Source organism: Polyodon spathula, chromosome 6 (assembly GCF_017654505.1).
Source record: "Polyodon spathula isolate WHYD16114869_AA chromosome 6, ASM1765450v1, whole genome shotgun sequence".
NCBI lineage: Eukaryota > Metazoa > Chordata > Actinopteri > Acipenseriformes > Polyodontidae > Polyodon > Polyodon spathula.
In genome coordinates, this window is record NC_054539.1 from 12643435 (window position 1) to 12715523 (window position 72089).

A 72089-nucleotide genomic window follows, 5' to 3' on the forward strand; every position below is an offset into this window, starting at 1 on the left:
GTTGCATTTGTTTGTCATGATCCTGAAATGTAACCAAAAACAAAACCTGTTATATATGTAAATATATGCTTAGAGTATGCAAACAGGACAAGTCCAACAGTTAAAAAGAAAGAAAGAAAATCCTGCAATTAGAACTAGTTATCGGGTGTGTCTCTACCTGGCCCATTATAAGGTGGTGCTATTAATTACCTATTCATTGACCGCAGTTTCTGTTATTGAAAGTAAAGCAACAGGTAGTGGAAAGATACCAGTAGACCTACTGTAAAGCTTCCCCATATTTGTACGAAAATAGAGTTTTGTTTCTGTTTTTTCTCTATTTGAGCTGCTGTTTAGGATTATAAACTTTGAGGTTATATTTATTTTACCCCCAGAAGCGAGGCTGTAGTGGGGCACCCTGCAGTGTCTGCATACTGTATGTCACACTTCAATTTTCAGCTGTCTTGAGAACCCATTAGCCAGTTGTGGGAGCACCTGGTATGGACATTGCTTTACCAATGACATCTTGCCTGGATAATTTTCCCACATACTGACCAATTGAAGGTTATATGGAACAGCTAGTCCCAATGAGGTTCAAAAGACATTATGTCTGCTGCTCCCCGTCCTCGGTATGGTGTTTCCATTAATTAAGAGTGACCCTTATTGCAATTACTCACATGTTGTGTTTCTTTGATAATGAGTTCAGCGCCATCCCTCTGTTCTATTTCGCTGCCGTAGGCATAGCTGTGTAACGTAGGCTAAATCAGCCAAAATGTCTTTATATTAGTAAGTAGTAAGAGCCTTCTGTTTCACCGCAATGTATTGCTAGCAAAGCTAAAGAAAACGATCTGAAGTGACAGATTAAGACTAGTCTATGTAATATCTGTGGCAGACCACAAAGAGCGGCTCCTGAAGAGGACTGGCAAATTAGACACAACACCATTCTTCCATTCAACTGTAGGCACCTGAGTCCATCAGGCACGATTATCTTGTTTTAATGTATTCAGGTATTTTGAGTTTTTTTTAATTGGGATTTAAAGAACCCTTGTTTCATTTTAATCTCTGTAGCCCAAAAAAAAAAAAAAAAAAAAAAAAAAAAAAAAACTTCTTTTTCGCTATAGATTGTGTAATTAAAGGAAGCTGTGTTGACATTTCAGTAACCCTTTTGTCATTCATCAGGTATTTTAGAGTTATGTTATTTGAAAAGTTCTTTCATTTGCAGGTGGGGCGCGGGAGCAATGGCATTCTATGTATTTTTTTTCTTCTTCTAAATAGCGAAAAGCTGGCGCTGGCGGCATCTGTAACTTTAGAAAAATATATCGTAGAAAGGGAGTGTTGGCAGACTCTTCAATCAAATAAGAAATTCACAAATCACAGCTAACAGATTGCCTACCTGGAGGCGGGATGTAGAGCGAGAGCTCTGACAATAGGGCAGTGTTAAGGTCATATGATCGCTCTGCTGGCAGACGTAATGTCAAATCCACTGCCAAAAAATACGTTTTGCAAAATATAACGAACGGCAGCAACAAGAGTTTGAATGGGTTTTTTCTTTAGTTGAAACGTTTTCATACTAACTTTTGTACTTGATAACATTATTTTAAGAATTCAGTGGATGCATATGATGAACTGTTAGAGCTATTAGCATTTAAAATATTGAGTACTTGTATCTGTAGGCAAATGTGAATGGGGTGGGGTGGGGGTGGTGTTAGCACCATTGCAACCAAACAAACAATTGCCTTCATCCAGGTTTTACTTTTCAAAAAAAAAAAACACACACACACACTTGCTTTCCTCAATACAGCATATGCAGTCACTGAGGTGACAAAAGCAGCTTTTCCAGAAGCTGCACATTATAAAACTACCTGAAACTGTAACATCTGATGGAATGATGCTGTATAGTCTGAAGCATTTCACTGCAAAAATAAATGTTCTCTGTACCTACCATTTTTTTTTTTTTTTTTTTTAATGGTGTCTTCTGGTCTGGAATAGCACCAGAGCAACATCTTGTTTCAACAAGACAGTACACGCAGACAGCAAACACCATGGTGCAACATTGCTTCTTTCTATAGCCTATTGCACTGCAGTGGTGCTTGGGTCTCTACCAGGGCACAGCACTCAATTCCAAGCAGTACTGGTATTTGTTAGGTGATACTTCTTCAATGGTTCAGTTTTGTTCCTGTACTGTTAGTTAAGATGTGTGCTGCTCATTAATAAGATTAACCCAAGGCTTTAGGATTTTGAGCTCATGTCACCCTTAAACCAAATGCATTCATATTTTAATGATTACACCGTGTAACAATTTTTGTTTTTTTTTTGTTCCTGGGTAGTAAGTGTTATTTCCTAATTGCTTATGCCTCAACAGTATAGAAAATAGCTATTATTCCCCACAAACTTTGCTTTTGTGACCAGGACAGTGATATTTCAAAATATCACTATTTCCAATGAGAAAATGGGCAAATGTGTGTCTCTTCGTTCACATAAAGTCAGAAAAAAACAACGTATGAATCCAAATTAACATGTATTTATACTAAAGTAATACAAAAATGACTACAAAAGATTTAGAAGTGAGTAGTTTTTCGAGATTTACGATTATACTGTATTTACAGGAACAAAAATTGTGTTACATAGTGTAATCTACCAGCGGCTTGTGTTGCATACACATCGCTGATAATAGCGCAGAGCATGGGTCAAACCGTGATTGTAAACATCTAACATGAGTACGTACAAATACAATACTCTTTCAAACAAACGTGTTATGATTTTGAATATGCGCTTCTTAGGGTCGGTATTATTGTCACTGCTTGCGCCCAGGCACATCTTTCTTTGCAAATTAAGCGATGGGTGCATGTGTTGGGCTTGTCAGTGTTTCAGATTGCACTAGAACAGTCTGTTGTTGCCATGAGAACAATCTGTTGATTGACAGAGATCGCGAGATCTCTTTGGCTGTGTGAAAGGGGTTATGACAGTATTACACAGGCATAGACTGCGCAATTTCAGACAGTGGTATTTAGAAGTGAGTAGTTTTTTGAGATTTACGATTATACTGTAAATACAATATAATCGTAAATCTCGAAAAACTACTCACTTCTAAATCTTTTGTAGTCATTTTTGTATTACTTTAGTATAAATACATGTTAATTTGGATTCATACGTTGTTTTTTTCTGACTTTATGTGAACGAAGAGACACACATTTGCCCATTTTCTCATTGGAAATAGTGATATTTTGAAATATCACTGTCCTGGTCACAAAAGCAAAGTTTGTGGGGAATAATAGCTATTTTCTATACTGTTGAGGCATAAGCAATTAGGAAATAACACTTACTACCCAGGAACAAAAAAAAAAAATGTTGCACGGTGTAATCTATCTCTCTATTTACAACTGTTGATATGTTTAATGTCCACCAAGATATTATAAAATTGTATTAAATGCATTTATGATGCTTCCAAAATGAATGACAATAAACAAATTAACAAGATTCAAGGATATGAATATAAAAATGTTATGAATGCCACAACTGGATTTTGAAAATAATGCCTCCCCCAAAGTAAGATTCTAAAGATAATAATTTGTAGTTTTATCTAACATTAGTCTATACTGGGGAAAAAACATTTCCAAATTGTCTGCCCTGAATAACAGTGTAGTTTTAAAATTACTAGAGTATTCCCATTGAAGAAGCGATCCAAAAATAACACTGTGTAACAAATGTTTTTTTTTTTTTGTTCCTGGGTAGTAAGTGTTATTTCCTAATTGCTTATGCCTCAAAAGTATAGAACATGGCTATTATTCCCCACAAACTTTGCTTTTGTGACCAGGACAGTGATATTTCAAAATATCACTATTTCCAATGGGAAAATGGGCAATGTGTGTCTTTTCGTTCACATAAAGTCAGAAAAAAACAACATATGAATCCAAATTAACATGTATTTATTCTAAATTATGTTTAACGCATACACTATAACCTTATTCTGCAATAGAGAATAGCCATACTTGGTTCTGAACTGCCAAACTTAAGTTTGTGTAGTAATGTTTCTTACATTTTGTATTTCATTTACTCTTGGTGTATTTTAAATAAGCCTTTCAGTCCTTGAAGCCTCATTTAAAGGACCAAGCCATTAAGTCTTTTACATTTAAATGTGTTTGCAGCTTACCTAAAAGCACATCGATGTTATGCCAGTAAAGGCTTATTAACACAAATGTATGTAAAATACATTATGTGAGTGAATATCCGTAGTGTAGCATCTCATCTTGCTTCTTGAACTTTTGTTACGATACACATTGCATGAATAACACTAGAACTTTTAAATAAAAGGTCACTAGGTGTCTCCATAATTGTTTCTACCTTTTGTTTTTTTTGAAAACCGATGTTAAAGGCTGTTCAGTGCAGATATGAACTTAACAGTACCCTTTCAGTTTTAGTGTTAAAATAAAACACATTAACACTTGTGTTGTAACCCTATCATAACTGGTAAAAAACCCTGTAGGTGCTTTCCCTGCACTTAACATGATGACCATTCTCTTACATTGAATTGAAAACTGATTTAGTAAGAGACAGTTTCCTGTGATGACACTAGGTGGCAACAGCACAACTGGGTTTCACTCAGATTGCTGGGTTTGACATTGAAACAACCCCTGAAAACCACTTTACATTTTGTGTTCAACCCTGTTCACAATGCAGTTTACTGCTCAAATACTGGTATGTTGCACACAGAACCCATCTGACTTTTAAAAAAAAAAAAACCCTGTTAAACTGTTTTGACCATCTTCAAAAACCCTGAATTTCTAAAAATAACATACCCCACAAACACAAAGCCACCAAGACCATCATCCTTAGCACAATACAGCCAACATACAGTACTTTTGTTTGATCCTCAAAAATAAAACATTTGTGCCAAACTTGATATTGCTGGTCCAAGGTGTAGTACACAGAATACAGGCTTTAATAGAACAAAAAAATAAATAATTCAATTATTAGCTCAACCCTGGAAAACAATTGAAGAAATAGAAATGAAGGAGTCAGACATTTCAATCCCTTTATGTGTGTTATTGACATTGACAGTAGTAACTGTATATATACACACATATATAAAAGTACTTTTATATTTCATTTTTTAAACTTGTTAATTATACCTTGAATACATTACTCTTTTAAAGGGGGGGGGGGGGGTTGGTCCAGATCATAATGGTTCCTTATCGAACAAAAAGTGATTCAAAAGTGCATCTATCGGCGTACCAGTTGGCTCTTGAAGATCTTTAATGACTTTGCCATCATTGGTGCAAATTCTAAGGGAAAGGGGAAAAAAAAAAAAAAAAAGGTGAGGAAATACCGAATACAATTGAGACTATCATTAAGCACGAATATTCCCATATCCAACACCCTGTTTTCCCAGTGCATGGGCTCCAATCTACTAGGCTTCTGATTAAGTGCAAAATGTATCACTGGTGAATCATGTGACAGCATCAAGTGTGCAAGATACAGGGATATCTTAAGCAGCTAGGAGTAGGAAACAGAAGAGGGTAATTTAATCCCTGTGGATTTTCTAGATTGATTTGGCCAACTTATCCAGACTGTAGCCTTGTTTAATTAATATACTAACACAAGGTAAGCAGCATTTAAGTCATATTTTTTTTAAAAAACAAAGTAATTCAATTCATTTTCAAAATGAGTTTTCCCCAAAGCAATTATTTACCATCACGACCACTAGTTCTTGTGACAAACATCCAAAAAATGTGGTTTAATTATGTAACATTACTGTTGCGAAAAAATACAGGTTGATGAGTTTTATAAAATCAATGGTATGTCAAATCAAAATCAGTGGCTGAAGGCCAATGACTTCTTACTTTTTGCCATTTTCTTTGGATCTTGACTAGGACCAGCACTGGACAGGCTCACTTCCGAAGAGCCGTGTCTCACTGTGCTTTCTGGTGTCTTTACACTTGAAATTCTGAAGAAAAAAATTAAACTTGAGAGAGTAATATATATATATATTAGACACACACGTATACACACACACACGAGAGATGTTTTCTCATAGGTGCTCCTAATATACTACTATTGATACAGCAACTCAAAGTTACTTCTATTTGTTATATGTGGCACAGGAGCAGTCACTAAGATTTATAACTAAACTGGAGGTTCAAGTGGCAGCAGCAGTTACACCCAATCAGACCACACCGGCTCAAATGTCTTCTGGCGTATTCTTACAAACATAAAATGTACTGCAGCCATTTACTGAAATGTATTAGGCATTTATAATAATCATTTTTTAAAAAATTAAAAGGGGAGGAGTGACTCATTGCAAAAAAAAAAAAAAAAACAAGACTTGTGTAATAACATTGCAATGAAGAAATGTTGCATGAAAGATTGCATTAAATCCCACATCTTTTAAAAGCAGCTTCTCATTGCCAATCCCAGAAATCATGAAATTTGATTCCTGTCCTTATTGGATTTCACTTCTCTATACAAGAAGGCTCCAATTGCACAGTAACTTCAGGTTTGTGGCGAGTCTAGATAAAAATGTGCTGAGATCACAGCTGAGTAGTAAATCCTGGAGACGCTCAAAATGGTTCTACAATGGGAATAGAATTGAACCATGCATTTTAGGTGGCATATGGTGGAGGAAAAGGATTGAAGATCAAAAAAAAAAAAAAAGTTGCTTAGTTATTCACAATATTCAATAGGTTTAGTCTATTTCAACAGTACTGTAGTCCACATGTTCTCTAAAACTAGTTACAGCACTGTTAAAGGGATGAAACACTCTTCTTTACAGTTTTACCTCTACGGAGTGTTGATGGTCATAACTTACTTCACTTTATCAACGGAATGAGGCTGGGCAGTGGAGCACGCAGTCCCATAGATCTCCTGTTTTCGACGCACCTCTCTGGGAGGCTTGGCTACAGAATGAATAAATGCTCGCTTCACCTGTCGGCCTGGGGAAAAAAGGTAATAAATAAAATGGAGGCCCAAATCTACCTGGAATTAGAACAGGAACTAGGTTTTATATATAATACACAACACACCAGCCAACCTGTTGACCAAAAAGGTAGTTCATTAGGGATTACTTCTAATCAAAATGACATGTACCCAATGCTAATATACAGTAGTGCTCACTTTGATAAAAGTGTAGGAGCTGTGAATTGACCATTGTAATGTCTGCAGTTTAGAAAATTAAAAGCAGCACAAAAACATTAACTGTTAGGATCATTTATACAGGCAGGTATTACCATGAGCCAATTACATGATCTACTTGAGTTTAAGCAAGCTTGCAATAACCTGACAGACATTTTGCACAACAGAACAATCTCACTAGCCATACCTATTTTCTGTATAAGATCCTGATAATCCCAATAAATGTTAAAAAGCTATGATTCCAGGGTTTTTAGCTTTAGGGTGTCTTACACAGGAAGCCCATTCCAGGTTCTACCAGGCATGAAGAGACATTCAGTTAAGTCTAGATGAACACATTTTCAGCATAGACTTTGAACAGCTAGCAGCAGTCCAATTTGTTAGCCTGCATAGCACCTTGGGATGCTTGTTCACAAAGGTTGTTCTATAAATCAAATGTGTTTGGTATGGTAAACTGCGCTGTTGGACAGATATTGTATTTTCAGCAACTTTAACCTCTGGTAACTCCACTTAAAAATCTATTTATAAGAGGTTTCACATTGTGGAATGTGCTCATGGGAGTCTGATAATCAGATTATTTATAGATCCTTGTCTACAGTACTGTTCCATTTTGAAGTATCTGCAGGTAATTTTGAAGGTGGCTCCAATTGCAGTAGGGTAGCGGTGCGTTAATATGCCCCGACAATTCAATAAAACAACATTTAAAAACTGCTGGTGCTCAAGCTTTTTATGCACGTTATTTTGCATCATCTGAATGCTTGGCAGGTATGCAGTAGCATTTATCAAAGAAAGACAATGACATGGTGTCAGCCACCAAAAAGTTGAATTCAGGGAAGATCCTACAATGGTAAGTGTGCTGTACTGCATGTCTTGATACTAACCTTTAGGTTTTCCAGAGTGTGCCGAGACTATGCTTTTTGTCAGAAGTTTAAACTTTCTTTCTCTTTCTTCAAAAAGTCTCAAATACATTTCTCTCCATGCCTCGTACTCTTGAGGTCTTTCATTTTTGAACTCCTTCTGACAGTGTTTCATCCATAAGTGGTCAGTATCCCCAATATAAGCCTTAAATGGGAGACAAAAAGTGTGCAATTAGTTTTAAGTGCTTCATTCACATTACTAATAGAAAGCTTGTGGGTTTTATTTTAATACAGTACAAGAACAAAAATGATATGAAATCTTAAAGATCACTCCATATTCATGGTGTTCTTGACATACGCAAGTAACTCCTATTCTTCTAGTGTACTTCTGATAAAACTGGTTGCACATTGCGCACAGCTGCTGTAGTCAGACTTGGGGGCGGGGGGGGGGTATCCTGGACCTCCTACAAATCGCAGTCCTGTGGGAGCACATGACAGTGCTTCAAGTTGTTTACAAGTTAAAAGTGTATTTAAAAGGGACGTCTGTGTAAAAGGTTTGAAAGACAATTGATTCCTGTAAATACTGTCAGTATGTTTATCATGTTGAAAAGGGTTCTTAATTTTAAATGGTGTACAACAGCTGCAGTTGAACTTTGTAACAACTGTAGTACTGCAAGCTGCTCAACACCAATTTATACTGCAACCAGAAACCTGCACATGATTAAAATGGTCGTGCAAGCATATTAAACATGCAAAAAGTTTCAATCAATAGAGAAATTCTTTGTTCACTTTATCCCATCCGTAGAGGATCGATGCAGACAAAATAGACGCACACTTGCTTGCTGATCATAATGTATTAAGCTAAACTTATACATATATTTAGTATCAGCACTTCCTGCCCATAGGACTAGCCATATTGAGCAGTGTTAGACAGCAACTGTGAACTGGAACATAAGCATTAATGGATTGGATTCACAACATTACACCCATCCAGTCCAATTACCTTATGGTTTTGACAAACTGACTATTTGAGTTTTTGGTTTTAGCCAAACAGCATAGTTCATTTTCGTGTATGATTTGTTAAGGTAATCTCAAGACAAAGAAATTCTTGTGTAAAATCTTACCGGGTTGCACTCTTCAATTCTGTACAGCTGTTCTGGGGTACAGTGTTCAAGCACTGGCTCTAGAATTTCAAATGGAACTCCTCCACTCTCGTAAAGTGCTGTAAGAGAGGACTTTAACTTGCAACATTGTTACAAAAGGCAGTGTGTGCATTGTAAACCTGTTTTCTAAAAACTACAAAAAAAAGAGTCACATGGGGCAGGGTTTTTTTGTACTTACAGTCAATGTTGTTCTGAAGTGTACGTATGCACTGTTGATAAAGTGTCATCATGCTCGGAAGGAACACAGTCTTAGCACCAGAATAAACCTGCATCTTTGAGTTAAGTCTCTGGCCTGTAAACACAACGGTATCTTCCAAGGTATTGGGGACTTCAGCTTGTTCTGAGAATTTAAGAAAACAACCAACGAAATTTCAATGTCAAAAACGGTGGTGAAGAAATGGTTTTACTACATTCATACAATTGGTCAATGGAACAAGACGGCCTTTACTTTTGGTTTAAAGCGAGTTTGACCGTCACAAACCATGAATACCAAGTTATTTTTAAATAAAATCACTGGTACACTTTAAAATGTCCAAAAATCCTCCCCTCTATCTCCTCTACAATACTTACTTTTATTGTCTATGCAAGGAGAAGGGAATAAGAAACAATCCGGCAGAAAAGATGGCAATGGAACATTTAACAGATCCATTATAGATCCGGATTCCACCTATGGGCACAGAGGTAAAACAATTAAGCAGCAATAATGTGTACATTTTTTAAACTTGAAAAAAACAATTTAATATTAGTTAGAAAAATAAAATTTGCATTCTGAAATGTGTATATGGAAGTTAGTTTACTTGATACGAAGTGCTTTGGACATGCCAAAAATAGCTGTCAAATAGGAAATTTGGTCTTTTTTTAAATACCTTTTTAGGAGAATCCTCAGATTTCATGTTCTTTTTTTCCGTCGTGCTCTTATCTTTCTCTGAAACCTTTTTCCCTACGGATTCAGTTTTACCATCATGGTTTTCATGTTTCTTGGTCAGCTTTTGAATTTTGGAAGGCTTTTTTCTTTTTTTGGAGGCAGGTCCAAGGTCATAGTTCAGGCAGGTTTCAAAGGACATGGTCGGCTCCTCAAAGTCACCATCACCACTCCTCTCATCAACAAACTTCCCAGACTTTCTGTTCTTCGCTTTGTTATCCATTTCCAGTTCACCCAAAGTAGCCGATCGTTTCTGTGTCAGAGTACTTCTCCTATCACGCATTACATTATCATCACTTGCAACTTTGGTTGACTTTTTGTCCTTTTTCACAAAACTTTTGGCACTACTATATGTTTCCTCTGTTATGGAGGTGAATGAGGGAGACTCCTTGTTGGTCTGCTTGTGATCGTACTTCTCTTTGTCTACATGGTTGGGTGCCTTTTTTTCTGATGGGGGATTATGGGGGGCCTTGGTAGATCTGGAAGGCTTTTTCTCACTACAGTCTTCAAGATCACCATTTGATTCTTCAGTGTTTCCACTTTTGGGGCAATGTTTTACATTATCAAGACGCTGTTCTTCATGTTTATGACCTTCAGAAGCTCTGTCATTCAGAGTTTTTGTCTTAACAGCACTCGCTCGATGGCTATCTGTTTTGGACATTTCTTTGGGCACAAATTCAGATTTTTCAAATCCCCTTTTATCCTGTCCTGTGGAATGCCTTTTCTCAGATATGTCACTGGAAGTCTTGTCTTGCAGAAAATCTCTCTTTTCTTTTTTCTTGAAGCTTTCTTGGTTTTCTGGAGGGTGGTCATGCTGTGCAAGGCTAGAACTGAAACAGTCAGGGTGGCCAGTTATGAGATCTGTTCTTTATACCGTACAATAATCTCAATCGCCATCTTGCCTTGCAAAAAGGGCATCATACTTTAAAACACCGACAATGAACTGAATATTTCACTACATACACCTACATAGACCAATCTATGACAAATTAAAACAAAAGTAGCATTTTAGGTAATTGCTACATATTAAATAAACAGTTACCTGCTAGTTTCCTTGGGAACCAACTTTTTCCACTGGTTAACTATTGCTTTGGCTAAATCACCTGCGATCTCATGCTTCCGAAAACAATTAACCGTTTTTCCAATCCCAGTTTCCTGTGGAGTCCAACCAAATTTTAGGGTACAAAAAGTTACTTTACCCACCAGCTACGTTTAAACAAATTGTTACATCATTTCAGGATACATGTTGTACAGTTTCACTTTTTATTTTTTGTAATACAGGACTGTTGGTGATTTCAGTGCTGGTCTTTTATTGTCTGAATCTCCATTTACAATTTGACAAATGTATTTACTGGACCGACTAATTTGCATGCACTACCACACTATCTACAAACATTAACCTATGGAGCTATTAAATGTGTATGTTTCACACCTTGAAAAAGCTAAGAATTCATACTCATGGCATCAAGTAAATGAAAGCAAAAAGTGCCTCAAAGTCTATGAGAATAACCAGTGCCAATGATAAGATGCTGGCCAGACACAATACAGTTGAGTCTCTTGATTAAGGGCAGAGGGTGTTCCATTCTGTTAGTGAAGCAATATTTACAAAAGTCTTAACATTAAAATATTTCAGGTTACCCACAAACAGCAACAGATTGAACTAGGACTCCTAATGCCTAAATCATGTTAATGTTAACCCCTTTTATTCTTTGTACATGGGTCACAAAGTTTCCTTCACAGTACACTGAGACTTAGTTTTAAATTCTCAACTGGTATCTATTTCACAGCTGTCACTTAACATTAGGCCTATTCAACTATTTTACTCACCCCCCAAATTTCACTTTGGTTCCTCCTATCCAACAATTTGGGGCTCAAAATAGCACACACTGGAAGTTTAACATCTTGCAAAACCTAAAATATTAAGGGCATCTCCACTTCCCCCACCCTTAAACTGGGCTCTTACCGCAAGGATGTCCAGTGTTATCTTCAAGTCCTGCAGTCGCTTCAGTGTTTTTAAAACCTAAGAAAGGTGTAAACAGATCTCAGAAGAAAGCCAACAGGTTATTCGGAATGAAACACAGGATTTGACCTTTAGTTACCAAAACAAATATTGGCAAATGTTTTAAGAGAACTGCCTGGGCAAAAGACTATTTAAAAAAAAATGTTGCTATGCATTTTACAGATTGCCAACAAAACATGCAAGCTTTTCAATCCAATGTTAAATATTGTAAGACTTCATAATAAAAGTATTTAAAAACACATTAAAACATGTATTCAAACATTGGTCAATAAATTAAAAGGAATAGAAAATATATATTTGAAATTTGCAGACTTTAAATTATGCATGAATGTCAGTAGTTAAGTTGTTTTTTTTTACTAACCCATAACTGGACCTCATAAAACCTCCAAGTATAGAGCAAAATGCTGGTTGAAAAACCGATTGCCTAAAATTCCAAATATGGGAAGCACCCCTTCCTTCCATAGAAACAGCTGAATGGCTGAGTGTGCACTCAGATCAGAAGCTATGTATGGGAATAGCCAAGGCTGAGGTACTCCATTTAGCATGTACTATAAATGGGCAATGCAAATGTCAGTAGCTACCAGGCTGTAAAAATAATTAGCTGACCTCACTAGCAGGCACTGGTGTATAGCTTCAAGCCTGAGCACCAACAGGAGGTGGAGATTTAGAAAGATTGTAATTCTTCATGGATTCAATTTACAAGGCAGCCTCATACAGGAAAGCACAACACCTTTTGCACAATTCATCTGATAAACCAATTCATGTAACAACTTTATTGTAAATGGCTTTACAAGGCCACATAAATGACAGCAACACAGTAGCAAGGATTTATGTATTTTAATTTTTTTAAAGTGGAAAGTTAGCATTAAAATTAATCAATTCTGGTCAGGATTCAAGTCATGTTAGTGTTACACTAAAGTATTTTTAAAACACTAATTTTCATTAAAATTACCTCATTAAAAGCAGAACAGATAGTGAACAAAGTACAAGCTTTTTTGTACATAAAAAGTTTGCAAAAAGCCACCAAGGAGTTCAGTGACATCACAAAAGAACAACACTGTAGCCTACAACACTATAGTTCATCTCATGTATGTTATCAATTGGAGTAGCCAGTGAGCCATGGTTACATATATATTATACATATATATATATATATATATATATATATATATATATATATATATATATATATATATATATATATATATATATAATTAGCAACAAACTACTTAACTCTTTTATTCCACGCTGAAAATTTATTTGTTTGTTTGTTTACCAAGCAGCAGATCAGTTACGTGGGTAGGATCACTTTTTATAGTGTTGAGGAAGTGGTAATGTTATTTATTTAAGAAAATGTTACAAGATTGTCAAACAACAACCCCCAGAACTAAACAAACTAAAGCGTGACTGATGTTCAATAAGCAATGGATGCATTTTTTTTTTTTTTTTTTTTTTTTTTTTAAATGTACTTGGTACAGGTATATACCGTTAATGTACGGCTGGATTTCTTCCGCTACTGAATCGGTGACCTTTATTACGTTCTTGAAAAAGATGTATGAAAAAAAAGTTGTAACTATCAGAATTGCAAAATATATATATAAAAAAAAAAAGATCTAGCGAAAAAAAATGTTAAAGCAAAAAATTCTACATGTACCTTCTTAGACTCCGTGGTTTCATTTAGAAGCTCTTTTAGTTTAAACACTTTTTCCAAAACTTCAGACTCAGCCATTACAAATTCTCGTACAGATGGGCCGCTGTTGTTCATTCAGATCTTGTTTGTATTAATCCAAGGAGAAATCCGCTATGCCTTTCACCTTTTATAATACAGGTCACTGTGCGTCGTCAAAACGAAGCACGAATGTTAAATGTATCATTTCTTATTAAAAGTTATTGGATTTGTGTTTGTAGTTCCTTTTTTTTTACTCTGTAAAAACACGTGCACATTTTGCAACAAATCGTATATATAAACTTATAATAATGTGATCACTAATTAAGTGGAGTGAACTGTTCATAACTGAATGGTTGTTACAATGTTATTGTTTATGTGATTAATTACATCACTGCATTGTTCAATTCGTGTTGATTTTCATCTTTGCAATAGGCCTAATGATTAACTCGTTGGCCCATAATAGAAAACGTATTCATTTTGGAAAAATAAACAAACAAATCTAGCGCCTCTGAACTCCTTCAGAAAGATGCACTACCATCAATTACGTACAAATCAATTAACTGATGAGATTTCACACACGTTTAGGTGCTTATAGGGACTACTTTTTTTTTTGATTCGTGGTGTGCATGGTAGGGAAACTTATTATACCGAATGTATTTATATGTAGTTAACGAGGACTACAGTCAACTCAACAATATTGGGGTTTGTGACAGAAATAACAATTTGACATTGATGCGTTCACTTTTTTCTTCTGTTTTTTGTTCGTTTCCATTTGCTTGTGGTTACTCTTAGCTTAATTGGCCAATAATTAATCAGCTTTTGTTACATAGATGTGTACTTTTATAAAAGTGCAGTGGGATCAATGTGTCATTGACATGTGATGTGCAGCGCATAATGCTCTCTAAATAATTAATGCACAGTGCAGTAAAATGCGTCGCACGTCACTGAGGCATAACCCTTTGGCAGTACTGTCGATTGTAGACGCCCCTTCGTGTGATTTACAGTGTTCAAACATGTGCTTTAAAAAGTTAAAATTCCCAAATGAAATTGAAAGTTCAATTGGCAAACCGTTCATTTACGATTTAATGTAGGAATTGACCAAACTTACAAATTAATTTATAAATGTAAGCATTCATTTTATACATTTAAAAATGAATTTATAAGTATAATTAACTTTCGAATTAACCTATGAATTGACCACTTAATTTAAGAATTAACGTATGAATTGCCAAATTAATTAACTAACGAACTATCCTCTCCCCCCCACCCCCTCGCATTCTGTAAATGAGGGCACGTGACAGTTACTTTATTAGGGAAAGACTGGCATAAAACTCTAAATAGTAGGAGAAAAAATGTATTTATTATTAGTGTGGTTATTGATTATTTGTTAATAATAATAATAATAATAATAATAATAATAATATATTTGGTCTCATCGTTTTGCTGTTATATAAATATTGTTTTTGAAATTGAATGTATTAGGAATACTCCACCAAAATGGTTGGTCAGGCGTCATTTTTCAGCCAGCTACTGGGCAGACGCCTCCCTTTGATGTTTGACAGGGGAGGAGGAGTTAGTTGTGGGACTCTAAGTGTGGTACCGTTGGGTATTACAATTCTCTTCTCACTCACTGCTCACCAGTACAGCACCTTGGAGGTACCACACTTTACCACCCTCTTTGTCTCTTTTGAAGCTCTGTTCATAGGCTTAGAAGGTGAGTCACATTATAATTTCCAAAGTACCCAAAGCTAATTGGTTTTTATTTTCAATTGTGTGGTGTACTTTAAAACTTGGTTATGAGAGAGCATTTTCACTACACTTGCCTATTAATTACAGCGATGGACTGCATGAGCACAAGTATTTATTTTTTAAGTGTTTATTTCAAGTGTGTTTTATTTTTTAATGACATGTAAGAGCTGGGTAAAGTTTTAAATTCAGATTAATTTTTTCCTTGCAGTTCTGATCTTGCCCCTGAAGTCAATAAAACTGACATTTATTATTACAAGTTGTTTTATTAAAAATGTCATTAAAGTTTTAGTTATTATATATTTTGATAAGCCTAATATATTAAGCCTTATACATGTTAAGCATTTACAAAGAGTTGTGAAATACTTACAGATGCCTCCTATTATCCCGATACAATTTAAAAAATCTACCTACTATCTTTTAAGTAATCATTTGTTACACATTTTAAGTAGCAGCAAAGTACCAAGTACTTTTATGTGAGCCCAGCTTAATAAGGAAAGCCTGGGGTACCACTCCAATGTTACTATTCCTGGAGCTGATCCTGATGAATTCCAACAGATGCTTTTACACAATGCTGTTTATTAAGAACAGCTGACTGGCCCTTGTGGCCCTAGACTGATAGTAGGTTTCACTGGACATGGAAATCTACCATTCTGTGTTTGGGACAGTATTTTATATCTAGTTTAAGTAGTTGTAAGAATATACTTAACTTTTTGAGCCACATTTATAATTTTTTTTTTTTTTTTTTTTTTTGCTCCACAAAAGGAAAGGCATAAACATGTAAAGAAATAAACCAGCTTTAGTTCTAGAACCGAACAAAAAAGTTTGTCCAAACTTTGCGCTAGAGCAAAATCTTACTAATCTACCGTGTGCGGTGTTTAATTTTTTTTTCTTCAATTGTTCATCAAAATATTAAAAGTTGCTTGAATTGTAAGTGAATAACGTCAACTTTCTTTAGTAAAATCAGCTATTGGTCTCTATAATACATTTATTTTCTTTTACATGCTATACTTTACATACATCATATCATAAAGGAATGCACCAAAGTCTGATGACCAATTTTGTTTATTCAGGGGGATATTCTTTTAGCCTAGGATATTAATCAAACCATACACAGTCGGCCCTTAACACAGAGAAAAACAGCTTTACCTTAGATTAAAAGGTACATTTGTAGATATGTTACGTTAATAGTTTGACTATTGGCAAACCTTAAGATTTACTGGTAAATGTCGACATTTACCAAGTAAAGCGGTAAATGTCTAAAATAAAAATAAACGCTTTACCAGTAATCCTCAAGAATAACCAAGTGCCTTTACCAATAAACTTCGGTAAATGTCAGAAAACCAATATATTTCTAGATTATTCCGGTCATTTACCACCTTGCTTGGTAAGTGTTGACAGTTACCGGTAAAACTTAAGATTTACCATTTTAACATTAACCGTAATATGTATAAGAATACACCAAATGTAAAATAAACAGCTATTTCAAAGCCGGTAATTAATCCTTGTGCCAGTATACCTTTTGTTTGGTAAATTTCCAAACTGTAGATTGCTCACTGTGGCAGCAGCTTTAGGTCAGGGTACTTAAGAAAATTGTTGTTTAAGATTTTATTGAAATGTGATGCTTACACCAATACTGGTACTCTAAGGTGTTGTCTTTATTAATTAGTTGTATTTTAGTACAGAAGTATGGCTTCTTTTTGCCTTTATGAATTTTACAATTTATTCAAGCTGTTAGTTAAATTTAATTGTCTTATAGGTCTTGGCTGTGACCCAGAATTGCAGTCATGGCACCTAAAAAGAAGAATGTCAAAAAGAACAAAGGGGACATTAGTGAGTTGACCATCATCGTTGAGGATGGACAGTTGAGCAAATTAAATGGGTTAAACACTCTTATAGAGAGTGGAAATGGATTCAGCTGCATCTCCACTGAGGTAACAGATGCTTCCTATGGGTCAAATCTCATGGAAGACCTGAGCAAGATGAGACAAGAAGGCTTTTTGTGTGACTTGACCATTGCCACCAAAACAAAGTCTTTCAGTGTTCACAAAGTGGTGATGGCTTCCTGCAGTGAATATGTTCATAATGCACTGAAGAAGGATTCCTCCATCCAGAGACTGGACCTCAGTGAAATATCCCCAGTTGGCCTGCCCACAGTTATTACATATGCTTACTCAGGGAAGGTTGCCTTGTCTTTGTATACCATTGGTAGTACCATTGCCACTGCAATCTTTCTCCAAATTGATAGCCTTGTAAAGCTGTGCTGTAACTTTTTAATTCAGGAGATCAATGTGGAAAATTGTATGTATGTGGTCAACATTGCAGATACCTATGGACTAAAAAACACCAAAGAGGCTGCACAAAAATTCATGAGGGACAGTTTCATTGAATTTTCCGAAACAGACCAGTTCTTGAAACTGGCCTACGATCAGATCAACAATCTTTTGTCGGATGATGCCCTACAGTTGCCATCTGAAGTCACAGCATTCCAAATTGCAATGAGATGGCTGGATTTCGACCAAAAGAGGATGAAATATGTAGCTGATTTACTGTCCAACGTCCGTTTCGGTACAATCACAGCGCAAGACCTGGTGAACTTTGTACAGACTGTGCCTAGGATGATGCAAGATAGTGAATGCCACAAGCTTCTTGTGGATGCCATGAATTACCACTTACTTCCATATCAACAAAACATGTTGCAGTCAAGAAGAACAAAGGTGCGTGGTGGCCTCAGAGTCCTAGTCACTGTGGGAGGACGTCCAGCCTCAACTGAAAAGTCCCTCAGCAGAGATGTATTGTACAGAGATCCTGAGAATAACTGGAGTAGGCTGACCGAAATGGCTGCCAAGAGTTTTAATCAGTGTGTGGCTGTCATGGATGGATTCCTTTACGTGGCTGGTGGTGAAGACCAGAATGATGCCAGAAACCAGGCCAAGCATGCTGTCAGTAACTTCTGCAGGTGAGATCCAATACATCTATTAGACCATTGCAAAGAATAGAATTGGTTTAAATGTGTCATATTTCTGGTGCGTACCTGCCTAATGCTGGTGTCAAGTGGAAACAAGAATAAGATAGGCTTAATGACTTCACAAACCAGCATGCCCAAAATGAACCTTTGATGGCTATTTCTAATAAGGCCATAGGGGTCTAATAAATGTGTCTTTTAAATGCAGTGTCACTTCTAAGAAACAAAATCTATGCTATCTTATTAATGTCTGTTTAAACTGTACCGCATCCCTTTACACATTTCCTTCTCCCTTTCTTTAGATATGACCCCCGTTTTAACACTTGGATCCATTTGGCTAACATGACCCAGAAACGTACCCACTTCAGCTTGAATGCCTTCAATGGCCTCATTTTTGCAGTAGGGGGTCGCAATTCAGATGGCTGCCAGTCTTCAGTTGAGTGTTATGTGCCTACTTCCAACCAGTGGCAGATGAAGGCACCCCTTGAAGTGCCAAGGTGTTGTCATGCCAGTGCTGTCATTGACGGGAAGATTTTGGTCAGCGGCGGCTACATTAATAATGCATACTCACGCTCTGTGTGCGCCTATGACCCATCAAGTGATAGCTGGCAAGACAAAGCCAGCCTCAGCACCCCACGAGGGTGGCACTGCTCTGTTAGTTTAGGTGACCGTGTCTATGTCATGGGCGGCAGTCAGCTTGGAGGTCGTGGGGAGAGAGTTGATGTTCTGGCAGTTGAATGTTATAACCCACACACTGGGCAATGGAGCTACTCTGCACCCCTACAGACAGGGGTTAGCACTGCAGGTGCTGCTGCCCTCAATAATAAGATGTACCTGCTTGGGGGCTGGAATGAGATTGAAAAGAAGTACAAGAAGTGTATCCAGTGTTACAACCCCGATCTCAATGAATGGACTGAGGAGGAAGAGTTGCCAGAAGCGACAGTAGGCATCTCATGCTGTGTTGTTACCAAACCGAGCCACAGAACTCGGGAGTCTAGGGCAAGCTCTGTGTCATCGGCTCCAGTCAGCATTTAAAAGTTCACAGTGGAAGGGAAAGTTAGGAGTTAATCAATTAGCCAATCAAGTGCTACCAAGCCATATAAGTGTGGAAATTGCTGAAGATTCTAAACATAAATTTCCAAAGTAAACTTTATTGCTTTTGTCATCTTTAAGTATGTATTTAATAATATATCATTTTAAATGTGCCCCCACCCCCCCAATAATTTATGTATTTAACAAAATGTGTATTTAAATACCATGTGCACACATTCTCAATTTGAATACATCACATTTATAATAGATCCTGTATAGTTGATAACCAATCCTCTAAATGTTAAGGAAAACAACAGGAATGTAAATAAAACAAAAATGGTCAATTGGATCTACTAAATGGAGTGATTTCATAAAAGATTAAACAGAATTGAAAGTTCTAAAACAAATGTCCTATTAACCACCTAATTTGTTTATGATCTTTAAATGTCTGAGAGAGTCGTCCACTATTTAAAATTTAATTTAACATAATTGATAACTGTAAAGTTATTTAAATTTGATATAAGAATACAAAAAAGGGAACATAAACATCTTTAAAAAATGTGTAAAATAAGTTTCTGTATTTGTAAGTTTAGAAATAAAAGTTGAAATAACTTTATAGAGGTTAGGTCTGTGTGGAGTTTTAAAAAAAAAAAAAAAAAAAAACAGAATGTTTCAACCAAAGCAACTTTAACTATAATACCAGTAAGGAAATATTAAACAAGGCAATTCATGTATTGTACATGACTGTAGAATGCATCAATGTACATTTTATATAGTCCATGAAGTATGTATCTGTACGCATTTTAAAGTTGTTGTAAACACAAAATGCATTTTCAATTTGGGGCCAATAATATGTATAGCTTTTATCAGCCCTCTGTTAAAAAATAAAAAATAATAAAAAAATGCCCATCCCAAGTTGTATTCTAGCAGACGACAACAGCTCCATTGTGCTGTGAGTAATTACATTATGTGTAATGGAGAAGGGTGTTTTGATCTTCCTATTTACTCACGTGTAAAGCCAGGCCTTTTATTGCTGTATGTAAACTGTCGTCTGATCATCCAAGGCCAGGTAATCATCAGCGCCCTCTGCTGGTGAAAAAAAGGAATCTAATATCTGTATGCAGTTCTGAGCCAGTCTAACCAATATACTGTACTGTATAAAGGTTACTAAAATGCGGGTTTCCAAATAATGGAAAAGAGAAACGTGTACATGTATTTGAGGTGTTGCTGTTTAGTGTTTGAGATTTATTGTTTTATGAAATTAAAGGGATTTCACTGCAGGCTGCCCATAGGGAATTGTGCATAGCTTTTTTCAGAATGTAAAGATTAATTTAAAAATGTGGAGCGTTGTAAAAAGCTAAAGAAATACAGGTATTCGATTGGAGCTGCTTGGAGTGGAAGTAGTTTACTGCAGCTACACAATACACTGCACATTACTGATTAAATACAGTGTAGCGATGGTAACCAGGGGCCAAATGGAAATAGAATGGTATATATAGAGAGAGATGTAGTCTACCACTGGGCCACAAAGGATATGGACAACTTCTATCCGGTTACCTTTCATACGATCTGTGACAACTCACATTGTTTTAACTCTGTCATGCTGCAATGATCATTTGAAACGCATGCAGATACTACTAAGCGGGGACAGTAGTAACACATCAGGCAAACCCAGACTAACGATGGTGGATTTTAATGCAGTACAAATGCAGAGGAACACGTTTACAGCTGCTGTAAAGTTAATTAAAATCATAGAATAAAATCATTAAAATAGACCCCATTGTGTGAATCTGAGTGCTGTGTGAACGAAGGGGAAAACCAACTGCCCTGCAGTGATCATCCTGCTACTGAACTCCTTTGTTGTAGTACTGTTAATAGCCTTCATTCTTCATTAAAGCTTTATCCATACAAGAAAAAACACATTTGCGTCTTTCTTTTTTTTTTTTTTTTTTTTAATGACGATGCTGTTTCTTGATGTATAATATTTTGAATGTTCTTAGTTTTGGTGGTTTTACTGTATAGTAAAAGAGTATAATAATACTGTGACTCCCAGCAAATGTATACAAGACACTGCTTGTCCTAGAATCTTATCAAGCAGCTTCCTGAAGGATCCCAGGGTGTCAGCTTCAACAACATTACTGGGGAGTTGATTCCAGACTCCCACAATTCTCTGTGTGCCTCCTATTTTCTGTTCTGAATGCCCTTTTATCTAATCTCCATTTGTGACCCGTGGTCCTTGTTTCTGTCTTCAGGTTGAAAAAGTCACTATCAATATCTCTTAGAATTCTGAATGCCTGAATCAGATAGCAGCACAGTCTTCTTTGTTCAAGACTGATTAGTTTAAATCATTTTAGCCTGTCTACCTAGGACATGCATTTTAAATGACAAACAAAGCATACACATAAACACATTTAAAGGCATATTAAACAGATGAGAAATTAAATAATTTACATGAAATAAAATAGCCTTCAAAGTGGTGTAAATGTATAAATGCAGTATTACATATCGAGAATACTGGGAGCATGTTCAGTGTGTGTTGCGCTACCTGCTGTCACGCAGCGCGCGTGGATGGGTATGGGTCTGTCTTTTTGTGTTCTCTCTCTCTCTCTCTCTCTCTCTCTCTCTCTCTCTCTCTCTCGTCGGTTCTTGGTCTTGCAGTTTTTCAGGTCGTTACTAATGGTCACTTTCACCACTCTCTCACAACTCGCATTCAAACTCACATCCTCCCCACCCCAATCTGCTCTCCTCCAATCCTGCAGCACATAACTCTCCCTCACCCCCCCCCCCCCCCCCCCCTTCACATTCTGCTGCTTTCCAGATTGACGACTTGTCTTTTTCATCTTCTTTGATTCATTTCTTGTCAATTTGGTTCCACATATTAAAAAAACAGAGCTCGAAAACATTTTCGATCAGAAGTAACATGCAACTAATGAAAGTGCAAACAGGTGACTGTGTCAGCTGACAATGTTGTCACATGTTTATAGTCACTATACAGACGCTACCGCGGATATAAAGAGATCTGCGGGTTTGCAGGGCTGTGTGTGTGTGTGTGTGTGTGTGTGTGTGTGTGTGTGTGTGTGTGTGTGTGTGTGTGTGTGTGTGTGTGTGTGTGTGTGTGTGTGTGTGTGTGTGTGTGTGTGTGTGTAATTTTTGACCCCTCCTAATGATGTTACTTTAAAAATGCATTCGTAAATTGCAATTGTTTGTGGTTAAGGAAAAAAAAAAAAAAAAAAAAAAATTAAAGTATTCAAAAAATTTTAAAAAATAAATCAAAAAAACAACTCCAGCCAGCTCTGATTAAGTATTTTATTCCCGTGTGACTTCGGGGGGCGGGGTCTAGCTAAGATCAAACTGAAGGTGTGTCTGGGCTAAAAATGTGGTGTAATTATGACTCTGGAAAATGGATACAATGGTGTGCGTGCATTAATGTTGGACCAGCATGTTGCAAATGAGCTTTTGTTATCACTATTACTTTTCGCTGTCAAAAAGCTATCTAATAATGACTCGGCAAAAAAAAGATACACGAAAATGCATGTCATGGTGGGTGTTGCATTACAGACCTAATCTAAGCTCACTGTGAAATTCGAGGTCCAATGCTCTGGAATGCTGTAGTCAATAACTAAAGTCAATATTTTCATAGTATAACCTTAAAATAGTCAACAAAAAGTTTATCAAAATTTGATGAATTCATCAAAACGTGTATTTAAGTAACTCACAAGTTAATACTTAGATATTTTTTTGTGTTTTTTTTTTTTGTTTTTTTTTTACCAATTTAAATCATTTGTCCTTAGCATTCTGTTTCTTCCACAAATAATATTTTCCACAACTGTGTTATTCAACCTGCACACAGTGCACACCAGATGGCATTCCATACTTGTCATTCACTTTACCAATACAAAACAAAAAATATATATTATAAATTATTAAAATTAACTATTGCTTATTACTGTAGATCCACGTGATTCATATCAAGAAAGTGTTTCATCAACACTGTATACCAAAGTCTACATTAAACAAATAAATAAATAAATAAACAAAGCAACAAACAGGCTCCTCCTGGTATAATTCTTTTAAAACACAAATTTCAGTAAGATTCCCAACCATGGCTGTAAATACAAAATAAATATAAAAATAAAACAGTTTGACGAAAAATGATTACCATGACATATAGCAACTCTGTGTACAGAATATTGCAGAACAAGAATTAGCAATTAAATGTTAGATCACAATTTTATCATAAAGCGATTCTCTATATACAGTATATGCAAAAATGTAAATTTCACTAACAGGAGGATTTATGCATTGACAGACACCCACCCCCCTATATTCTCAGAATTTGACACTCAATAATTTATGCTAAATATTGTTAATACAAAGTTCCATAAACTGGATAAGCAGCTCTGCAGTAATATGCAAAAATAAAACTATGTGTGACACACAGATGGACAGACAGAAACCCCCATATATGCCCAGGATCTGATATTCTCAATAAGGTATTGTAGCTAAATAATATTAATACAAGTGTTATAACAATTGGACCACCAGCTCTACTATATCTCCTTTGCAGTGGATTTTTATCCCTGGCAAGGAGGATAGCAACAGCTGTTTCATCAAGATCTTTGGAATGCAGTTGGATTACACAAACTCATGAGCTAGGCATAAGTCCTTAAAGAGATACAAAAAAAAAAAAAATGCTGAAATAATATTGTACAGTATCCTAATATTCCTAAAGAAAAAAAAAAAAAACTGGATACTTAAATTATGTCAACTTCATTTAAACTTCACACCATGCCACTTCCATAACTGATACTCTTGAAAGTTATATTTTTTCTTACTGAATAGCTGTATCAGTGTTTTAAATAGTTACAAATGTCATGCTGTACTAGCCTAAATACAGCAGCTCTGCAAACAGTGCTGAAATAAAATAACGTCATCTATAGGGAATGAGTGGAGCCCAGAACAGGTACCAGCAGCTGGGTTATAACCCATCGAGCATCTGCACCAGGTGTGGCTAACGGGACCCACCACTCTCGAGCAGGCCTTGGTCAGACCTGACCTGTGCACGCTGCCAACTGTAATGAAGAGGAGAAGGACTTTACCGAGAAACCGGTGCACTCTTTCTACCACCCTGAAGGAACATCGCTGGGTGCTGTGGGAAGCCCAGGCATTTGTCTGCCCACTGTGCAATCATTGGGCGTCCCCCTAAGTTTCAGGACTGTGTTCGGGTCTAGGGAGGCTGACAGGACATTTGGCCTTTAACTGGGAGTGATATAGCAGGTCAGATGGTGCGTTTGCTGCAGCACTGTCTAATGAGCAAACCAGGAGACAGTGTAGCATTCTGTGGCTGACCCAGCAGCCAGAAAGCCCCACATGTATGGAAATAATGGCAGCAAAGGACCATGGGACTGTTGGGGAATTATTGCTGTTGTTTATTAGGAAGCATAGGTCATCCACTTTGATCCTCCATCTGGCTCTGTTTTGGGCTAGTTTCTCCAGTTCTTTCCAGGAATATCCGATCTCCTTCAGTTCTGCATCTGTGGACCTCTTCCAGCTGTTTTTGGTCTTCCGTGTTTTCTTTTCCCTTGTGGGTTCCAACTCAGTGACTGTCTGGTTATGCTTGTTGTTGGTTTTCTTCATGTATGTTCAATCCAGCACCACTTTCTTCTGTTGATTTGCGTTTCTATGATTTCTTGTTGTGTTCTTTCCCAGAGATCATTGTTCCTACTGGTGTTTGGCCTAAGGTTGTTCTGAGGCATTTACTTATGAAAGCTTGCAGTTTGTTTTGTTTACTGTAAATAGTTGAATTGTATTTCCTTCCCCTTGTTCCTATATGTGTTCCCGGTGTCTGTGTGTGTGTTATGTGAGCATTGGTGGCTGTTTGTGCATTCTTCTATGTAGTCACCATTGCTGCATTCCCTGGTCTGTGTAGTTGGGTGAGTCCTTCACTCACTCTATGCAAGGCTGCTCTCCTTTTTTTTACTTTTTCCTATTCCTGTTCCTCTTCCTGTTTCTGTTAGTGTTAGTGACAGTGTATTAAAGGGGCAGAGCCTTTCTCCAGAGACTCATGTTCTGAATGTAAAGCTGGGGATGTTGCTTAATTCTGGAGCTGTTGCTCTCTGTATTTGAAGCATTATGGATTTTCTTGTTGTTACTGTGTCTTGTAAAGCGCTTGGTGAAGGTGCTCCACTATGAAGCAATTGTTCCTTGGCTTCATTTTTTAAAAGATGGTGATCTTTTAAAGGTTACTACAATATTATACTGGGTAAATAAAATCAATACAAACGGGAATAAACTTTCCACGGAGTGATAGTTTGCAAACAGCTTCTCATTTCATTCAGTTGCAGGTTACTCTCATTTAGGTAACTTCACTGCATCTTAATACATGCCACCTACAGGGGTTACTAGTACAGTGACTGCTGGGGCACTCACCTTATTCATTCAACATGCAGAAACGTACCACGGGTAGTGTTCACATTCCATTGAAGAGATTTACATTTTTAAAAATTGATAATTTGTTTGTCAAGTTATTTCTGACTCAAACTATGTTATCCACTTAAAACCTTCATAGTACTGACTGACAAAATGAATGTCATACTCATAAACTGAGGTCTGCAGTGTGTATTTATGTAGCAGACATGCATATCACATATAAATATGCTATGTCATTGCTTATTTTTCGCCTTAAAATTCAGTTCAAATTATAAGCCTCCACTCGCTTGTGAGGATGCAGCGGCTTCTTTGAAGCTTTTGTCAAAAGTGCTTAGTCACTACGTGACGTTTCCGCCTGACTAGGTCACGTGGATTCAGTCATTGCCAAGTGACTGATACAAAAAGGTTTTCTTTTTCGCTATTGTATGTAGAGAGTACTCAGTAAGGTACAGAGAGAGAGCTGAGACGCGTACAGTTAGCAGGGGTTGACTGTATAAATTGTCTACATTCAAAAGTGAAACTAACTGAACAGCCTGTATTTGGCTAGCTCCAGTCCAGGCTACAATTTTATGGTCGCAGTAGACTAGCATTGCACTTTTGCATCTTTGTCGATATATTTAAAACGTTTATTTTTTTTATTTATTTTTTATTTTTTTTATAAGGCCTCCTTTTATTCGCATATCATTAAACAAACTACAAGGTTGAGGGTCAGTTATTTTTTTGTGAATGAAAAGGATCATTGAATTTATCGCTTAAGATTCGGTGTTCATAGTGAAAACACAGAACTTGGTATCGTTGAAAAAGGGTCAGTGTTTGCTCTCGCTGTATCTTGGTATCATGGGTTTGCTGACACAAGGGTCGCCATTGAACTGGGAAGAGACCAAAAAGTACGCGGATCATGTCAGAAAACACGGCATCATCCAATTCCTAAATATTTACAACAAATTGAAAGACCGACAAAAGGACGTCCTGAAGTGGGGTGATGAGGTAAGCCTGCACAGTGCTGTAGGATATATGTTTTTAAACTAAAACGTATCATACATTTGATCCCTCTGTTCACAAACTATTTTGATACTGGTGCTGTTTTTGGAATGATAGGAATCCATAGGTACTTTGTCGCACTAGTCCTAGTACTATAATAAACAACACTGACAGCCACAGGCCCTGAAGGTTGCAACATACGCAGGTGCTACACAGGTGCAGTGGTTTTGGCTGCTGTTCCTTTCTGTATTTAAATACAGAATGACGTTAGGGAAATATTATATTTACATTGTAGTTATCTATTGCATCATCGTTATGCAACTGTTCAATTTACAGTATGAATCGGTTATTTAATAATGTGTTTCTTATTACAACAGGATAATACACACTAAACAGTACTACTAGATACCATCCGTGTATATGCCGATTTAATTCTTAGGGTTCTCCACATTGCAACTTGTGCTCTGAGGAAAATTTTACAACCCTCCATTTGTTTGAATTATTTTGTTTTAAAATATGTTTAAGTGCGCCAATAAGCCAATTGGAATGCAGTGGCAAAGCAAATAATCTTTATTACTGAAGTAACTTAAAAAAAATAGATGGTGATTAAGTAGATTCAAGAAAATGCACAGAGTCCTTTTCTTCAATCAGTTGCCAGGTTTATTGAAATATGCAGGGAGTCTGGTCCCAGGTACAGGACAAACAGAATACTCAACATTACAATGCTTGCATGACATTAAATACCCTTCTGTATAGATGATCCACCTCCCCTTTCTCTGACATTTAACCAATGGTCAAGGTAATTTAATTTATTGTGTGAGTGTTAATGTGTGTGTGTCTGTGTGTGTAGTCTAGTGTGACAACCTCTGAACTCAGTGCATTCTTCACACTCCTGGAGACAAAAGGTCCATACATCTGCCTTTTGTTATCTCCTTGTGACCCCCTTTGATGCCAGTGGGATTATCTCTTTTGATCTCTCTGAAGTCTTTAGAGTTTGTTCCCTTCTAGTCCACAGCATTGTTATCTTTTTAGCTTGCAGTCAATGCTGGGCAAGAAACTTGTAGACACAACGTCTCTATCAATTGTAAGCAGTACATGCAATTTGAACCAAACAGTCTGCTATCTGCAATATTAGTCTCTTTTCAGAAAAAAACACCAGTATAGCTCTGCCAGTCCACATGCGTTGCAAACTGCTAATCAATTCTCAATCCATGTTTTCCAACAATTACTAAGTGTGTTTTGTTGTGAATAAAAGCATTTAAAAAAACAGGAAATGAGAATACAGAATAAGTCATATGTACAATTTTATCATTTGACCAGCAGTTAAGACATTTTGGACAGATACAGTTTTAGGATTTGACCAGACCTAGTAATGTACAGATTGCATTATCACTGAAACCTGTTTTAGCCAGACACTTGATGACTGGTATAGTTTTCAGAGATATTATTTGCTTAGTTTTCAGAAGTTTTAGCCAAAATGTGAAATTCTGACTAAAATGACAAGCTGCTACCTCAATAGTAATGTGAACCTAAAATTGTGACCTCCAACTTCTTTGATGCTGGTCTTATGAAGTGGAAATTGAATGCGTTGAGTTCCCTTTCAGTTGGAATAAGACCAACTACCCAGTACTCCTGGGATATGTTGTTTACTGAGCATTTTATGTCAGAGCCGTAGATAGGCCCTTCCGGGGAGTGACGTCCTCGGTCCCGTCTACCAAGGGATTAAGTAGTCACTCTGCGGAGATCACTTTTCTTTTGCTTCTCACAACCTGGTAAGTAAGGTAAGTTTACTAGCCTCTCCAGTTTCTGTGGCTGAGTCTGTGAAAGAGCTCTCACTATGAGTTTTCTGTAAGATCCCTGTAATTTTATTGCTGGAAGTCATCTTGCCATTTCCCCGGAATCACTAACTCAATGAGAAAAGAGACTCGTGATTCCTCCACCGGGACCCGGCTCTGCTGTGCCCGCTGTTGAGTCGACACCACTGGATTTAGTCGGCCTGCCCACTCAGTGTGTGCGACCCAAAAAAAAAAAAAATACTCCTTCAGCTTCTGTTGTGTGTGTATGAGAGAGAGAGAGAGTCCTTTTCACTGCCTCTTCTTGCTTCTAAGGCAGTGCTGCACACCGCTGCAAGCTACGTGCTGCTCCAGTTGTGTGACAGCACACGATCCAGACTAGACACCCAGCTCTGTGCCCTCAGTGCTTCGGTGCCCGTGGTGTCTTGGTACCCCAGAGCCTCGGTACCCTTGGTGCTTAAACACTCGGTGCCTTCAGTACCACAGAGCCTCGGTGCTCAGAGGCACCCTGCATCTGTGCCTCAGAGCCTCTGTGCCTCGGTGTTTCGGTGCATCAGACCCTCTGTGCTTCAGCATCCTCAGCACTCTCAAACGCTCCCTGCATTGGTGCCCTTGGTATTTCTCAGCCATTGGTGCCCCAGAACCTCTGCGTCTCAGTGCTTCGCTGCTCTCGGTGCTCAAACGCTTCCTGCATCGGTACCCTCTGTGGCCTCGTGCTCAGATGTTCCCTGCATTAGAGCCCTCAGAGCCTTGTGCCTTGGTGCATAGACAGTGCTTTAATGCCCTCAGTGCCTCAGTGCATTGGTGTTTAGGCGCACTTAGTGCTCAGGCGCTCTGAGCGTCGGTGCTTAGCCCCGGAATGTCGAGATGTCAAAATTCCCCCCTCCAGTAGGTCTGTCTAAGGACGCTGCATGCCCTAATGGCCAATGCAGAATAATGGAGGCCCAATTCAAGAAGGCATATGCACCTGGGCAACACGGCAGGCCTACTCATGACCCAGTTGGATGGCATTTTGAAATCGGCGTGCCTCCCTGAATCCGGAGCTTCGGAGCTGCGCTTGGTTTCAGTCATGCTGCTGCAGGTATCAGGCTTCCAATGGCAAGCCTCGGGCTGAAGCCTGGCTGGCCTTTATAGTGGCGCACAGACAGCTTTGGCTGTCCCAGGCAAGGGTCCCGTTTACAGATAAGTCTGCCTTGCTGGACGCACTTACAGTGCCTATAGAGAGTCTACACCCTCTTTCAAAATGTTCACCTTTTGTTGCCTTACAGCCTGGAATTAAAACGCAACTTCCAAGTGAAAAAAAATATTCTAGAAATTTGAAGAAAACTAATTAAAAATAAAAACTGAAATAGCTTGGTTAGATAAGTGGCCGTCCCCCTTGTAATAGCAATCCTAAATTAGGTAAGGTGTAACCAATTGCCAACAAAATTACACACCAAGTTAAGTGGCCTCCACCTGTGTTAAATTGTAGTGATTCACATGATTGCAGGATAAATTCAGCAGTTCCTATAGGTTCCCTCTGCTGGGTAGTGCATTTCAAAGCAAAGACTCAACCATGAGCACCAAGGAGCATTCAAAAGAACTCCAGGACAAAGTTGTTGAAAAGCACAGATCAGGGGATGGGTATAAAAAAATATCAAAGGCCTTGAATATCCCTTGGAGCACATTCAAGACAATTATTAAGAAGTGGAAGGTGTATGTTACCACCAAGACCCTGCCTAGATCAGGCCGTCCCTCCAAAATGGATGAATGAGCAAGAAGGAGACTGATCAGAGAGGCTACCAAGAGGCCAATGGCAAGACTGGTCAAAGTGTGCATGTGACAACAATATCCAAAGCACTCCACAAATCTGGCCTGTATGGTAGGGTGGCAAGAAGGAAGCCATTACTCAAGAAAGCTCACCTTGAATCCCATTTGAAGTATGCAAAAAAACACTTGGGAGATTCTGTAGCCATGTGGCAAAAAATTTGTGGTCTGACGAAACTAAAATGGAACTTTTTGGCCTAAATGCAAAGCGCTATGTTTGGAGCAAACCCAACACAGCGCATCACCCAAAGAACACCATCCCTACTGTGAAGCATGGTGGTGGCAGCATCATGTTATGGGGATGTTTCTCATCAGCAGGGACTGGGGCACTTGTCAGGATAGAAGAGAAAATGAATGGAGCAAAGTACAGAGAAGTCCTTGAGGAAAACCTGCTGCCCTCTGCAAGAAAGCTGAAACTGGGATGGAAATTCACCTTTCAGCATGACAACAACCGAAAGCACATAGCCAAAGCTACACTGGAGTGGCTAAGGAACAAAAAGGTGAATGTCCTTGAGTAGCCCAGTCAGAGCCCTGACCTAAATCCAGTCAAAATTTGTGGCATGACTTGAAGATTGCTGTCCATCAACGCTCCCTAAGGAACAGAGCTTGAACAGTTTTGTAAAGAAGAATGGTCAAATATTGCCAAATCTAGGTATGTAAAGTTGGTAGAGACCTATCCCAACAGACTCGCAGCTCTACTTGCTGCCAAAGGTGCTTCCACCAAGTATTAACTCAGGGGGTGGAGACTTATCCAAGTAAGAGCTTTCAGTTTTGTATTTTTAATATATAAATTTTTTCTCAATAAAGAACTTTTTCCCCGTTAAGTGTGGAATGTTGTGTGTAGGTAAGTGGGGGGAAAAAATCCTCATTTAAATGCATGAAACTGTGAGGCACTGACGCAACAAAATGTGAAAAAAGTTCAAGGGGGTGTAGACTTTCTAAAGGCACTGTATCTCCCCTGGCCATACATTCGGCCAGGAGTGGAGGAGATCCTGGAACGCCCCCATCGAGAACAGGAGGGATCCTGACAGGTGGCCTCAATGCTCCCTTCCCATGCACCGGTGTGGGAGAGGATGAGATGCTGGCGTCCGCCCGTGTCACACACTGTGACCTGGACGGTTCTGATCCCCACTGTGCCGTGTGGCGTCCTGAGGCATCGCCTTCAGGTTTTAGAGGCAGCTAATAACCGGGGCTGCCCGCAAGGGTGGGGAAACGCTGGACGTGAGGCCCCAGCACAACAGCGCTCTGGGAGGCAGTTTCAACACTGTCCTAGGCAGCCTCTAAAACAGGCTCCACCCCAGCCTCAACAGCTCCAACAGGTCCCCTGAGGGCTTGTGGCCTCACCCCCTCCCCTTTCTCACAACACCAGCTACAATACTGGTGCACTTGCACCTCAGACTCTTGGGTGCTTGACAGCATACACACCGGTTCCACGCGGGCCCTCCTCCCTTTCAAGGGATCATGGTTACATCTGTGAGCGACCCTCTCCAGTTCTTGGCCTTCAGGCAAGAAGTAAATACATTACTTATCAAAGAAGTTATTTGCCTCGTAGCCCCCACCTCTCAAGAGGAGTGGTTCTACTTAAGGTATTTTCTGGTGCCAAAAAAGGACTGTGCCCTTCACCCCATCCTAGACCGGAGATACCTTAACGGGTTCTTGAGGGAGAGGAGGTTCCAAATGTTGACAGACGGTCATATCCTCCAGTCTTGTCTGGCCGGGTGACTGGTTTACCACTGTGGACTTAAAGGACACTTACTTTCACGTCCACCTGGACGACTGGTTGATCTGTGAGACTGGGTCTCGCCCTCAGTGATGCCAAAAGTCAATTCATACCAGTGCGAAGTACGGTTTATTTGGGTCTCTGGCTGGACTCCCTTACAGTGCTAGCCTACCTGTCAGACAACAGAGTAGCTGCCATTCACAACTGTCTAACCAATCGTATCGACAGTACAATTGGTGTTGTGTCAGAAATTACTGGGTCTGATGGCCGAAACTTCATCAACCATCCAGTTGGGGTTACTCATAATGCGCCTGATTCAAGCATGGCCTAAATGAAACAGATACCGTCGGCTGGCTGTGTCTCGCTTATCCTGGGAAACCCTACGCTGCTGGAGGCAAGCCACTCACCTGCACGAAGGTATAAGGATGGGAGTGATCCACAGACGTCGGTTGGTGACAACAGATGCGTCCAATTTAAGGTTGGGGTGTTATCTGGGCAGGCAGAGGAGTCCGCAGATCCTGGTCGGGTCCCTGCATATAAATGCACTGGCACTGCGAGCGGTTCACCTCGCTCTTCAGCAATTCTTCCCAGTGCTCCAGAGGAGACATGTCCATAAGGACAAGGACAACATGTCTGTAGTAGCGTATGTCAACTGCCAGGGAGGACTTTGGTCCCTGAGGTTGCACTGCATAGCCTTTCGTCTATTGACCTAGGCAAAAATGAACCAGCTGTCTATCAGGCTGTTCATCTCCCTCGAATGGTGAATTGTGCGGCGGACTTCCTCTTGAGGTGGTAGAGCGCATTTGGCAATGTTTCGGGAAGGCCAGAGTCCATCTTTTTGCCACGGCAGAGACAACTTGCTACCCACTTTGGTTCTCCCTCCTCTGCTGCGGCGGTCCACTATGCGTCTACTCCCTAGCCCACAAGAGGCCCTGGATGCTCTTGTACAGATTCCTGCCAATACCGTTACTCCCGGCCTTCCTAGAGAAGGTCCAGAGAGAAGGCGACAGTTGTCCTTGTGGCCTCCAGATGGCCCAGGAGAATCTGGTTTTCAAACCTTTGCCATGCCTGGGAGATCCTGCTACGCATGGATCTCCTCAGTCTGGCACGCAGAACCAGACAGACTCCCAACTGTGGGTCTGGTACCTGAATGGGACAGTCTGTCTGCCTTGGGGCTCTCAGGCGCAGTTGTCAGTACTAGCATTCTGCAGAGGGCCTCTTCCACAAGGTCGTTTACGCCTCGAAGTGGAGGTATTTTCAAAGCTGTTGTATGACGAGGTCATGACCTCATCTCTTGCCCAATTGCAATCATTTTACAGTTTCTGCAAGACCTGCTAGAGGAGAGTAGATCCTATAAAAATATATTAACATATTTTTAATCTACATGTGAATGTTTTATTCCATATGGATTACCTGTAAAATAATATGATTTTCAATCAAAGGTCAAAATGTACCCTTCGTTACAGCCCTACATAGAATATTATCTTCAAACAAGTGCTAAATCAAACAAGCGATTCTTAACAATGGGTCAAGAAGGGTGCTTGGTAACTGATCTGATTTTTATTTTTAGATAGCTGTGGTATCACAGGGGTGTGCAATTCGTATTGCCCGACAACCAGGACAACAGATTTTCTGTTATACTTTGCCCATCGGAGAAGTAGTAATTTATTTATTTATTTATTTATTCCTATGTTCATTCTGTTGCTAGAAAGACACTCCCGGTATATTTTTAGAGCAAGAGCGACACAAGTTTCTGAAAACTGAATAGTCTAGCACCTGCACACTAACATTTTTAAAAGTGTTCACGTCCCACCCCTATCACTACTGATTGGCTAGCTGTGGGAAAGCTGATATTCTGTTGGTTACAAAGAAACCCTGAAATGGCTGCTAAGAGAGCCTCTGGCAATCTTTTAAATTTAAGGTATTACACCACCCACTCTATCGCAGGTGTGGGGGTCCAATATATATCAAGGGCCGCGATATATAGCTAGTGCATTGCTGCCACATTTGAAAACCTCATTGGCTAAAATAAAAACCAAGCCCAGCCATGCAGCATATGACAGGCTGCATAAAACGTGACAATAAGCAGGTTTGAGAGATGATGTTGAGAGGTAATTTCTCAAAGAACCTATGGTGCATAGCAAGTGGCTTTTGAGAACCTCATTTTTACAGGGTATGTTTTTCATCAGACTGTATGAAAACTGATACATGAATGACATTCCCCCTGTTGACAGATGAGACTAGATCCTGGGTGCGCCCCTGATACACAGCTCTGTAACAACCAACACTGTTGCAAATCTTTATTATTATACCATAACTATGTTCCCTCTAAGACTTTCATTTAGTTAGCCACTGTGGCTAAAGAAACTTAACATTTTTAGTCACACTGGAAAAACTTTAGCCACTTAACAGTGCTATAAACAAGTTATAAACATACTGTTTCAGCAAGGCAAAAAAACGTGTATTCTATCTGAAAACATGCAGAAATTTGCCATATAATACCAGACCCTATCATTTACAATGCACATAAATATTATATTTAATTTGCACTATAACTCTGATTCCCATATTCCCAATAAATGGCAAACTTGGTCCCACGTGAAACAACGTTACAGATTTCCTAAATTCTGAATAGGTTTGCAGAGATATTCATGTACTGCGTAATTCTTTACATTATTTTGACTGAGTGTATTCTTTCCACTACAGAATGGTAAAGCAAAATTGTGGCGGTAGACAGTGCTATTAGCGTATGTTAATATTAATGCCTCCCTGACCATCCGCAGCTCTAGCTACACAAGATTGTACTAATGTGATTAAGAAGAATTGTTCAGCCAATACTGTGTTTAAAATGTTGCACCAATTCTGACATTAAAACTCAATAAATCTTAGTTCTGGCATGCCATCTGTGAAAATGTTCTTTTGTGACCAGAGGGTATGTTTGAAACCGTGACTGCTTCACCTCCCTGCGATTAGTGTCACAATCATATTTTATTTGTGTGCATGGGTAGAGACTGGTATTCCTTGGGCTTCATCTTTCGGAACATGATTCTGGTAATTGGTCTGTACAATTTCTTTTATAATTTTTTTTTCCCCTGTTTGAATGCCATGTCGTTTTTTTTTGTTTCTGTTTGTTTGTTTTTTACAAGCAGCGATGTCTGCTGATTGTTTCTATTAGAGCTTCTGTCCTCCCGTTTTGTGGCATGCATATGTTACGTGATCAAGCTAAAGAGCTAACATTTGGCAAAATGAAAATCAAACTAAACAGTCTTGTATCTCATAAATAAATAAATAAATCGTTCAGACGAAGAACAGTAATGTGTATTCCAAACAGTTTTGACATCTTAAGTCTTTTTTTTATTTAAAGGTCTTTAAAAAATATATATATATATCCAAAGTTCCACAATTTTACAATAATCCTTTTGTATGGCTTCAGTTTCCCACAGATAGATTTTCATATAGTATGTAGGATTTAAAATATAAAATCTGGGATACAGTGCATGTCCAGTTTTACTTGCGATAAGTGGAAAAAACATTTATGTTGTGTATTCCTTAATTATGAAACAACAGTGGTGAACAGAGCCATTGGAATAGTTCTTTAAAAAACAAACTGCAACATGCTTGGTGTGGGTGGGAATTTTACAGTGCTGTGCTCTTGCTGCAATTGTTATTGATATAGGATCTTCAGAGTGCTGTTACTTGGTGCACATTCCTGCCTTTTGTTGTTTTTAGATTAATCCCAAATTTCAACAGAGAATTACATGGTGTGAACATCAGTGCAAAGAAAGAGAGTTTGATGAATTGGAAAGGATGTGCTGGAACACATTTTATTCCAAACAGAAATGGATTGTACTTGTTAGCTGAGTCTGCCTCATATTTAAACAAAGAAAATATTGTCTTGATTTTGAAAAAAGATAAATACGGTACGAAAAACAGTAATCTGGTGCAATGACAATGTTAGGGTTTTTTTTATTATTATTATTATTTTATTTATTTGACAGAAAAGTAGTCAAATGAGAAATGTTACCAACAGAAAATACGAAGAAAAAACAAAATAATTTGTGGTGCTATCGCCAACCTAATTTCTTAATGGACTGTCCTATATACATTTATCAACAATAATGGATGCATCAACAAAACATTAGGATTTTTATCAGACGCTCCAATAACTAAGAATGCTGCTATACATAAAGTAGTTAAATAGCAAGTTACAACTTGCTTTTGATTAAAAAAAAGTAAAAAACGAAGCACTTGAGTTTAATTAACTGAAAAAATATGCATGCATCTGCACTATATGTCCCTTTTAGACAAAGAAGAATACAAATGTAAACTACTTAACAAAAATCAATTTGATCTGAAAAATTGCATCTTAACATTGTCAAATGCATTTACCATTAGTTCAGCAAATCGCCAAACATCGCTTTCCTTTACCCCAAAAATGTACAATCTTCATGTCAGTGTCTCGTTATTTTTAAATAAAATAATTCTGTACCTTTAATTTTCTAAATTTGGAAAATGTAAATGAAATATTAAGTGATGTGATTTGTCCAGGGGCTGAAAGGTTTGTATCCTAGCAAAGTGCTGATGTTGGCTACCTACATAATCTATAAGTGCATAACTACATAATCAAAGTCTTAATGCAAACTGGCAAAGGGAGACTTCAAATTGCACTCTAATTTGATGCATCAATACACCAGTATATAATCGAAGTTCAGGAAATTTGAGTCCGAATGATCAGTAATTCTTGCATCTTGGAAAAAATCCACAACCTACCATAGGGTTATAATTAAAGGTAAACTTGGTATAGGTATGAAATGTCATTGTTATCCTAACTTTAATTTCTTCTTGAAATTCTAGTTTAGATTAGGTTTGTATAATTTTTGTTCCAGCCATCACATCCCCTGACTTTTTAAAACTTTGTAAAAGTTTAAAGCACCCCTGATCTCAGTAGAGCTCTCAACCACGTCTAAATGCTCAGTAAATCGGGTAAACCTGCATGTAGGCTAACCATTAACCCATTATCCTGAAACACTACACAAAGGGGAAATTGTATTCCTGAAATCCACTGGGGTGCTGCAGGGTGTCTTATTTAACTCTTGCATTACATTTTTACAGGGCTGTCATTTGTCTGTTTACCTTGACCCCCTTTGTGGATGTCACATCATTATATGGCTGGTCCCTTTAGTTGGCTCTTTTTAGTTTGCTTTGTGATGTTTGAGTATTTAGAGCTGTTCAGAAAAAAAGAAAAATACAATGATGCTGAAACAAGTGAAATAGCTGTGGTGGCAAAACCCTACATTTCTTCAATATTTTGTGGTGTGTTTTTTTTTTTTTTTTTGTTTGTTTTTTTTTTTTTTCCTTTAGGGCTACGGTTAGGTCGTCATGGTAGTTTTCCTCCTCCTATTTTGAACCTTGGCTGGAATGTGAATTACAGTTTGCTCAATCAACTTCCACTCTAAATGTTAAATAATGTTGCCATAAAATTGTAAAAAAATAAACTGTTTCCCTGCTGCATTGTTTTACCCTGACCAAAATAATTATACAGACCACATACTTTAGATACTGGCTTTGCTGTTGGTACACAGCTGTTTTTTTTGTTTTTTTCATTGTTCCTGTTTTCCAGTAAACATTAACTGTTCACATTGTTTTAACCGCTAACCATATCACTGATGCAGATATCTTTTCACACAAACATTTTATTTCATGATTACAAACTGTTCCATTAGAAATGCTTTCTCCTAACGTTATGTCAATTTCTGTTTTAATTCAGATCCACTCATTCAGTACTTGAACATTCATTTTGAATATTCCTGATTTTGCTGTACTTTAGGTTGAATACATGTTGGTAGCGATGGATCACAGCAATCAGAAAGTTCGCCTGGTGCTCAGTGGAGGTGATATCTTGCACACTCTTCAAGAAAAAGGTGAAAATACCAACCCCAAGTAAGTAAAATGAACATTCACGTTGAACATTATATTCTGTTCATGCTTTGGACTTGCTAATTCACATTTTAACAAACAAACCCCTGGATCCAGAGGTGCCATCACGGATAAAAAAAAAAAAAAAAAGTGTGTTTGGGGCACCCCCCCCCCACACAATAATGGGCGAAGGGGGAAGGGGAGGAGGGGGAGGAGAGAGGGGGATCTCCCCCTTGGGGAAGAACCCCCCTTCTTCTCCCCCTTTTCTTCTTCTCCCCCCTCCTCTCCCCCCCTACCCCCCTAACCCCTTCCCCTCCCCCTCCTCTCTCCCCCCCCCCCGAGCTCTCGGGGGACGGGGTCCCCTCCGCTTCTCCGGGATGGGGGGAGGGGAGGCGAGAGGGGGAGGGGTGAGGGAGAGGCGAGAGGGGATGGGATGGGGGGAGGGAGATTCGCGGAGGGGAGGTAGGGGGACTTGTGGAGTATGGGAGAGGGGTGTGTAGGGGAGATGTACTCTGGGAGAAGTCGTAGGTGTGGGGTGAGGGGGATGGGGACCACAGGAGGCAGATGTGGTGAGCACCAAGAGGGATGTTGGGTACTCCCCTACCCCTCCCCCACTCCTGTAGTCAGGGGGGGGAGAGAGAGGGAGGAGAGGGGGGGGCACAAGACCAATGTTGGACCAACAGACCTGTGCATAAAAAAAACCCTAATTTTGTATGTTGCAAACACAAGGGCAGCTCTCACTGCTAGTAACATTCTATAAAGAGGCCATTGTAAAGCACCTGACCTTATCCTGAGCTTCTATTACTACAGCTGAGGTATGACATACAGGAGGGTAAAATCACAAATCTGCATATCCTTCCACTGTAGTAACATTCTGTGACAAAGTTCCCACCCCTGTGTATATTATTTGTTATGTGTTGCGTGTGGTGTGTCTAAATGTTGGTGTATAGACATTGGTACACGGGATATAAACGGGTCTGTGTAACACGAGTGTTTAAAAATGTATATGTGTATTTAGGCACGAGGATTGCACAGCACTTCACGTGCAAGTAAAATGTAGTAATATGTGAGCACGGGGAATGCACTTTATTAATTCACGTGCTGGGATTCAAGTGAATAATTAATTGGTAATTGAATCCCAGCACAAGAGTATATATAGATGCACGTTGTCACATATTCAGGGTTGGGTGTTCGGTGAGTGGAGAACGGGAGCGAGAGAAGGGGAAACTTAAATATATCAATTGCTATTGCGTGCTGGTGGGACCAGCTCGATACTTGTTTATTTAAAACTCCCCGTGTTTGTCAGTGTGTCTGTCCGTGCACCGTTTTGTTAAGTTTAGTCTGTTTTTGTTTGTCTGTTTATTTTGGCTTAGAGTGCCTTGTCCTGTGTTTTTGTATTATAGCAAACCTTTTTATTTTCTGCCTGTTTCATTATTAAACTGTGCAGCAGCGCCTTCACCATTTCAAAGCCTGTGTTCAGAGTCAGTTCCTGTTTCTGGTCTGTCGCCACCCACTCCGGCGGTCCTTGTGACACATTCCCATAAACATTAACCCTTTAACTATCACTTATCAAAAGTAGGCGTCTGAGAAACAAAATAACTATATTAACTAGTTGATAATTCACAGAACAAAACTTGGCAAGAAATACATTTTTTGCCAAACAAAACCAATAAACCCTGGCATTATTTTCTCAACCACCTGGCTGAGCAAACAGACAAAGGTTTAAACGCACTCAGCGAGAACCGTGCATGTTGCTGTTCTGCTGCTCGTCAAGCACGACAGGATCTGTAAGAAGTTGTATTTAAAATTGTCCACACTGGGAATGCTCTTCATTTAAACTGTAATAATATCTGCAGGAATATATGTACTGACGTATATTCCTACCCAAACGACTTGCCTTAAAAATGGCATTTGTGCTGACTTAAAAAAATCAATTCACAGACGGAGTGACTTAATAAGCCTTTGTTTTTACTCCAGCAAGTAAGTGTATTTTAAGTGCACACTTAAAATATCCAAACTGAAAGTTTGTGTAGAAAGAGTCATTTCTAACATTAAAACAGTAAGGAGGAACACACACAAGTAAATACTACGTCTTCCCATGAATGCTACAATGCGTGCATGTATTTCTACGATTGTCTTTTTCAAGTAATATAAAAACACAAACAGGATTATTTTATATCTCTATTGATAACCAGTTTAATTTCCAATCAAAACTCTGCAAAGACAGTAAAGCAGATATATTGTTTTGAATGTATAGCTAGAAAAATGTTTTAGCTAGTTTGCCAGATATCATGGTGTAATTAAGAAATAGAGATGGTTTACAATGCTAATTACAGCTTTAAGGGAAGTAGAGGATAGAAATAAATGTCAAACCACTTTTTTATGTAGCTTGAAAAAAAGTGCAGTTTCATTTTATATAAAACTGCACGCACGTATCTAAAAAAACAGATTATCACATGCTACTTTCCCTCGCTGTTTAAATCTGAATCGATTAGTATTTGCTTCTCACAACGATGTCAATTATTTTAATTATAGAACTGTAAGGTCTGCAGAAAAAAAAAAAAAATTACCTGGTTAAATCAACTCTGGTGTGTATCCACTTTCTGTCATGTAGCTCTATACTGCCGTTTCAATCTGGCCACATCCATCTAAGACAGCTAAGTTCCCTTCTGTGTTCCTTTCCTTTAGTCATAGAAAGTGTGTTCTAATTTAAATTAACCATTTTTTAAGAAAAAACACATTAATACACAACAATGCCACGTCACTACACTGAAGACATTATAAAAAAAAAAATAATAATAAATAAAAATAATACGGTCACAAAAAATTTAAAAAAAGTTTTTCTCACTTTCATGCCCCCGGTTAGATATATGAAAGTACGGGGGCCAATCCCCCCCCCCCCCCCCCCCCCCCCCCCCCCCCCCCCCCCCCCCCCCCCCCCCCCCCCCCACCCACCCACCCCACCCACCCCCCCAGCCTTTTCACGTCCACGGTACCGCTCCCTGGTGGCGGTGCCCCTGCCTGGATTAATAAAAATGATGTGTCTTTTCATGTGCAGAATCCCCCAGTGTCACAGGAAGCAGTTGCTGTATGTTTGTATGTTTTTATTTCTTCTAGCCACCCAACCCTCTGGAGGCCCGAGTACGGCAGCTACATGATTGAAGGCACTCCTGGCCAGCCCTATGGAGGAACAATGTCTGAGTTCAACACTGTGGAAGACAACATGGGGAAACGACGGAGGGAAGCCTCCTCTTTACTGAAAGAAAACCAGACACTGTGCACCATCACAGCATTCCCAAGGTATAAGCATATGCATGTGGCCACATAACACTAGGTATAAAGATTGTATGTATTCATATTACTATTCAAACAAGATCATTCGCATCCTCATATTGAACGAGACACTGAAAAATGTTGTCTAACTATACCCTTCATTGTGCAACATGACCTAATAATGGCTCACCATCTGTATTCATGGAATCTCTAGGACAGAAGCTGTAAATTTACAAGGCTCTGTTATATCTCAGATTTAGCCATTCATTTTTGCTGGGTTATTCAAACACTGTGACCTTAATGTTACATACACATTTGGTACACCTTGTTTTATGGTTATTTTAGTCGATTTCATTACAGTGCTGTCTTGAAAAATGTGCCATTGTTTTAAATTGTAGGTTATCAAGTGTGTAGACCACACAGTTTGATATACAACCGTATTCTGTGACTACCTTGATCAAGCTTAATAATGGTTGCTGTCTAATCAAAATATTTCTTCCCCTTGTTTTTTTCCACATCCATTTTACATTGTGCTTTCAAGGGATGCTTTTGTATTTTTTTTACAAAAGCAGTATGGTTTAGTTGTTTACTTACTGTTTATTCAAATTCTTAAATAGAAAAGCTGCTCAGTATATCTTATAATGTGCAGTCACCTGAGCGTGAACCCTTATCATTGCCAAACTTCTACTGCAGGCTAGGCAGAGACTAGTACAGGGATAGGGAGATACTCAAACATGAAAATGATGTGGTACAAATAGTACAGTTTCAGTGTATGAAAACAATGTTTTTAAATGTGTGTGTGTGTGTGTGTGTGTGATAGATTTATTTATTATATATATATAATATAAATCTACATTATATAATATAAATATATATATATATATAATATATATATATGATCATAAAATTACGTATATAAGACATAACTTCAATACATCCCTCTTATTATAAAAGATACCAGAGATGCTTCACATTGGTGTTGTATTGCATTTTGATATAAGGTGGTGATGGTGGCATCACTCTGCAGTTGACTATGAAAACCACGGAAAAAAATAAAAAAAAATAAAAAAAAATTTGAAATCAAGGATACTTTGTCATTGCTTTTAAAAGATGCAATGTTTGTTTCAGTGGTTGCTGAAATGTAATTGTGCAAAGGATTAGAAATCTGAATCTTTGTTATCAGATAATATGCTGGTAGTCCCAAGAACATAAACAAAGATTAATAACAAATGCCGGAAGATTTATTATTATTATTATTATTGTTATTATTATTATTATTATTATTATTATTATTATTATTATTATTTATTTCTTAGCAGATGCCCCTATCCCATGGCAGTGACACCCAACTTTTTAAAGTTACAGATATGACTTGCAAGCAATTTCTCATACATAAGTTTCAAATTACTCACAGATGTTGCATGAAACATATCCTCTCAGGTCCTTAACAAACTAGTGTCACAGTAAAGGTTATTATTTTTACTGTTAGACCTCATAAATGTATTGCATGTTCTTCTGCAGATTGGGCTGCCCTGGTTTTACTTTCCCAGAGTTTGATCCCAAACCAGTTGAAAAAGGAGCATCCAAATCTCTATTTTTTCCAGATGAAGCAATTAATCAGCATCCCAGGTTTAGGCAAGTACAGAATATCATTTTATAAACTTGCATATATTGCTGGAGTATACTCTGTGTTCAAAGAAATCAGTTAATGGTAACTTTTCAAGTCATTTGGCCACACAGAGATTGTGTGGTTAGATGAAGGGATCACTGTATCATGTGGTTTCTTTGGACTAGTCGGTACTCCAAATGAGCTGGCAAATAGGACTCTAATAAGTGTTGTTAAGTGTAAGATAGCTGAGATGTTGCTGTTTATTTGGATTGTAATGCAACTGTGTGGGATCTTGAGGAATTAAAACTGAATGTGTTTTTGGTTTGTATTGCAGCACTTTGACCAGAAATATCCGTCACAGAAGAGGAGAGAAAGTCGTGATAAATGTACCCAGTAAGCAGTTTTACATACTTTGTTTTTCCTCCTCAAATGCATTACTTACTGTCTTCTGGTTAATATATATATATATATATATATATATATATATATATATATATATAATATATATATATATATATATATATATATATATATATATATATGAGAGGCACACACAGGTAGACGTTCCAGAATATCCCATAAATGCTTGATTGGGTTCAGATCTGGTGACTGAGAAGGCAGTGACATAAGGATAACATCAGTGTCATGCTCATCAAACCATTGGGAGACCACATGTGCTCTGTGGATGGGGGCATTGTCATCTGTCATAAATAAAATAAATAATAATAATCAGTGCTTTGAAATTCTGGCCTGTGATTGGCTAAAACCTCACCGTAGGAGCAAAAAATACAATGAACTATTGCACTAACATCCTTACACCACTGGACAATAGTCGTCTCCCTCTGACATGTGATTGGTTCAAATTACTGTCAGTCCCGCCCCTTTTCTAAGGAACGTTGTTCATCTCCATGCCTCACAAGATGTGAAAATGTGAAAAAAAAAAACTGCTGAACAGTGATTCTGTGACTTAACAGAAAATTAATTACAAAACATACTACTTAAGAAAGATGCTCCAAACACTAAAATGGTGATTAAAATGAAATTCAACTTGATGATGTAAACATATGTGTCTGATGGGATATAAACGGTTATGCAACAGTCAGCAAGCTAAACAGAGAGCTGGACGCCAAAGTAACTTTTATAACTATGCGGTATGAACTTCGAAAACATTTTCTGTTATTTTTTTATTTACTTGTTGATGCTGTATCTGCTATATTTAAACAAAATATATAAAGTTGTATTTACTTTCCAACCTTGCCACACTTATTTTCTTGACTGATTCATATATTAAATATGTACTGCACACTCAGCCATAGCGGAAAATTAAATGCCCCTCGGGAATACTATTGTTACCTCCATGGTGCAATGCCCTTAGCCTTCCCTCCAGTCCATATTTACTGTGCAGATAGATAGTAGATAGATAGATAGATAGATAAGAAGATACAGTCAGCGCTTGGATATCTGTTATCCAGGTACATGTCAGTCGTGTATTACTGCCCTTGTATTGTGTATGTGTCTATTGTGTATGTGTGTTTTCTGATACAAGGCTCATCTCTTCAATGTTAATTTATCCATCACAGCCTGTGTTTTATTTTTATTATTTTCTTGCATGCGCAAATCAGTCTGTCTTTTATTGCGCATTTACACGGCGCTTCCTCCAGTTATTGCATGAGGAAAATGCATACAAAGCTAACGAGATAAGCTACGGTATTGTAAAAGTTAATCATTAAACAGTTTTAGATTTTTTTTTTTTTAAATCTGTGAGCTTTAGTTGATTTTGTGCAAGGTTATTTTAGTCGAGTTTCATTACATCTAATAATTTTGTTTGGGGGGAGGCTCATCAGAAATTGTCTGTGAATGTGCTGGAGCTCAGTCATTTACTGTAATATTCTTTTATTTATTTATTTTTTTTACTGCAGTCTTTAAAGACAAAAACACACCATGTCCTTTTATTGAGACATTCCCAACAGATGATGGAGAGGCAGAAAGGGCAGCTTTACCAGACCACATATACATGGACTGCATGGGGTTTGGAATGGGAAACTCTTGTCTTCAGGTAGAGGGTTTTTTTCACTTTGAAATGTTTATCAAATTAAAAGACAGCTTGTTTAAACCTCTACTTTTGAAGTGGTTTATCACTCATTGAGATTTAAAAAAAAGTTTTATATAAAAAAAGTTGAAGCCTTTTATATTATAGTCAGCGTTTTTATATTTAAAAAAAAATGATGATACTAGTGATTGTAGCTGTTTGTAGTTTTGCTTATTATTATAATTGTGATATTGAAAATATGTGCGATGCTAATTCAGTGTACCCCAGTCTTTCTTTATTTTATTTTTGAAAACACAAAAGTCTACTTTTTATTTTCTTCTTTGACAGGTCACATTCCAAGCTTGTAGTATAAGTGAAGCTAGATATTTATATGACCAGCTTGCCACAATATGCCCCATTGTGGTAAGTGATTGTTGTACAGTAACATTTTAGTTTTGTGTCTGTGCTTATGGAAATGTATGTTATAAAAATAAAAAGAAGTATCATAAATGCATTACAAAAAAAAAAATATTTAGTGAATGCAAAAAAACTATTATAATGTACGGTCAGAAATGACAGCACATTAACATTCTGTGTTGATATCTATAAATAGTAACGTTTGAAATCGAACTTGAAAACGGTTTGTAGTCTTGGTAGAGTCACCACTGCTGAAAACCATATATTGTATGTAAAATGAAAAAATGGATGTCCCACCATAGCATTGCATGTACTGTAAATGAATTATGGCGCCAACTATAGCAGCTTTTAAAAAGTACTAAATAACAAAACATACAACTGTGATAAAGACAAGTGTTTCATTTTCTTTAAGTATTCCTTTCTACGTTGTACTAAATGTTTAAGATTTTTTTATTTTTTTTTAAACTGTCTTCTAGATGGCTTTGAGTGCAGCTTCTCCATTTTATAGAGGCTACGTGTCTGATATTGACTGTCGCTGGGGAGTGATCTCTGCTTCCGTCGATGACCGAACACGTGAAGAGCGGGGTTTAGAGGTGGGGTCAATATTTTATTATTCATTACTGAGAAAGTCACCTTAGCCTTTAGAGTTACAAGTAGTTGTCTGTCTATCACTATCTATCCTTTAACTTTTTTGTTCTGTTTTAGAAATGGGTAAAAAATACAATTACTGTTTGAACTAAAAACATAAAATTAAATGGGGAGGGGAGGGTGTGCATAGATTTTTCTTGACCCCATTCGCATATCCGACTCCCGGTGGACTGGGGTATAGGCGGATATGTGAACATCTACAGAAAGTGACATGCATAAATAGATTAGTGAACAAAAACAACATTCAAACTGCTTTAAAAGTAAGCAAACATAAACGAGATTAATTGGGCTGCAATACACAGTGTTGCTTTGCGGTTTTACTATAAGCCATCGCCATGCAAAGCTTTAAAAATAATTACAAAACAAACGGTAAATGTACAGTAACCTGCAACTGGTGGCTTCTTTCTTAAGTCTAGCTTCTTTCTTAAGTCCCTGGTTCTGCTTTCTTAATATCTCTGTCACTGTACTTTGCTCTCTTTCTTGATATTGCCAACAGCTGATAAGAACTTGGTTTGAATATTGCTTCTGTTATTTTAAACAAACAGCTGATGAGCGTTTTGTTTGTGAAGCTTGCTTTGTTTAATTCAAATGCATTTAAAAGCTACAACAACATGCTACCAATATCTGCAACCGTGCGCTCCATCATATAAACACATTGCACAAAAGATTCCTCGACTGGTGTATTGAAACGTGTCTGCTGCACACAGCTGACTGACACACGCACACAGCCCATCTCTCTTAAAGGGGAACGCAGCAAAAGGCTGATTGCTAGAACGCTTTCTTTCTGTTTCCAGCGCAGACGCTGCACTTGCTTCCAATGCCAATGCTCTCGTAGCCTACTTTTAATATTTATTTTATTTATTTATTTAGCAAGGCAGTTAATTGATCAGGGCGGCTATGTGATGTTTGGATATGAGACGTTCCACTGTATAAAGATACAACTGGAATCGCAACTATGTTGTTCTTTTTTAACTCTGATATTTGTAACGCTGTTAATATTTATTGTATGTTCACCTACAGTTTTCCTTTTTTACAGCCCCTAAAACACAATAAATATCGGATCAGTAAATCCAGATATGATTCCATAGACAGCTACCTCTCCAGTTGTGGTGAAAAATACAACGACATTGAATTAACAATAGATGAAGAGATCAACAAGCAGCTGTTAGATGCAGGTAACTGCTAAGCTGTTTTTAATTATTATTCAGAGTATATCTATGTACATATTCCACACACTGTTTTTAAATACCAAATTTCTGATGACATTCTAAGTCGCTTTGGATAAAGGCGTCTGATAAATAAGTAATAATAATAATAATAATAATAATAATGATGATGATATTCAGGGGATAATAAATACACATTACTATGTTTCTGAAGATCAGCATTCCCTTTTAATCACTTTCAGAAACGATTGTTTAAACTTATAGCATTCAGATACTGGTGCCTGTTCTTTACACAGCAGTGCAGAAATCCTCTCCATTGTAAATTAGCCTTGAATCTTATATAAATAAAACCCTTTTTTTTTTTCTTTCAGGGATTGACAAGCTCTTGGCGCAACATATAGCCCATCTTTTTATCCGTGATCCTTTGACTCTCTTTGAAGAGAAAATTCATCTGGATGATGAGAATGAGTCCGACCATTTTGAGGTATTGTAATTATATCTCAAAATAAATACTCTGTTGCTTGTCTAATGGTAGAGTAGCACTTTTAGTAGCTAAGTACCAAGACACACATCTATACATGTTGAAATATTCCATTCAGAATTTCAAATTGAGTGATGGGAAGTTGAAAAGGCTGCTGGGATGTTTAAAACTATTTAAATAAAAATGTTCTCTTTTGTTTTTCTTTATCTCTTTGTAACCTCCATTACAGAACATTCAGTCAACCAACTGGCAGACTATGAGATTTAAACCTCCTCCTCCCAACTCTGACATTGGATGGAGAGTAGAGTTTCGCCCAATGGAAGTAAGTCCTCTGTTTTACTGTAGAATTATAAATCTCAAGGATCAGATTCCTGAGAAGATGTCCTCTAAATTCTACAGGACTTTAGAATCTGGAAACTCGATTCAACAGCTATATAAATTTCAAGCAGCCAAAAGATCTCGAACAGAAAATCACCACTGAACCCGTACAAAAAATATTTTAAAAGTCTTCATACACAAACATTTTTACTATATTGAATATACTAAAAAATGTTTGCCATATTTTAGCAAGTGTCATTTTTAACATGGTCCATAAAAGGTGTAGGAACGTGGACTAACTGTTGATAACATTTAGAAACATTTTTGTCTCAGATAATAAATATGCAATTGTATTAAGTCAATATGTAATTGTGTACTTTCAGTGGTTTTGGCAAACTTTCTCAGTACTGCTAAGTCTAGTTCTTACTGTCATTGAGCACTATACCAAACACAGTTAGTTGAGAGGAGTTTTTTTTATATACTGTAACGGTAAACAAGTCAATATTAATTTGTTACTAAAAAGCATATTCACAGTTTTCTGAATTTATTCTTATAAAATAAATATACCATTTTATGTCAGGTTAATAAAAACAGTTAAGTTCAACTGAATTAAGTTTTAAATATATATGAGCCGTTCACCATGGTCAGTGTTGTTGAGCTTCACTGACATTTGATTTTCTCTTGCAGGTCCAGTTGACAGACTTTGAAAACTCAGCATACGTTGTATTTGTTGTATTGCTCACAAGAGTGATTCTGTCATACAAACTAGACTTCCTTATTCCATTGTCGAAGGTAGGATATATTCACATTTTTGTGGAAACTCTGTGGGCAAAATGTAATAAATGACCTGTGACCTAAGATGGCCACCATATTGGGGGTTTTGGGACTTTTTGGTTTCTGCGTGATAAAGACCTAAGGCTTCCAGACAGTGTCATTTGATTTTGTGTTTCTGTAGGTCAAGTTCAATTGTGAGTGTTGTACAAGAAAAATTAACCCTTTTCTGACCCTTTTTAATTTTTTAATTTTTGTCAAAGTGTCAAAGTCTTAATTTTTGGTACAGAACTGTATTCTTTAATTGTCTTAATAACCCTTTCACTGCTGCATTTGTTTAAACACTGGGCCATATGAATGATACATACCACGTTCTTTTAAATCCCATCACAAGTGGTGTCCAGGGAACATTTATGCTGCATTGTTTTTTTGATTTTTTTTTTTTTTTCACATTTCCATTTTACTTCATGTTTATAAACCATTCAGTCTAATATGACATACCCCTTAGATCAGGGGCAGTCAAGTATTATTTGTCAAGTTCCGAATTTGTTGGTCAAGGTCCAGAGAAACATTTTCCACACCACCCCTGTCCCTGTCCCACAAAGACATAGGCCTTGGTGTATACAAAAATATAAAGAACTTTCAAGACTATTTTATAGTCTTACAAACTAACATTAGTGTCAGCAAAAGGACATTTATCAATCATGATTTCTTACACAGGACTACTCGTTTGTTTTAGCTTTGTGTTTCAGTGGTCTTTCATTGCTGTCTGGTGACAGCTAAATTTCCCTCCCTGCCAAAGGGCAATAACTGTATTGTTCTGAAAGGCTTTTATTTTAGTAACAACCTAAAAGTGGGAGGTCTTCTGCTGGACAAGGGCCTTGAAGTTTGGGGTGCACTCAGTCAGGGCAATATGAAGGCAATTGCAAAAATGATTGTCAGTCAAAACAGACTGCTGACATGACTTAATAACATTTGTGGTTGAGATCGCAGGCTCGCACAGACAAGTTTCTTAAATGGAGATACTTGGAGTCCAGCACAATCATTGTCCAAAAAGCTTCAGCTGAAGTGTCGCGGTGTCGTACCTTCAGCACTTTGTCCACTTGTAAATTAGTGAGTTCCAACTGTAGTTGAGCTTTATCAACATTGGGGAAGAAGGCATTGACTTCAGTACACCAAATGCCATTGCCTGCACTGTGAATGGGTTCCTTGCAAACAGGAACATATTTTGAACAGCTTCAAATTCTTGGAACCGCTACTGAAAGTTTTGATGTTGCGTGTCAAGGGATGCCACCATCTGATTGCCATAGAAGGCTGTGTGGTACAAATGGTTAAAGAAAAGGGCTTGTAACCAGGAGGTCCCTGGTTCAAATCCCAACGCACTCACTATGTGACCTTGAGCAAGTCACTTGTGCGCCATCTTTTGGGTGAGATATTGTAAGTGACTCTGCAGCTGATGCGTAGTTCACACACCCTAGTCTCTGTAAGTCACCTTAAGTTTTCTTTGAAATGAAGCAATAGGGCTGTGGCGATCAATTACTTAACGATTTTTCCCTTGAAACTTCAGGTTGAAGTTAAATGAACAAGGAAGGCCAGAATGTTAATACTTGCACCATCCCTCAAAAATGCTTATAGTTCTTCTGCTTTTTGGCAGGGCATTTTATGCAGAAATTCTTTAACATGAACATAATTTTGAATGAATGAATCTTTAAATTTTTCACGCAACTGCTTAAAAACATCCTGTGCAATTAACTCACTGCACCAAATAGCCATTGTGTCTGACAGGCAGTTGTCTGAAGGCGTCAACGTCTTTCTTAGTCTCGGCAAGAAGGGTTTTTGCTGTGGTAACCATGCCCTGCTTTATTATTTTCCCAACATCCACACACACCTGATGCTTTGTCAGTCTTCTCTTGACCACTTGTAGCCCTGCAAATAATACTAATGTGCTCTTGTAAATAACCACCTTTTTAAAGTGACAATCTTATCTGACCTTGCATTGGAGCCCTGAGGATACTTGCGCTCAAAATCCAAATGCTTTGTTTTGTAGTGCCGCTTCATGTTTGCACTTTTTACCACAGCCACAGTTCTCTTACAAATTGCACAAACTGGACGACCATTTGAACGATTTAGCAAAACAAAGCAGTAAGTATCAGTCCATTCTTTAAAAGAACGGTTTTCTTTTTCACACATCATCGTTTGACCAACTCTGTACATACACAGCAATTGGCAAAAGGCAGAAAACAGATCTGTTTCTGAGAGCATGAGTGTTAAGTTAGCAATGCCTTTTTTCAAAAGAAACCAAATCGAGACTTTTTATTGGCTGAAACTGATGGTGACTTTTACAGGGGGTTGTAAAGAACACTTCAATCAAAATTCTCTCGCAATCATGGATTTATTTATTTTTTCTCAATCATGGATTCACATCACATAGTATTGAAGATTACATAAGCTAATCGTGTTCCGTTCAAGATTTACTGGCAGTCTATTGACTACCCCTGCCTTAGATCATGCTATCAGGGTTGCTTTGCTTATGGTCATAAACTCCCATTTCTTGTTGGTTATTGGTTATCATTTCTAGCAACATCTTCCACGGTGCCTTATTTTCAGCTAATGTGAACACTCCCCTTGTTGAGTAAAATCCATAGGTATTTTATGAAAAATTTTTAAGAATGATTCCTACCATTTATGACTATTTCTTTTTATGTACCATGCAGGTCAGTTTTGTGTATTATTCCCCCCCCCCCCCCCCCCCCCCCCCCTTTTTTTTTTTTTTTTGTTTTGTTTTTGTTTTTAGGGCTCTCAAAACATGACTAGAAAATCTACTTGTACAACGGTTTTTATGGTAGATTTTGTTGAATACTAGTGTAGAGTGTGTGCTTGCAATAATGATTATTTTGAATGGTTACTTAGCTCTTCTAACATGAAAGGCATTTCTTTTTTTTATTAGGTTGATGAAAATATGAAGGTCGCTCAGAGACGGAATGCTGTCCTTCAAGGAATGTTTTACTTCAGGAAGGACATTTTTAAAGGCAAGTTTACTAAAGTTTTCCTCTATCATATTTTTCTATTTTTATTTATATATATAATTTATAAATAAAACTAGGGCTGTCACTCGATTTTAAAACATTTTGATCAGTTAATTTATGGGCATTAGTTGAATAATCGGTAGATTAATCCTTGCACATTTTTAGTAAAGGTAATGGTTTTTATTTTAGTAAATGTAACACATTTTCACAGAACAACCGTTCTTTCGGGCCGCTGTCAGTCACATATCTGAAAACACAAGACAGCTGAGCAGCGTTTCCAACATCGGTTGTTTTATCTAACATTACAGCTATGTACTTGGCTTCCTGTACTTCAAGTTCTGCTTTTATTGCATCTAGTAGAACCTGAGACACTGAAGAGATGAAGTCGTTCGGAATCTTGTTAGAGGTACCAGAGAATACCGTGGCTATTGACAAGCAATTGCTTAACATGCTGTCGTAGTCAGAAATCGTAGAAAGTAATTCCACATAATTACTTCTAATTTGAGGAATTTGTGCCTTCATTGTGCCCTCTCAATGCCAGTTCTTGTTTGCCAAGGTGAACAACAGAATCAATCAAGTGTTAAAGAACCTTGTAAAAAAGCAATTTGAAATATTACTTCAAAGTTCTCAATATAATTCTTAATAAAGGTCTTAATAATAAATAATATATTGGGCAAAATTCAGCTATTTTTACCTATCGTAGCATTCATTCATTGAAAATGATTTTTTAAATCAATTGTTAATCCATACATAGTGTGATTTATACAATAATTAAAGTTAACTAGGATAGTCAATCCATTTTATTAAGATTAACAAACAAAACCCCAAATAGGTTATTATCAGTAGTTTTTACTTAACTTAAACATAACTAAAATTAAACTTACAGCAACATCTCACCCAGAGGCTAAGTGTCTCAGAGAGCTGAGCTGGGATTTGAACCTGGGACCTCCTGGTTACAAGCCTGTTTCCTTTAACCACTGGACCATACAGCCTCCTATGTCAAACACCAATGTCCTAGAAATGCCCACTTGCTAACTTTTCTCCTTATTCAGTTTTACAAGATACAGTATTGTATGACAGTTATAGGAGTTTGTTTTTTATTCTCTTTCATTGTCAAATTTAGGTTGTAACCCAGTTGTCGATGGAGGTGCATCACCTCAAAACGGCCTAGACAAGGAAGAGTATGCTTTGATGAGCATTGACACAATCATTAATGGGAAGGTGAGTGTTCTTCATTTGCTATTTAAAAAAAAAAAGGATATATATATATATATATATATATATATATATATATATATATATATATATATATATATATATATATATATATATATATATAATACACACACACACACACACAAGGTGGGAAATATGTTTAACTTGCATACCACACCATCTTTGACAAAATGTTCAAATCAATCTTTGAGCTTTAAGTTAACTTTGCTTGATGCAGTAGTGAGAGTATTTTTAATTTTTTGGTTTCTATTAAGTAATACAAAGCAGTCTGTAGTATGAAGTATTGTTGGGGAAAGCACAATAGAAATGGATTATGGCCTTTTCGGTGAATAAGTTATTCATAACAGTTGGCAAACTTGAGCTTATAAGAGTTTAGCAAACTGAATATATTTTAGCTAGAACATGCCTAAGCCCTTTCTCTATACTTTACCTGAAAAGTACAATAAACTAATGAATCATCCGACCAGTACAATTACTGATCTTGTTAATTTCTTGATTGATTATTCTCCAAGCCCTACTATGTTTTCTGCACATTTTAATTTGTAGTTTTTCTTTGGTTTCTTTAGGAAGGTGTCTTTCATGGTTTAATACCAATCCTGAACTGCTACCTGGAAAACATGGAAGTAGACGTAGAAACGCGATGTACCATATTGAATTATTTTAAACTGATAAAGAAGAGAGCATCAGGTATGTCTCAGGTTACCTCTTACCTGACCAAATTTAAAGGGTGTCATGAAAAAGTAAATCAACATAGCCTACTGTATAACCACCATAAGCACAGGTAAGATTGTCATACAGTCTGAAAGATACCTCTATATAACCCAGAATGCAATTTCTAAGATGTGACATCATGTGTCATCATTTTAGTAATGATGCTAACAAGTGGCATTCGTTAGTTTCAGTGAACTTTATACAGGACATTTTCTAATGTGCATCACCATGCTAACATGCATGCGTTTTTGTTTATGCTGTAGGGGAGCTGATGACTATGGCTCGATGGATGCGAGAGTTTGTTGCAAACCACCCTGAATACAAGCAGGACAGCATGATCACGGATAAAATCAACTATGACCTCATTATGAAATGTGACGAGATTGCAAATAGAGCAGCTCGGTGCCCAGAACTTCTCGGAGATCCCATAAACAGGGCAAAATAAGAGTTTAAAATTGGACTGTTTGATTATTGCAGTGCACTCTGCATTGGAATACAGTCACACCTGCTAAAAACAACCACTCAATGGACTGTATAAATGTACTCTTTTGAGATGTGGTCTTTTAAGTAAAGGTAATATGGGAAGTAATGCATGCTTAGGGTGCATCTGAGTGGTCACTGTAGAATGGTGGTATTTAATAAAGATGTGAATGAACTACTTAAACGTTAATGTTTTGTAAATAACTGTGGTTGTACCCCTTTTGCATGGTGTAAAGACCAAATATGTGATGCAGCATAAAACAAAAAAAATGGGCCAATCAAATTAACCTTGTCCTTTTTAAACAATTTTTAAAGAAATGCAAACCAGTGCATTATAATTATCAAAGAACATTTGTATTGCACTTGTATATAATATCCAGATTTATATGATTAACAAATTATTTTAATAGCAAAAAAGTCAATATTGCATAATTTCTGTGTACCATTTTTTTTTCCTAATGCAATCAAAGTGTGTATTGTTGTGGGTGGCAATGTCAATGTAAGGAAATGCTAAGCTGTACGTTAGAAAGCTTTTTCTTTAAAATGTCTACTGTGTTGCTGGTTAGCAAACTTTAACAGTGCTGTACTTATGTCTGCTTTTGGTTATTTGCAGAGTTGAAAATGTGTATACAGTGTTGCTGTAAGTACTTTTCAGGATAAATGTTTGATTGACTGCACTCTATTCTTTTATCTGTAATGGAGAGTAACTTCTACAGATTACCCATTGTACTTGTATTGTGTAAATCTATTTTGAAAAAATAGCATTGTGTCAGAATCTTGAGGATATAAATCATTGTTTATTAAGGGATTTGTAGTAGGTCTTGAAATAAACTAGACAGAATGTTATTTCATCTTCATAGTGTTATTTCCCCTTTAGCATACAATTACTCTGGTTCAAATACACAAAAAAGGCATAATTACTTTACATAAAAGTATATTGTATAGTTATATTGTGAAGTTTGTTTTCTTAATAATCGAACAGTCTTCAAGTAAGATTTAAGCAAAACTGCTTTTATTCAGGAACAAACAGATCGAAAATTAGTACAGAATACAACAGCAACAGCAGTGGTACTGTGAGTAAACTCACAGGTGTCAAGAGTGGAAGATGAGCAACACAGCTGCTAGTAAACTCAGGTCTCTCACAGTGGAAGATGAGCAACACAGCTACTACTAAACTCTCAGGTCTCCCACAGTGAAAGATGAGCAACAGAGATGCAAGTAAACTCACAGGTCTCACACAGTGGAAGATGAGCAACACAGCTGCTAGTAAACTCACAGGTCTTGGCAGGTGGATTTAGAGCCCCAAAATACCTGCTACAGGCTCTAAAATACCTATTGAGTCCCTGCGCACTGGGAGTGGAACTCCACCTAGTTTCATCAATGAACACATTTCGCCTCCCCTTTACAGGTCTGTTTAGTAGACATTTCGTGATGCTTACCTAAAGTTCTAGTATGTCACTTTTAGCAGAAGTACGTGGTTTGGAACCAGTTTTAGCTGGTTTGGTTATGGTTTGTTTACATATATGATTAAAACAGCTAGAACAACTTATGCGAAAACCAAGGGTGTTATCATCCTCCCAAGGTCACTGCTGCACTCAGAGTTATGAAAAAAAAAGGTTTCTTATCAGGATTCCGAGGCATGGGTGTAGTTGGGGCTATGTGCAAAGTTAAAGTGCTACAGTAAGGCAAGAGTTAGGAAAGCCTTACAATATTGTATATAGCTAGAGTCCCGTGTTTTTCAAAAATACGAAATAGCACAAAATAAAACGAAATGCAGCACATAAAACGAAATTCAAATATAAAACAAAAAATCATTATAAAGCAAACACAGAACGACATTTTTAAAATGAAGGGTTTGCAAAAAATACTTTTAATAAACACTTGCAATCCTAGTTGTCAAGGCTCAGCTGTTACCATAGACACGGTCTGAAGGGAAATGGAAGCTCTGACTGGCTCTTTTTCTAAAATGCCTAAACCGCCCATAGTAATTAAACAACCCTGCAAAGAATTTCTCCTGTTGTGGCTAACTGTTTAATCCACTGGAGCTAGCCACTGCGACATCAGTGGATAAAAATATGTTGCAGGAATGTACTGTGAACATCAAATTTTTTCTTAGGAAAACAAGCTGCTATGTCACTTAACCACTACTGTCACATGGAAGTACACCCCGTACACAAAATACTGATATCACATTTATTGCCCTTGTCCCGGGAAGAGGCCCCCAAATGCCCGCCCTTGTGTATTTTATGTTATGTTGTGTGCGGTGCGTTAATGTTGGTGTACAGGTATTGGTGCACAGGATATAAATGGGTCTGTGTAACACCAGTGATTAAAAATGTATATTTGCATTTAGGCACGAGGATTGCAAAGAACTTCACGTGCAGGTAAAATGTAATAATATGTGAGCACGGGGAATTTCACTAATTTAATTCATGTGCAGATGTACCGCGTCTCCAATTGAATGATTGATTAGCAATCGAGTCTCGGTACAGCTGCATAAAACATGCATGTTTCACTCACCCGGAGTTTTGTGTTCGGTGAATGGAGAACGGGTGGGGAGAAGGAAAAAAAATAGCAGTATAAGTAATTAATTTAACTCGTCGTGTTTGTCTGTTCGAACGCGGTTTGTTGGTGTCTGTTTCGTTTAGTGCTAATTCGTTTTATTTGTTTATTTTGGCTTCAAGTGCTGTTTTTGTTCAACCTTTTATTTTCTGTTTGTTCATTTATTAAATGATAAGTGCAAGCAAGCGCTCAGTTTCGCCAAACCCCAAGTCTCTAGTCTCTCTTTTCTGGTCTGACGTCGCCCACTACAGCCGCCTCTGCGACACGAATACCGTGATTTCTGTTTCATGTACTCTGTGGCTTCTGTTGACTGTGAACGTTTATTTGTATTTATTTCCAAGTATTCACTGCTATTTTTAAGTGAGAGGTGACAAACCACGAAAAAAGAAAACAGTTCTGTTGTATGTTTGCTTTTTAAATCTTAATTTGAATATGTGTGCTAGATTTAAGCTCCTTTGAATAAATGGGTAAAATGATTTCAGTAACCTGCATTTTGAGTTAATGCTGAATTGTACATTCTTAAATCAGACATATTTGTGCGTTTGTTGATTTAATATCCATGCTGATTTAATTTCCGTTGGGCAATAATAACTGTTTCTTGTATTTTTATAGCGGGCATGGGCAGTATTTACTGTAAATAGGCAGTTAATTGAAAACAGTGGGGGATTTAATGTAGCGTTATTGTCGCCAATGAGAAATTATGGTAAATTATTTTTTTGTTACTATAGTATCTGTACTAAACGTAATCCTGATTGCAGCGTACCAAACAGGGTGATCCTGGTGATTGGTTTATCTGATCAGAACACGTTAGATCGATAATGGGAACTAACCTACAGTGAAGGCCAACAGTTTTGCATCAGCCTGTGAAACTAACACATTTTGCTTCATAAAGTCAAATGAAACCTGTTAAATAACTTTACGTTAATATATTCATTTATCACTTTGTAGTTGACCATATACTAAACAAAACATTGACACATGGAAAAATGTCACATTTCGAAATCTAACATGAAACACTCTACTGTTATAGCCTTCTGTGATGTCATGTTGGATAAAATATCTAAATTATGTTCATAGTCTTTTTTTTATTATTATTTATTCTCAATCCTACGATTTTAGCTGTATAAACCCTTCACTAAATCGGTATGTGGAATTCAGTGTCAGATAAATATACAAAGGGATTTCTGTACAAAAAGATGCATTTTATTACAAACATATAAGTAAAAATAAATTGTCAGGTCTTTCTCGTGCACATTTCAAACTGGCGGATCATGGTGTTATTGCATTTAAATTGACGACACTGGATCCGCAAACCGCCTTAAACGATTTCCCATTCATTCTTTATGGTAGTGCTAAACCACTACAGATGTAATACTGCTGCCGCCGCAACATAGTTTTGGCGCTGTTGTGCAGGTCTCTGCCTCTCCAGAGTCAGTACAGTGATTGAGTCATCAACAGTACACATTTGCTCGCGTAGCTCGGAGGGAAATAGGTAAGAATGTGGTTATTGTACGAGTAAGTAAACGAAAAAAAGGAGCTATTCTAACTATAGAGAGTTTTTAAAAAAATAGATATACATATCCTTAATTTCTGTACACTGCAGTTTAACCTCTTCTGAAAACTATCTGTATACAGTTCATATGTTTTATATTGTTAAACATCATCATCGCGTAGCTCGGAGTGACAGTAACAATGCGGTTGTTGTTTATTATAAGAGTGAGTAAATGTAAAAAAGGAGCTATTCTAACTATAAATTATATAAAACTAATATAGTTTCTATATACCGTTAATGTGGATTGAATAGGGTTGATTTTATATTATTTGTTTGCTTAGCAGATGCCTTATCCAGGTTGACTTAGTTACAAAGTATTACAATAAATTGTGCTTTCCTATATAACCGTGTAAATGTCGTTTTAAAAAGCATTACAGACAGTGTAGTTAATTGTAAGTTCTAAAGTCTAAATCTAGTTAGAAGTTCAAGCAAATACAATAAAATTACAATTAAAGCAAATGCAAGCTGTGCAGATACAAAGTACCACCAAACAGGCAAGTGCAAGAACAAAACAGATTTGCTGGCTAGCTTTTCTATTTGTTTGGTTTATAAGAATTAATAACCTGTGTGAACAGAGTTTCTTAATGTAAGACATGTCCTCTCACATGAGGACCACAAAGCGAAGCTCAACAGTTCAGGCTAAGCAAACAGCACAATGATAGACAGAATAACTTAACAACTCATATAATAAACTACAGCATACTGTTTCATTTTTATCCATCTATCAGCAAGTCCATCTGCACCACCCCTTCCCTCAGGTGTCCACTGGAAAGAAAATCCACACACCTGTTAAGACTGGTTGATCACGATTATTCAGCCATGATGAACAGCTCCTGTATGGATCCAAACAGTCTGCTTTATCCAACAACCAAGCAGTCCATATCTAGGTATGTGAAACACCTGGCAAAGATGAAAAACACCAGCTCATCCCTCAACACCAGTCCTGAGAAGCTCCAGGAGACTCAGCAGCTGTGGAATAATTTAACGGAAGGCAGTGCCACTGTACAGGTCCCACTGGTAACCGTGTCACCTGTAAGTGTTAACCCACCTGCACTGATGTAAACACCTAACTCTCATGCACTGCCTTAACACCCCAGTCAATTGAAAAAAACGTGCAATAAATCATGGACAGACAGTGACAACAACATCAGCAACAGCAGCAGGTAAAGAAAACCAAAAAAGGGACCATCAGGTACTTTTACTGCTCTACAAAAGTGTTCCAGTTGTGTGGACCTGAAGGTCTGACTGAATCAAGGATGCCTTTTGAAGACTTTTGCACACAGTTCTTCCAGAGGGAACTTGATGCCAAAGCTAAAGAGTAGAGCAGAAAAAGAGGAAGCAGACAGAACCTCAGCCTTCTTGCCAACTGTACAGGTTCTGCAGACTGGAATTAAAACAGGGACCAGACCACCCACTGTCAGGGGGTCCATACAGGGTTTCCAGGAGTGGCTAGATATACATATTGTCCTGCGAGGGTGTTTTACCTTTACAAAGATCAGGGAATGACACAGGAAATGACCTGGTCTGAATTCCAAGCATAGTGTGTGGTGGTGTTTTTTTTTAATTTTTTTTTTATGAAGAGATAGATGGCAGAGAGAGAAGGGAAAATAAAATTGGTTGGACAAAATAGTCCTGTAAATACAGTTATTGATGGGACATCAATTTATTTTATTTATTTTTTTACTTTTAAATAGTTGTTTGGGCATAAAATTTACAGTGAATATAGTTGTTGCTTGAAAATATGAAACAATTGTACTGTAAATTTAGTTGTTGCTTGGACCTAGAATAGTGGATACCTAGAAATAGTACTGTAAATATAGTTATAATTATTATTAGCAGACACCCTTATCCAGGGCGACTTACAATTGTTACAAGATATTACAAAATAGTAAAAAAAAAAAAAAAAAAAAAAAAAAAGACTGGAGCAATCTAGGTAAAGTACCTTGGTCAAGTGTACAGCAGCAGTGTCCCCCACATAGGATTGAACCCAGGACCCTCCAGTCAGGTCCAGAGCCCTAATCACTACTCCACACAGTCACTGTTTGTACATTGAAAAAAATGTACAGTGAATATAGTTGGACATATCAAACTTGTACGGTGAATATAGTTGTCAACATCAAACTTGTACTGTGAATATACTTGTCTGAACATATCAAACAATTGCACTGTGCATACAGTTGTTGAACTTATATATATATATATATATATATATATATATATATATATATATATATATATATATAAAGTTGTTGTGTAAATATATTTTTACATTTAAATCTGTTAATTTGACACAATTTATTCAGCTCCTAACAAACATATGTATAGTTTAACCAACTTGGTGGTTGTTGTACATTTTTATGTATTAATTTAAAAGAAAAAAAGCATGTGCACAATTGAGTTTCTACAGAAGTGACTGGAAAGTTCTTGAATTTGCAGGTTTGTTTATTTAAGGTCACACAGAGATCAAGTGGGATGTCTTTCAAGTGTTTTCAGAACAAAGGATTCTGGCATTTTTGTCTTGCATTTTACAAAAGCAGACTCCGAAAATTTGTCTTTGTAGAATGATTGTCAGCAAGGATTCCATGAACTCACACAGGTTATTCCAGTTTGACCAACAGTGTAACTAGATATGTAAATAACATATAATGCGTTACGTTGTTGCTTTTTATATTTTATGCATTTTGTTCAATGTTTTATACTGTAAATAACGTAATTTGCATTAAATATCCTAATGATTTCTAGATCATTACATTTCAGTAGTATAGTCTCCAAGTGTGCTGAGTTCTACCAGTCTCTGCAGTACTTCAGTAATATTACTGTTATTATCAGATGGGTTAAAATTAACTGTAAAATCTTATAAGGAAAGCTACGTAACAGAAATATAATAAGTTCCATATGTCATGCAGAAAAAAGTTAAATAGTTGGAGTGTTTCTTTGACAATATCCTAGTGCTAATGATGTGTAATCCCCTGGGACAAAGAAACAAAAGAAGCCTGAAAACAGGCTTCTGTAGCTGGATTTTCCATTACACTATTCTTCACTGGCCTGGGAAGTGAACCCGGAACCTCCCACTCTGAAGCAGAGCGCCGATACTGCTGTACAAAAGATCCGACTTCCTTGCAGGAGCATATATAGCGCTGAGAAAGTTTGTGAACCCCTTAGGATTTTCACATATTTCAAACCTAAAATGTTATTAGATCATAATCTAAGTCCTAATAATAGATAAAAAATAACAAATGAAACAAAAACATGATACTTTTTCAACATTTAATTATCCTCAAATGATTCAACATTCAATATCCATGTGTGAAAAATTATGTGAACCTTTAGATTCAGTAACTGGTGGCACCCCCTTGAGCAGCAATGATTTCAATTAAGTGTTTCCTGTAACTGTTGGTCAGGCTCTCACATTGGTTTTGAGGAATTTTGGCCCATTTCCTTCATACAGAACTTCTTTAACTCGGGGGCATCTGAGGGCTTCCTTGCGTGGACAGCTCGCTTCAGGTCCTGCCACAACATTTCGATGGGGTTTAAGTCCAGACTTTGACTAGGCCATTCTAAAACGTGGTTTTTCTTCTGCAGCCATTCTTTTGTAGATCTGCTTGTATGTTTAGGATCATTGTTTTTCTGCATGACCCACTTTTGGTTGAGTTTCAGCTCAAGAACTGATGGCCTGTCATTTTCCTATAGAATCTTCTGACACAATGCAGAATTCAGCAAGCTGTTCAGGTCCTGAGACAGGAAAGCAGCCCCAAACCATCACAGTCCAACCACCATGCTTAACAGTTGGGATGAGGTTCTTCTGTTCGAACACAGTGTTTGGTTTTTGCCAAACATAGCGTTTCTCATTGAGGCCAAAAAGTTATGACTCGTCCTTCCAGAAGTCTTGTGGATCATGTATGTACTCTTTCGCAAACTTCAGATGGACAGCAATGTTCTTTTTAGAGAGCAGTGGTTTCCTCCTGGCTATTCTTCCATGAACACCATTCTTGTTCAGTCTTTCTCTGATAGTTGAGTCACGAACACTCACATTTGCCAAGGCGAGAGTGGCCTGCAGATCCTTAGCTCTGGGGTTCTTTGTGACTTCCTTGATGATTTTCTGGTTTGTTCTTTGAGCAATTTTGGTAGGACAACCACTCCTGGGTAGAGTGATTGTGGTCTTGAACTTTCTCCATTTGTAGACTATCTGTCTGACAGTGGATTGGTGGAGCCCCAAATCATTATAAATTGTTTTGTAACCCTTTCTAGACTGATGAGCATCAATAACTTTTTCTGAGGTCCTCTGAGATTTCTTTTGATCGTGGCATGACATGTTTCCACATGACTGTATGGTGAAGACCAAACTCACAAAGTTTCTCATCTTTATATCGGATGGGGCCTCCCAAACTTACCCATGAAGATCTACCTAATTATTTAAACACCTGATTCTAATTATCCCCTTTATTGAGCTGATAAAACCAGGGGTTCACTTTTTCACATACCCCGAATCTTAATTACTCATTGTTTGTCTAATTCGTACATCATTTTGTTTCAAAAGACATGGAATTGGTTAATATATACCCTATTAGATATTTAAGAAAATACTGGTTTTGATTCAGTATTCATAATTACCACTAGGGTTTACAAAATTTTTCTCGGCACTTTATCGGGCTTATGTCTTTTGGATTGCGTCACCTACCAGCCCTCACTCCTACCCCCATGCACGCTACACTCTCCTGCCAGCCTCAAATCCGCCCTCGAACTTGCTCCCCAGGCTACAGACTTCCAAGTGCATGCTGCAGTACCTATGTCCACTCTGACACCAATGTGGCATTTCACCGGAGGCAAGAAATGGAATAGACACGCTGCTTTCAGTTTAATTATTTTTATTCATTTGGACGCCATCTCCCAATCAATTCAGAAGCGCCGTCTTATAGGCTTAGCCTGCCCCCTTGTGCAAATAGGGTACCAGGCTTTAGATACATCCCATTGGCCCTCAGCCACACACCAGGACCAATGGGCACAGACAGACAAACAACAACCAATGAAGATACACAGATAACCAATGGGAACAGACCAGGGCAGACCAACAAACAGCAGATTACATGCTACTGGAATACACACAAAAGGTAAACATGCAATGGAGGGAATAACACACAGCATGCAAACACAGACACAGGGAATACGATATAATCACAAATACACGGATCGCTACAATATATTGCATGAGATTTTATTCTCATGGATCTGACTGCCCAAATGTGATGAAATAAGAATAACGTTTTCAGATGTACTTGTCATTTTAGAGGAAAAATGCAGCTCTCTGCAAAAAAAATTAAGCAGTAAATGCTTGGACAAGCAAGCCTACTAAGATATTCCACTTGAATAGGATCATCACAAATCTGATTTGGTACGCTGCAATCAGGATCTTGTTTAGTCTGACTTAACAGATGATCTGCCCATGATGATTAACTTCTGGTACGCTGCAATCAGGATTAGAAGGTGTACAAACTTCAGTCCAATCAACTGACTAAACCTGCTTAATCCACCTCAAGTGGGCTAAATTTGCTACTCTGCAATTGACCCACTGGGTTTTATTTATAACAAATGTGGTTTACAAAATGTTGATATTCACATGTTATCAGCAGGAAAGGAGACAGAGGCAAGGCAACTGAAGTTAAAGTGCTGCTGCGCATTTTAAAAAACAAATAAAAAGTCGGTCGGCCGGCCGGCCGGCCTTGAATTTAACACAGACAGCTTCTCCAGGTGCTGCCCTGCTTATATACACTTGCCTCGATTACTAGCATGTGTCACTAATTCAATTAATTAAACAATTTACCGGTTATATTGTGGCTGTGTAAATCAGCCCCAAAACCCACATTTTCACATGTTTTTGGCAGGGATAGGAATTAATCCCATCCCTGCCAACCACCACCACCAAAACACATAACACCACATTATTTACAGGTAGGGCTCTGCCCTGCCACAGCTTCTTAAAATCATGTTTTATGTATAGGTTAAATTGTGAAGAACACTGTTTTTTACATGATGTTTTTTTTTTTTTTATGATTTTAAGTGGGGAGATGGTTAATTAACAACTGTGTTATGCTAGAGTCTAGTGGGCTCAGAACATATGTGACTAGTTTGTTTGTGTTATCTTACTAATTATAATAGAAATGTGTTATTCAGCTGTTACTCCATTTAAGTGCAACCAACCAAAACTACTCTATTTCAGAAGGTTACTGTTGTAAATTGTTTGCCATATTTCTCCTTCCCCATGTTTCATCAGTCATCATTCGAAGACTTAACCGAGTGGGTCGTTGCCTTAACAGCCCTATTTATGCCAAAGTCACTTTCAGCAAACTGATTTAACATTACCAACACATTTTCTTTCATATGAATACCAATACATTTTCACTGTACAGTGTGTTATCGCCATACCCCACCTTATGACATACTGGTATCCTCTTACAAGTTCTGTCACAAATTGAAAAATCATTGCCACTTAATAAAATGACTTTTAACCAAACTTTTAAACAATTGGCGAAGCTGGCTCTACAGCTGTTGCAATAAGCTTTTTTAAAACCTCTGCTTTGTATAACCGGTTTGTGTGGGGTCCTGTGTGCTGAGAATGTGTTTACAGTTGGGGTGGAGAGCCAGACAATCTGTGGAATAGAACAGAAATGCCAATGCCTGAAGGTAGCCACACCCAGCAGCATCTACACCCAGCAACATTACAGTTGGCTCAGACATAGCCTATATAAATCAAAAATAGAGATTAGTTCAGAGAGTTTTCTTACAACCCCAACCAATACTTGTTGGTATAAAAAGACACGAACCTGACACTGAGTGACAGTCTATTTTTTGTTTTTTTTGGGGATACTGATCTATTGTTATTTAATCTTAATTATCTCATAATAATGTTATAACTGTAATCTGATATGTTGTGGTAGAATATAATTTGATGGATGCTGAATAATTGTTTACCATACTTTTAGTTGTACTATGTGTTACATATGAATTTGAATACACATATATCAAAATTGAATTATTGCAGAGAATAAGAACTAATTGTCCTAACAGCCACATCAGGCTTTTACAAATCGTACATTTTTTGTACAAACCGTTATGGTATTGTAGTGTATTTGCCAAGAATACACAGACACTGCTTTAAGGCAGAGATAAATCACTACATCAGTTTATCTATAAGCTTTAACCCTTCATTGATAAAGGCACACGACTACATTTAGGTGATTGATTTCTCTTCATTAAACAACCATTTAGCCCCCTTTAATAACCTGGACCTCAATTATTCAAAATTCACATTTTTCTTAGAGGAAATAACACAATGGGGAACATTGTTAACCTTTCTTGTATAACTTACATTAAACAGACACTAATGTGCTATGGAAGTTTGCATGCATTTTAATTACAAATGACCTGTCCAACTGAACCAGCTTGTCCATCCTGTATTACTGCTTTCTTTTATCTTCTTAAATGCTGGATGCAGTGGAGTGCAAGACTACTTTGTAGCACTGTTTATATAGGAGAAACATTGAAGGTATCTCTTTAGTGGGTTGGAAGTGAAAATACTGAACTTGCTGTCTTTGAAAAGTGACAGCTTCTGCATGTGGATGCCATGGGTTTGCTGACACAAGGGTCGCCATTGAACTGGGAAGAGACCAAAAACTACGCGGATCATGTCAGAAAACACGGCATCATCCAATTCCTAAATATTTATAACAAGGCAAAAGACCGAAAGAATGACGTCCTCAAATGGGGTGATGAGGTAAGACAAAGCATGGGCTTCAATATAATATGGAAGTCCAAACATTATTTAGCAAGATACACAAAGTGAATGTTAACTGTACCTGATTATTTTGTGAATGTAATCCAATGAATCCGCTCACTACAACAAGTTTATTAATACACAGCATGAAATGCAGAAGAGATATGTTATACCAATTCTAAAGATGCAGGGTGTGGCAGTCTTTTCTTTCTCTTATCTAACAGCTCTAATTAAGCCTATGTCTATTCTTAACTTGATTACCTCAGTCTTCAGCAATTCTCTCCTTATTAAAACTACTCTGGTTACATCATTCCGCGATAATTCTTTCTTCATTATACTTGCTCTCCTGATACAGTTTGAACCTGGCACCTTTCCATACTCCATCTCCTCTGGTCACTTCTGAGTGTTATAAAACAAACACACGAGATAGATTCCACAATGACATATGGAATAAAAATAAATACATAATACAATAAACTATCAGGGCCATGAATATTAAAAAGTTATTCGATGTTAGTTATTATCTCACTTGATGAATACACCATGCACTAGATGGCACTATAAAAGAAAGTTTTACAAAAATAAAAATTGACCATAAAATATAGAAATAAAAACCAACCGGAAGGTTTTATTTACAAGTTAAATTGGGAAGAACACTGTTTTTTACATGATGGTAGAAAACACTGCTTAATATTAGCATTGTTTTGTTTTTTGGGGGTGGGGTGGGGGGGTTGTTGTTTTTAATGATTTTAAGTGGGGAGATGGTTTTTAATGAAGGTTGCAAATTAATTCTAATTGTTGGAAGAGGAACAAAAACACTTCTCTTCCCTCATGTAGACTTTATTAAAAGCCATCTTCCCACTAAAACATGTATTGTATACAGTAACAGGGTTGTTTTGTCGTCTTTCCACATATTCTATAAAAGCCATGTTCCCTTAAATACAAATCAGTATTGAATAGCAAGACTTTTTTTTTTTTTTGTTGCCATTTTCCTGCCTGTAGACTTCAATTAAAATCTGTAAATAAAACATAATTCATTCTTGTAGTTCTTCTATTTTGATGATCAGCACTCAATAAAGGTATACACAACTTCAAACTATTTCATGAACAGACTGATGAACGCATAAAGTGTGCTTATAGTTCCCTTTCAATTCGAAGATAGCCCCCAAAACATTGTTATGGGATATACGCCTGCCTATTGGTAGGTGTCACTGAGCTCTTTCTATCAAAGCTGCCAATAGGCCCCACTCCCCTCGGTGACTCCCTCGGTCTCGCCTACCGACGGTACATAACCGTCAAGCAGGGAAGCCTCACCCTCTTTTCACTTCTCAAGATTGGTACGGTAGGACCTGTCTGTGTTGCTTTGAGCCTTTTTCTTACTTGAAAATTGCAGCGTTGAGTTACTGCTAGTTCCCCTGCACTTTGTGCTGCAAACTGGCTCCTGTAATCAATAGCTCTTAATTCTTAGCCTTTTATTTCTGTTTCCTCTATCAGCTAGTCTCCGCTGTCGAGTTAGCCCACCAGCCGCCTGCGGGCCGCTGGTCGGGCCTTGTTTTGATTGTGGCTTCACGTCCCCGTGCTTACGCAGAGGACTAGCTGCAACGCGGCTGCTTACAGCCAGACTGGCCGTATACTCCCCACAGAGGCTTTCCCTGTTGTTGAGTTGAGATGTACGCAGGCTGCGCTGGCCTTTCACCATGTGTGTAGGCCTTACAATCAAACAGACAGTGTGTTCTCCCCCATCTGTACTGTAATATATAGTGTTATTGTATATTGTATTGTATTTACTGTGTTGTAACAAGTCGTCCGCCTCGCCATCAGCCCTATCCCCCTGTTGTACGCTACACGCTGCTCAGGTGTGTGACCACGCGGTCATGGTAGGCACCGTGCATAGCTGCCCTGGTGTTTTTTAAATAACGCGGTGCATGAGACTCAGCATGTACTACTTCGGTACCACATTGCGCACGGTGCTTATTGACTCACAGTACCGATGCAGGCAAGTGCACCGGTGCTGCACGGTATTCAATGCACGCGGTACTTGGTGCAAGCGATAGCCCGGTGCTCGGTGCACGCAGCGCTCGGTGCGCATGGTGCACACAGAGCCTGTTGCCCCGTGCTTAGTGCACTTGGTGCTGCACAGTACTCGGAGTGCATTATACCCGGTGTTGCATGGCACTTGGTCCACACGGTGCTCGGTGCACACGATACTCTCAGTGCTCGGTAGCTAGCATTGCACGGTACTGGTGTTTTTCAAGTAAATATTAATTGTTTCACTGCCAGATTGTTTCAATAAGGATCCTTTTCACAAGCCAAATGATCATTTAGAGATAGCTCAAATTGCATTTTAAGATATCTTAAAATATTTAGAGATATTTGTAAATTAATAAATAAACCCTTATGAATATATTTTCATTTCATTTCAAGATATCTAATAAATATATCTCAAATTGATTTACAGATATCTTTAAGTAATGTTTTGCTAGCATGGTACGTCCAACTGTCATTTAGAAATATCTCGAAATAACTTCCCGTTCATTTAGGAATATCTCTAAATCATTTTCAGATATCTCGAAATAACTTACTGTTCATGTAAAGAGATCTCCAAATCATTTAACGATATCTCAATGAAAAGGAGTTCATTTCAAGATATCTAGAAATGACTTCCTGTAAAAATGCTCTGTTTTAAATGGACTTCAGGTCCTTTTAGAGATATCTTTAAATGAACAGGAAGTTATTTAGAGATATCTGTAAGCAAACAGGAAGTTATTTCGAGGTATATTAAAATGATTTTAAGATATCTCTATATAAACAGGAAGTTATTCAAAGATATTTGTAAATGATTTAGAGATTTCTTTAAATGCATAAATGCCAACAGTCCCTATATGGTCGGGACAGTCCCGATTTCCTATCAAATGTCTAGTGTCCTGATGCATAGGAAGAAAGTCCTGATATTTACACATAGAAAAAAATTCATTTATTCTGCACAGTGCAGTTAGTAAAAACCACACGCTGTGATGTTCGTGCGGCTGACACATCTTCTGATCACTAATTTACCTGTATGCAAAGGTAAGAACGCTTCATTGTGTCTGTGTTTATTGTCATGCTGGTCATGTGGTGTTGAGTTGAGGGGATACGTCTATTATTATATGATAGTGTGTTTTTTTTTTTGCAAACGACCCCTCCAATGTGTATGATGCAACCATGCTAAATGAACAGGAACTTATTTTGAGATACTGCCAAATGATTTAAAGATATCTGAAAAGTATTTTAAGGAACATGTATTTTAGATATCTCATTTAAAGCTTTGTTTAACTATATCTGGAGATTATTTTGAAATATCTCTAAATGTATTTCAGATATCTTAAGAACCACCTGGAAGTTGGTTACTTATTCCTGGTTCCTTATTCTCGCAGTGTAGTTGACAAAGCAGAGTGTCCTTTTTCTGTGTGCTTTAACTCATTACACATCATGCTCAATTAATATATTGCTACTATTTAAAAAATAATCGCTCCTTTAAAAAAAATAAAATCTTAATAACAAATCTGTATCAGCAGCATATCGGTACCCTTTATTACCTGCTTGTTTTGCCTCATTTACCCCCTTAGACGCCTTTGCTCACTAAATATCGAAGTACCCCTAGATAGTTTATCGTTTCCTCTCTACAAAAACACTAAAGATTTTAGTGCGCAAGCCGTAGCCCACGAGCAGCAGCACCCCAAAGTTATCAATTATAATCAGCACCCCATTATAATCAATACAGAAGACATGGGGGCACGTCTTTGATGTCCAATTTCCCCCCCTTAGACGCCTTGCTCACTAAATATCTTGGTATCCCTAATTCAGATCCACTCATTCAGTACTTTTTGAATATATCATTTTGAATATTCCTGCTTTTGCTGTACTGTAGGTTGAATACATGTTGATAGCGATGGATCACAGCAATCAGAAAGTTCGTCTGCTGCTCAGTGGAAGTGATGTCTTGCACACTCTTCAAGAAAAAGGTGAAAATACCAACCCCAAGTAAGTAAAATTAACATTCACATTGCACATTATATTATGTTCATGCTTTGCACTCGCTAATTTACATTTTAACAATACAAATCCCGGGATCAATAAAAATAATAGTCTTTTCATGTGCAGAATCCCCCAGTGTCACAGGAGGCAGTTGCTGTATGTTTGTGTGTTTTTATTTCTTCTAGCCACCCGACCCTCTGGAGGCACGAGTACGGCAGCTACATGATTGAAGGCACTCCTGGCCAGCCCTATGGAGGAACAATGTCTGAGTTCAACACTGTGGAAGACAACATGGGGAAACGACGGAGGGAAGCCTCTTCTTTACTGAAAGAAAACCAGACACTGTGCACCATCACAGCATTCCCAAGGTATAAGCATATGCATGTGGCCACATAACGCTTGGAATCTCTAGGACAGAGGCTGTAATTTTACAGTGCTCTGTTATATCTCAGATTTAGCCATTCATTTTTTCAGGGTTATCTTTAAACTGCCCAACATATGGCTGCATGAGTTTGATGGCACACTTTAGGATATTGTATTCACATTACCTTAGTCAAGTTATATCACAGGTGTGATCTTGAAAAAATGTACCATGCCTTTACAAAATTGTTCTGGCAGATCAGATTCCGAGATGTATTAATATTGCATGTGTCTTCACATTTGGACAGTATGGCGCTGTATTTGGAATCAAGCAAAAGGTGCTGTGACATTTACGTGAAGAACCTGATACTTTACAAATTACCCTGAATAAAAATATTAAAACAGTCGTGATGTTGTCATGAATATTCATAAGCCTGTTCATGCCCCAGGCGGGAGAAAAAAATGATTTCCATTACATGAGAGTAAGTGTTAAAACTTCATGCTGATATTGGACAACTCTCACCAAGATAAGCATCAACTAAGACAGCTTCTTTTAGTGTAAACTAATGTGATCCATCTGTGTTTCCTTCCATCTGATGATGTCGATATCCTCCTGTCTGGTGTTGATGGCTGAAGTGTAATGCTGGCTCCAGGGATCACCCTATTTTGCCTCCCTGGCACATCAGCACACACAACGGCTGCAATGCTGGCTCCAGGGATCAACCACTGTGCGGCCTCCCTGCCGCATCAGCATGACAACTGTCTGAGTAGGGTACTTCTCTGGGGTCTCAAAAGGGCATAATAATAGGAGCAAGTATAGGCACCTTCCATGAGCAAAATAATCTGTACAATGACATTAGAAATGTTGTGTACTAGGAGCCCTAATGACACCTTAAGAGGGCTGGGTAGCACGAAGGATGAAAGAAATGATGACAAATGACTGCTTCCTAACACAATTCTGGCATCCCTAACAGGCCCCCCTTGATTTAGTCCAAATAACGAAGATAGAATAACTAAAACAGAGGTCAGAGAACCCAGCAAACTCTTACTTGACCTTAAGACTAAAGCTAAGGTTTACAATTTTAGAAAAGCAAACTATGAAGGAATGAAACAGAGACTAACAGAAGTAGAATGTTTCTACACTGTGCTTGAGGTCCCAGAAGAAGATGGTTGTTCTTCAAAAATCTAGAGGCGCAAAACAATTATATCCCTAAAGTAGACAAATCTAAATCTCAAAATGGTTTAAACCAATAGTCCAGTTGCTGCTCCTCTCTGCTGCAGAACTGCAAATAAGTTCTTCACCAAGAGAGAAATAGCAACTCTTGACCACTGAATCAAAATGATGTCTCTGAGAAACCAAAGAGGAGGTTGTGGAGTGTGCCACAAATCCTGACAACCCAAAAGCAAATATGTTAAATGATTACCACTGGGTAAACATGGACTCTCCACTTTCATAACTGAGGCAGAATGACTTCAAAGGGACTAGGAGCTCTTAAAATAAAGTTTCTTCCTCTCAGATCCTGCCTCATCAAAGAAATGAAGCAGTAA

General features: G+C 37.7%; 4 protein-coding genes across 6 annotated transcripts in view; 3 read left to right on the forward strand and 1 right to left on the reverse strand.

The window, feature by feature from the left end:
- Positions 1 to 5134: 5134 nt before the first annotated feature.
- On the reverse strand, positions 5135 to 13792 carry eloal (elongin A, like). The gene is made up of 12 exons (XM_041251685.1): positions 13718 to 13792; positions 12425 to 12487; positions 12007 to 12063; positions 11086 to 11198; positions 9988 to 10873; positions 9692 to 9788; positions 9300 to 9461; positions 9083 to 9180; positions 7983 to 8163; positions 6782 to 6905; positions 5817 to 5920; positions 5135 to 5258 (listed from the first exon to the last, which is right to left on the reverse strand). The coding sequence occupies exons 1-12, from the start codon at positions 13790 to 13792 to the stop codon at positions 5197 to 5199; spliced, it is 2022 nt and encodes a 673-aa protein (XP_041107619.1). The 3' UTR covers positions 5135 to 5196.
- Positions 13793 to 15362: 1570 nt separating this feature from the next.
- Positions 15363 to 21395, forward strand: klhl31 (kelch-like family member 31). Its single transcript, XM_041252127.1, has 3 exons — positions 15363 to 15446; positions 17238 to 18437; positions 18746 to 21395. The coding sequence occupies exons 2-3, from the start codon at positions 17266 to 17268 to the stop codon at positions 19476 to 19478; spliced, it is 1905 nt and encodes a 634-aa protein (XP_041108061.1). The 5' UTR covers positions 15363 to 15446; positions 17238 to 17265; the 3' UTR covers positions 19479 to 21395.
- Positions 15366 to 55186, forward strand: LOC121316852 (glutamate--cysteine ligase catalytic subunit-like). Of its 2 annotated transcripts, none has more exons than XM_041252129.1 (16): positions 15366 to 15446; positions 38032 to 38144; positions 41238 to 41420; positions 42915 to 43028; positions 43337 to 43395; positions 44922 to 45058; positions 45380 to 45454; positions 45925 to 46041; positions 47133 to 47271; positions 47634 to 47746; positions 47973 to 48065; positions 48749 to 48853; positions 51780 to 51861; positions 52982 to 53079; positions 53661 to 53781; positions 54069 to 55186. In XM_041252129.1, the coding sequence occupies exons 2-16, from the start codon at positions 38041 to 38043 to the stop codon at positions 54248 to 54250; spliced, it is 1722 nt and encodes a 573-aa protein (XP_041108063.1). In that variant the 5' UTR covers positions 15366 to 15446; positions 38032 to 38040; the 3' UTR covers positions 54251 to 55186. The 2 variants fall into 2 exon arrangements, with proteins under 2 accessions (XP_041108063.1, XP_041108062.1); XM_041252128.1 differs by lacking the exon at positions 15366 to 15446 and adding an exon at positions 26323 to 26891.
- Positions 55187 to 66017: 10831 nt separating this feature from the next.
- LOC121316854 (glutamate--cysteine ligase catalytic subunit-like) overlaps positions 66018 to 72089 on the forward strand; it is a 20202-nt gene continuing 14130 nt past the window's right edge. For both annotated transcript variants that reach the window (XM_041252130.1, XM_041252131.1), the window contains exons 1-3: positions 66018 to 66167; positions 70075 to 70187; positions 70367 to 70549. In XM_041252130.1, the coding sequence (XP_041108064.1) occupies positions 66018 to 66167; positions 70075 to 70187; positions 70367 to 70549 (446 nt within the window). The remainder of the gene's footprint in view (positions 66168 to 70074; positions 70188 to 70366; positions 70550 to 72089) is intronic.

Coding starts and splice junctions, on each gene's coding strand:
- LOC121316852 (XM_041252128.1), top strand. CDS start 26,742: ATGGGTTTGCTGACACAAGGGTCGCCATTGAACTGGGAAGAGACCAAA. Junction 46,042..47,132: donor GTGAAGAGCGGGGTTTAGAG/GTGGGGTCAATA, acceptor CCTTTTTTACAG/CCCCTAAAACACAATAAATA. Junction 48,066..48,748: donor TAGAGTTTCGCCCAATGGAA/GTAAGTCCTCTG, acceptor TTTCTCTTGCAG/GTCCAGTTGACAGACTTTGA.
- klhl31 (XM_041252127.1), top strand. CDS start 17,266: ATGGCACCTAAAAAGAAGAATGTCAAAAAGAACAAAGGGGACATTAGT. Junction 18,438..18,745: donor GCTGTCAGTAACTTCTGCAG/GTGAGATCCAAT, acceptor CCCTTTCTTTAG/ATATGACCCCCGTTTTAACA.
- eloal (XM_041251685.1), bottom strand. CDS start 13,792: ATGGCTGAGTCTGAAGTTTTGGAAAAAGTGTTTAAACTAAAAGAGCTT. Junction 9,462..9,691: donor TCCTTGCATAGACAATAAAA/GTAAGTATTGTA, acceptor TTAAATTCTCAG/AACAAGCTGAAGTCCCCAAT. Junction 8,164..9,082: donor GAATTGAAGAGTGCAACCCG/GTAAGATTTTAC, acceptor CTCCCATTTAAG/GCTTATATTGGGGATACTGA.